The sequence below is a fragment of the Apus apus genome, chromosome 4, assembly GCF_020740795.1.
Source record: "Apus apus isolate bApuApu2 chromosome 4, bApuApu2.pri.cur, whole genome shotgun sequence".
NCBI classification, from domain to species: Eukaryota; Metazoa; Chordata; class Aves; order Apodiformes; family Apodidae; genus Apus; species Apus apus.
In genome coordinates this window covers 87,138,776-87,210,389 of record NC_067285.1, presented here as the reverse complement: position 1 = coordinate 87,210,389, position 71,614 = coordinate 87,138,776, and the positions used below count along the sequence as shown (strand labels likewise).

Below are 71,614 nucleotides of genomic sequence, written 5' to 3'. Positions count from 1 at the left end.
CGCGAATATATTAATTATGCGAAGGGGCGGTGAAAAATTACCAGCAACCGCGGTTCTGGGCTGGATATTGGGCATGTTTGTTTTTTTCCGTGTCAGTCCCGTCATTTATTTATGTATGTATTTGGTGGCAGGGGCGGTGGGAGGAAGAGGGGCGGGGTGGAGCGCTGCCCGGGAGCACAAGCCCCAGCCCCCGTCTCGTCTCAGCACTGCCGGCTGCGGAACACCCCGGGAGCATCCCCGGCCGGCCTCGGGGTGTTTGCAAAGTAAAGCAAGGGAGATCGCCTGGCAGACTGCAGGAGAGGGCTACAGACTCTAATAAAACCGTGGTCCGATATACTAGCAAAGTTGTCCATTTTCTCTAAGAATTCTTTTTCTATTTTTTAATTGTCACTCAACAGGGGTCAACTGTGAGCCTGCCAAAGGGCTTTCACAGGCTGAGGGGCACCAAACTCTAGGACAGACTGGAAACCAGCCAACGAAGAGAAAATGCTGGAGACCTAAGGTTAAGATTGACACAGACAATCCTTTTGCTTCTCATTTTTACCTTTTGGAATATATGCATGGATATAGTTGGTACGTAAAACACCATTTCAGACTCCAGGATCCAAAGTGTCTGAGAAATATCTTCCATGACATAGTTGTTTTACTCTAAAGAATACAACTCTCATAATAGCAGATGAGTTTTAGTTCAGAACTATGTAACACTGCACAGAGAACTGTGCTTGGGATCACACAGTCTTCAATCCCAAACCACAAATGCACGGACATGATCACAGATATTATTATTTTCTTCTGTAGAAGGATACAATGACAGAGGAAATTCAAGCTGGTTTTATGCAATGATCACTCCCAGTCTTCTCAAACTAACATGAAGTTTAGGCCAGAATGTGGTCGATCATACACGCAGAAGAGGCAAGTAGTAATGAGCCAAGAAGTACACTTGGCATAAGATGTGTACAATGCATTTGAAGAAAAATTTTGTGTTCTAGTTTTTCTCCAGTAAACTTAGATTTTAACTGACCTGCCACTAGTATCCCTTCTTCTAGAAGGGACTCTGACTCTTGTCAGAGTGATCATGGCTTCATTTTCTCAGTGTTGCTACAGAGAAGCAAATAAATAGCCCCAGTATAGGTACCATAAAGGAAGAATACATTCCTTATTGCTTCAGTTCCCCTGTTAAGACCAGTTTTGCCTTTTGATGCATATTCTGAAGAGGACAGACAGGGAACCTATGCTGATTGTCATTTAACTATCCATAGTAAAGACACCACAAAGTCTTTAAACATGTAAGTGACTCAAGTGAATACAGGAGAGCTGTGTTGGTAAGTCAATCTTGCTTGTGTAAAAAGTGCAATACATCCAGGGAGAGGCTGGGGTAACAGAAGAAAAAATTGCTATTTGATGCCCACAGCATCAATTTGCATGTTGCCATCATCATTGTCACCTGCTCCCATAGCTTTTTGGTCTTTTATTTTTAATAATGCTGCTGCTATTAAGAAAAGATCACAAGATAGGGTTTTTTACTTTCGTATTACCTCATTTGCCTTGATAAAAACATTTTTCTGGATCTGATTTGTCTTTTGGAATTAATGCAAGACTGAGTGGGCTTAGGCAATGTACAGTTTAATAGATTGTGGCAGTTCAGTCCGCTGGGTTTTCAGTGAAACTTGTCAAATTGCAATAAAATTGCCAAGGTTTTGTGTTTTTTTTTCCCTTTCCCAATTGCTATGAAGTGTAAGTAACTGCATGTACAGAAAGTAGCTCTTCCATTTTTGTTTCTTCTTAGGCAAAGATAAGATTCAGTGGTTTCCAAATGCACATCCACCTGGGCTAGGCTGCCTCAGCAACAGTTTGTTTCTCAAGGCTTCCCCAGATTGTGATAAAAATGAGTGGATATTTTTAATTTTCAGAATGAGTTTAAGCTAGAGCTTTGTTCTAGGGAATCAACTCAGACCTTAAGGGTTAGCTGCCATTATAAGTGAGCGTGAGAAGAAAGAAAATGTTAGTTAGTGGAAGACCTTTTACAAAACCAGGCACTGAATCCTTCAAACACCTTGATTCAGGACTTGGTGCTTTTGGAAACATTTGGAAACAAGAGTAAGGTTGTTACCTGGATACTTGGGGGGCTTCTTTATTGCACATACTATCAGTTTAGTAACAGGGGCAGCAGCTGCACATCTCCATGGGTTAGGTGGGTGTGCATCCCCCTGCCACTGATGCTGCTGAGACTGGAGTAGCAGTAGCTCACCATCCTGAGGGCATCGGCCACTGTGCCTGTCAGAAAAACAAAGGGGATGATACTATTTTTTGTATTGAGGGAAACCCTGTGAAAGTAAAAGAAAGTGAATCCTGAGAAGCACAGGCTGCCAAGACGATGTGTATCTGCCTTGTTTATGCTGGAGTCTCATAAAAGAAGCCAGTGTTGTTGCTGGAAAAGATGGCCTTTGCCTCCTGTCATTCCTTGCCTCTTGTTCTCTGGACCAACCCATCCTTTGCACTTGTTTCTTTCCTATGGAAACTTCTGCCCTTGCCTTCTTTCTGTTTCTTGAGAAGTGCACAAAACCAGAAGATGTGATTAGGTCATCCTGTTTACAGCCCTGCACCTCTACTTGGAGGAGAGAGCATCAATGTATCTTTAAGACTTCTACTTCTTTATAATTGACATTTGCTAATAGATCTCAAAATTACAGGGGAGATGAGTGGGTGGCACAATCTTGAGAGACAAACAGAGGGAGTGACAGGCAGATCGCCCTCATAAATTTTTGCTTTTTAGAAAATAAGGTTTACAATATCAGCTGTCAGCAGAAACTACATTCCTACAGTTGCTAGGTCAAAGTTGAGATGGTTTAAAAAAATCTTCAGAGTAAATGCAGCCTTTGGAAAATTTTTTTCCAGAAGAAGACTTCTACCGTGCTTGAAGTAGGGGAATATCAGCAGAAATATGCCATGCCTGAAGCCATGAAACTGTCATACTTAGGGGGTCCTCTGCCCCTAGAGCTAGAGGGTTCTAACCTACAAAGAAAGACTTGTATAAAACTGCAGGAAGAGGAGACAGTAAACATAGTGCATGCTTAGAGCAAAAGACAGCACAGATCTGTTGTTTTCATAACTGCTTTTGCACTTCATCTTCTGTTTAGTTCTTCCCATAACTCTAAAGGGAAGTGGAAGAGATCTACTGTTTTTTCTTTGTGTCAGTGTTTTCCCCTCGAGGCAAGCTCAAGAACACATGAAGAAATTTGACCTTTGAAATTAAAGTGCAATTTCTGTGTAAAAAGGAAACAGGAGATACTGATGTTTAAAAGCTTTTTCTGTTTCACCTTAACTGAAAACTGCCAACTTCACCTTCTCCAGGCTCTGCAGCAAGCCACAGCCACAGCTATCAGCCAGTGTGTCCCTCTCTGCATCTTGGTCTTCCCATTTCATCTTAGTCAGACTTAATCTTATCTTGAGAGAACCTCAGAATCTACTAGGTAATGTTTTGCAGAAAGAATTGTGGTGAGGTTTTTTTTGTTTGCTTTTTGGTTTTGTTTGTTGGGTTTTTTGTTTATTTGTTTTCTTTTGTTTTCTTTGTAGGAGAGCAGCCTGTATTATATGCTAGTCTTTCTACTGTATGACATTGTCTTTCACAGACCTAACAACACAGCAGAAATTTGTTTTGCTGGGTTTGTGTTATTCCCTCTTTCTGTTTTGGTGGTCATTTAGGAATGAGATAAGAAAGCACTTGCTTTCTTTTCATCTTCTAAATCTTCACCCTTTGAGAGCAAGCAGAATAGTATTGGACACTGGTTTACAGTTCCATTTGTTGGTTTTATACACCAACTTTCTATTAAAAACGTAAGTTTTCTTTCTATGCATTGAAGGAGCCATAGAAACTCAGGAAATTGTGTGTTTAAAATATTATTTACAGATAAAAATGTTATACATTTGGAAAAGGCATGATTTTGCCAGGTGGTGCCTACAGAATTAATGGCTCTGGGAACATCCAGGCCTGAGACAAGGAGTGAAGAAGACAAGGTCCAACCAACTCCAGAAGGACTTTGATAGCTAGCACAGTCCTTGCAGCAATTTGCTCCAAGACGGAATTTGAACTAATGCCACCTAATGGAGAGTGGGACCTACTGCAGCAGAAGAGAAGATTGAACCTGGCGGTCAGTTCAGTGGAGCTGGGTGGTGGGTCTCCTCATGGTCCTCCTTGTAAGTTACGGTGAAGCCAAAAAGTGGAAGTTGAAAAGAGAAGGTGAAGAACAAGCGTTTGCCCTACGGAAGGGGGAAAAAAAAAAAAAAGTTTTTATTCACTGGCAATTATTACTGTTCAAGCTGCCAGACTGTGTAAAAGAGAGAACAGGAACGACCATCGAATCAAAGAGGAGATGGGGATTTGCAAACTTCATTCTTATTGTAGCCAGAGGATAAAATGGCACAACATGAATCCATTCGAGGGGCAATGATTGCAAATGAGAATGGGAATGGCACAAAGGTAACCTGTTCCAGTCCTAACAAGGTACACTTGTGTGGGCCTAACAACCCTTAGCTCTATTTTGTGCAATTTGGCACTTTCTTTGCTAGGATGACTGCATGCTCGTAGCCCTGGAGCAGTGCATTAGCAAATACTTTTTCATCTTCGAAGAACAGAAACTTCCACTCTCACTACATTAATTCTAATCAATAAATGTCTTTGAACTGTTCTATACCAGCATGAAAGTGATGTTACAGTGACTAAGGCAATCCTTGCTGTATCAGTCTATTCCAGCCACTTAGAGCACTCAAAAGTAGACTTCTTTTTTTTTTTTTTTTTTTTTTTTTTTTTTCCCTCTCAGACGGGCTGTGCTTATTCACAGCAGAAAAGGCCAAGAGACAAGCATTTCAAACTTTGTGTCTGGCTCAGATATATGCAAACACAACTGGGCCCACAGACAAACCCTGAATGTCAGTGCAGGCATGTGTTTGCACATGCGAAGCAGGATGCATATTTAAAGGGTAGTTTGCTCACACACTAACTACCATGGGCAGAAACCAGTGTGAAAACGTTGCTTTAATTGTTTTAGAAAGTGAAGAAGGATGGTGATATCTACCTGGGCAACTTCATGCTGTTAGCCATTTTCCGCCCTCCTGGGAAAGCACTGGGAAGGCTTTGCTGTTCGTAGGTACAACTTGCTGGGTTTGCATCTGGCTAGCTGAGAAGTAGGACAGGAATTCAGGAGTGAATGACAGCGAGGGTCAAACAGATTCTTGTGGAAAAACCTCCTGGGGATTGTTAGAGAGCTGCTAAGTCTTAAAGCCAAAGTTGGAGTAGGGCTGGAGCAGGACTAGAAGGAAGTATGGGCTAGGATGAAAGCCAAGTCTCTACAGTTAGGTGATCCTCTAAGTCTTTGTGGTGTATTTTTGTAGAACATTCAAATATATTAACAAAAATTTGTTAAAACCTTGTTAAAAGATGTATGATTTACACATATATATACACACACACTTGACACCTTATCAGAACACTCAGGAAATCCCAGAACTGGGTGTCATTTAGCAAATAAATGTGGTACTTACAGGGGAAAAAATCCAGGCTAAGTTTATAATGTATTTTACATAGTTTTTAATAAAAGATTCATACTACAGATAAGAAGATGGGATGGGTGACTGCTTCACATTTAGAGCTTAATGAGCTTTTCCATCTAACACAAAAATATTTGTATAGTTCTGTTTTATTTATTCATGCCTGAGGAATTAGCTATTTTCCCTCATTTGCATTTTTCAATACTTTCTGGTACTTAATAATCTAAAAATATTGTCTTTTTTAGGCCCCTATTGTCCTTCTACTATTGTGGTATTTGGAAAGCACCCACCATGTATGTATAGTCAATGATCTCATCTTAAATTTATTATCAGTATTCTGAGTAAATGGAATAGATTTTGAACAAAACAAATAGTCTTCAAGTACTCTGCACTAAAATAAATACAACTGTGTATTTGAATCGTTCAAGATATGTTCATCTCAGCAATATTAAAGCAGAGTAATTTTCTAGGTACACATATATAAAACGTTATAAAATGGCAGGAGGTGCAAATTTGTTATCTAGATTAAACAGAATCTTTCTAAAGAATCATTCAATAATACATTATTTCTCTAACAAGTACATTTTCAAATAACAAAAATGAATGTGCTTTATTAAATGCTCATTGAGAGAATTTTTACCTCAAACTACTGTACATGGTAGATTTTACTGTTATTTTGTGGCCATTAGACCATTGGCTTTGAGATCCAAAAACACTAACAAAGGTAAATTCAGAAAAATAAATGTATTTCTGGTATTCTGTGGGAAAACTTGCAGTCTTCATTCTGAAGATAATGAGGTACTGTAACAAGTGGCTATTTATTCCAAACAAGGGAACACAAATACACTTTTGGATTATAAGGTACCTTGGATGGAAATTGCATTGTCATCTGGTTTTGTTTTGTTTTCTTTCTTCAAGCTGAAATGTATACATACATTGTTTTCTGTTAATACTGAATGGTCATAATTAAAGCCCACACTTTAAAGCAATTTTACTGTAAGCATAGTAACCCAAGGAAAAATAAAATAACGTGAAACATACAGGCTTGAGTGACTTCAGCACACTTATTTTCTTCCATGGACTGTATCCTAGCCTGCTCAAATAAATTCTTAGTCTGGATGTCTGAGGCAAGACAAAATGAACCTTCACTGACTGGAAGAGCACTTAAGTACAATAATTGTCTGTGCTATATATTTTATGGGGTGTCATATCTTCCTGTTGTTTCACATTTACTCAGACTACAGAAATATGAGAACTGTCAAAAACAAAACAACCTCCCACCTTTTGATCTAAATAATGATTCTAAAATATTGCATGTATGCCTCAGCATTTGCGTACATAAAAGTAATGTATACAACAGTGTCAATGCACTATTTTTATGTTTTGTGGTGCTTAGAACATTCAGCAGTGTGTTCAAATTCTTTGAGAAACATGATCATGATACTGCATAGAGGATTTCAGCTTGAAATTCTCAAACGAGGGTCAGACACACACACTTCACTCTAAGCAAACACTTGTCTTGTTTGGAGCACAAAGAGCTATCTTGTTTATAGTGTTTCAAGTGAACCATTTCAGAGGTGCTGTAGTGGATACACAAGAAGAGTTGACAGCGCTATTGTTAATCCCACTCATTGGTGTACAGGGATTTCCCCTTGGGAACCAAGTCAAATAAGCTTTTGAATTAGCAGACTTTCTTATTTGATGACTTCTTTACATACCTGAGTCTGCTTCCACTTCTGCAGTAAGCCAGATTAGATAAAGGTGTTGCAAGCATGTGGTCTGGAGAGAAACCTTGCCAATAGTTCATAACAGGTGTGAAGGGTAGATGGATGCTTTTAGTATTTCATGTCCATTGATCTGTCTCTCATCACTATGGCTATACACTGGAAACTTACCCAGGCTTTTAATTATGGAATTCAATATCATTTCAGCACACTTCAAAGATTAAGCATGTGATGAAGTGTTTTCCTGAATCACTCTCTGGAGAGACCTCTCTCTCTCTCCATTGAATACAGAGACAACTTAGATCACCCTGAGTGTGGCTGTCTAGAGCTGTCTGCTCTAAATTACCTCTTGGTGGATCCAGCTCTAAAATAAGGTTTCCTATTTCCAGATTCTGTATGTCAAGCTCCATCAGCCAGTGGCCTCCTCTCCAGGTCTGACCTGCAGCATAAAAAAGACTCATTAAAACTGGCATTAGATTCTCTCGGGCAGGTTCTGCTGCTCTCTATGTTACAGCTCTGAAAGTTGCAGCAGGCTCCTTCAGTAAGTGTCCTCAGCTCATTAGTGTGTTTGTCTGCTGTTTGTTTTCTTGCTACTAAACAGTAGCCCTTAATACTTGGGAGAAAAGCAATTGTGACTGTATTCCCTGCCAGTTCAGAAACTTTTCTGTCTTTGAAAAGGACATATAAAGGCGTAGATGAGATTCTCCTATATGGATACCTCTGCTTTACTTGAGCAGGGGGTGTTGGTGTAGTAAGAGATGGGAGGATTTTCAGTTTGGTTTTTTATGTGTGGTTTTTTGTGGGTTTTCTTTTGGTTTGTTTGTTTGCTTTGTCTTGTTTGTTGTTTTGGTTTTTGTTGTTGTTTGCTTGTTTTTTGTTTTGTTTGGGTTGTGGTTGTTGTTGTTGTTGTGGTTTTTGTTTCTAATGTGGGTGGGAGGTTGAATTTTCAGTCCTGCACATTCTTCGCTCCATATGATCATCTTCAGCTCTGCTTGTGAACTTTTAATGGTTGCGAACTTCTACAGTACTACAAAGTTGGGAAACTTGTTCTGTACACCAGTCAGGGCTAGGATCAATAAAAATCCTTTTTTCTAGTGCGTAAGAAAGACCAATACCTTTTTAAATGGAAAAGAAACTATATTTTAAAATGCAAAATACATATATATGTATGCAGATGTATTTTTCAACTACATATAATACAGCTCAATAAAATTAATGTGAACAGGTGTTTAGTTGGAGAAGTCTCTCAGGTGAATAGACATTTCCTGGAATAGTTTATATTAAATGGCAGGTAGCATACACCTGCTTTTTTCTCTTATCTTTTTCTCCTTTCACAAGTAAGGCAGGCAGTGAAGTACTGCTAGTCCAATGGGCCTTCTCTTGATTGGGACTTATGTAGGCAAGAGCGGGACCTCTTTATGCTGAGCTGGTGAATGTTTTGTTGAACTGCCTGGGGAAGCATTTTTACTGATGAGAGAAAATGCCTGTAATACAGCACTCAGGATATTCAGTTGATGTTGCTGTCATTTAAAACAGCAGGGTGAAATTTGACAAGGTCAGTTCCTCATATCTTCTTGCAGGAAAGCCAGAATCTTTCCTGATCTCAGTGGTGCAAAATCTGTCCTATCAAGAAAGCAATATCATTCCCAGAGGGCTTAGCCCATTTTTAGATTTGTGGGGCTAACTCCCTTACAGTTTGGTTTAAAATATTATTATAATGGGCTGTGTGAAGGTTTCAGATGACTCATTATTAGATTAATACTGCTTTTTGCAGTGAAATCACCAACAGTTATTTCTATCCCTGCAGAGTTCTTAAGATGTATAGCCTCTTCCTGGCATAATTTGGAAAACAGTGCCGATTCGCTCCACTTTTAAAGCAGCTTTAAAGCATGATGCAAAAATGTTACATATCACAGCTCCTTTCAGCAAAGGTGCCATTGCTGCTTTTTAATATTTAGAAAGCAGAGTAATAGTGAGAATCCTGAGATAACAGTTCTTCTTCTTGCATGGAAACGTAATCAGCTGTCTCTATAGGGAATAAAACCTGATGAAACTGAAGTCTGCTACCTTGTTAGTGTTTGTGTGTTTATGATACCATAGCAGGTGGAACAATACCATACTCCATACATTTGCTATATCTCCTTTAAGAATTAAAGTGCATCAAAATAAACAAGTAAATTCATCTTCTGTTTTTATTTATATTAGCTCTGCGTGCACTTGATGCCTGTTTATCAATGTTGTGTTGAATCCCAGATTGCAGCTCAGCTCAAGGGCAAACCAGTTGTGTCACTGTCCAAGAGTCTGGGTTACAAAAGGCTCTAGGCATTGGCTAGAACAAGATCTTGAGTACTTGTTGCACAGTTTTTAAGAAAGAAAAAGGCCTCTGGACTTATTCCAGCCAATTCAATGGGTTCCGATGTAGGCTCTGAATCAAGCTTTAACTTTATACGTTTTTGATTATCGAAAGGACTCTAATACCCTCCTGCCTCCATGTGTGCTGATACAGAGACTTCATTTTCCATTGGTTAATGATAGAATTTTTCACTCTGCAGGAAACAGGCAGCATTTTATATTGATGCAGTCAACCAGTGTATTTTTTCTAAAAGATTGCGTAGGTATGTTAGTGGAGCCATGCGGCACAGACTCAGGATGCAGTTGACACAAATTATTTCTAAAACTCAATGAGCTGTGTGCACAGAAACAGGAGCATTGTCCTTCAGCTTCAAAGTACAGGTCTGTGCTCCCTGAGTCACAGACAATGTCCCCAGAGGTGGAGGGAGAGTCATACACCCACAGAGATGAACCAGCATCCCTGTCCAGGTACATACTCCCAAAGATTTGGGGAAAATAATCTGACTGAGTGATAAAGAAAATCAGGCGTTTCCCCCCACAGCAGTAACAAAAATAACAGTGGAAAGCACAAAAGTTCGATCCAAGGCAAAATGTTTTTGTTTCTGGAAGCAGCAGAGAGAAAGAGATGGTGATGACAAGGTAAACTCACAAAGCAGGGGTGGCATTTGCCCTGTGAGCCTGAGGAAGCAGAAGCAAATATCTCCCTTCACCTTGGGGAAATCTTCATTTTGTGTCTCTCAGCAACCAAGTGGCAGTAAGTATACACGAGAGAGAGGAGGTTGGCACAGTACCAGTTGCTATGTACAGTGATTAGAGGAAATGTAGATGTGAGTTCTGAAGAGAAACCCGAGCAAGCAATGACAGCAGCTACATACAGAGTTACTGTAGAAATACCCACAAACTCTGTTCCCTGTATCATTTCAAAAGGAAAACAGAACAAAGGTGTTGAAAGAAGAGTGCAAGGGTTAATAATTTTACAGATATAAATAACATGAGGTCCAGATCACTCTGCAGATACGGCTTCCAGCTATGCCTGTCTGAATAGTGTTCCTTTACTTGTGGTAGTGTAATAAGACAATTCAGCACATGGCCAAGGCATTTTGCTATACGCTGTCATCTCCAGCCAACTTCCAAAGGCTTGTGTGATGAGAAGGGAGACTTCACAAACTGATGCACTAACAATGTGCTGAGCTGCTCTCAGAGGAGTGTGCCAGGTCTCAGTGAAGTCAACAGGTTGCAGTCTTGGTTCCATTTCCAGTCTTTTTTCTGTATCCTCCCCCAGCATTTACTGGGGAGAAACTGCAGCTACCAGCTAATTACTCCAAGCTTCAGAAAAGTGTAATCTTTCTGATGACCTCCCCAGTGAGCTAGGAAATCCTGAGCAAACACTGAGCTTCAACCAAGCCAATTAATAAACTATCAGTGCAATTAATGGTTTATTTTTATTTAGGATCTTTAAACATCATAATAAAGAGATGTATTCCTCTCTGCACTACAGTGGTTTGTGGAGTATCATAATTCATCACTAATTCTCAAAAGTTCTGGAAAATCAGACTGCAGTTACTGCAGCCACCAGCAAGGCAAGAACTGGTGTGTATATAGAGGACGTTGCTGGTGAGGGAGCTGCTTCCTCTCTGTAAGAGCAGCCATTGTCTCATAACTTGGTTCCCCAAGCTGGGGATGGGATACAGCAGTTTTGATCCCCACTTGCCTTTGCTGTCCCATAACTCTGGCAAATCTAATTCTAATTGTATGGAGCCTGGTCATCTGGTGACAGACCATCATTTTAGAGAATCATCTCTAACCTCATCACTTTGGTGCTTGTAAAGATTTGGATTACCAGCCTAAATACGTGCACGACCAATTTTTACTTCTTTGCTGTTATTTTATTTATCATTATGTGTTAACACATTTATTCTTTTGCTTTTTCTAAAATGGATCTTCCCCCTTCTGGTATTTAATCTGGTGATACTTTTACAGGACATGTATACTTCTTCAGTTCCGGTGTTTGGTTTGCCAGGCTGACATAGCCAAGGTCTTATTCTGTTATCCTTCCACATTCAAGGTAGCCCTCCTCCTGTATCTAGGATTTACCTTTCCTGGGTAGTCTTGAATGCAGCTATACAGGGTACTTCAGTTGAGTGCCTTGTAGAACAGCTTTTATTCTTCCAGCTCTCTGGTATCAAATCCTCTCCTGCTACATCCTGTTATCTGTTTGCTTTTTTTTCTCCTTTTCCTTTTGGTCATTACATGTCTAGGAGCTCAAAATTATCCCATCAGTCTTACAGTCTTCCTTATTGCCCTACAAAAACTGTTCATACCCATTGGTACATGATCTTGTACTTTCTCACACCAGATTTAATCTCTTTTCTCTCCAGTCCTTAACAACTTCTTTTTTGCATGCTGTCCTGCTCCTCTTGCCTGCCAGTGGTGTTTCCCAACTTGGTGTCACTAGACTTTATTGGCAGACTCCTTGCTGTGCTGTTCTGGAGAGACCTTACATAGCAGCTGTGCCATGCAAAGGCTTTTGACCTGCTGAAAGAGCCACCACGGTGGTTGCTTGTCTTCACTTGCTGCTCAGCTCCTCCAGCCTTGAGCTTCATCACAGCCTTTAGATTCACACCATCAGGAACTTGCAACTTAGTGCACTATAAACTCTGATTTCTTCTGACTTTGTAATTGCCAAGGTGGCCTCATGGTTTTTAAAGGAAGTGATCAAGTTCAGGTCAGGCATCTAACCATGTTTCTGATGGTAAATATAGATGAGGGGAACTCACTTAGCTTTTTAGCAATGTGCTTATTTTGAGTTCTTCCTTTTTATCCCTAGTGACCCAGGGAGTCCCTGGGTTCTTTCCATGAGACACTCTTTTGGATATAGGTAAAGAATCCCTTACTGTTTGTTTTAAACTTTTGTACTTTTCTTTATGAAATTCATTATGAATGTTCCTATTAATTTTTTCCCAATCATTTGCCTGATGTAACTGCTATTTTTCTTTATTGGCATCCCCAAAATCTGATTTCCCTATTTTCACTTTGTCTTTGAGTCTCTCCAACTGTGCCAGTGTCCATACTGTTGTCACTGGTGCTCATCTCTCCTGAGGTTCTGCTGACACTTCTTTCCAAGGAGCTCCTTGATGCTGGATACACAGAGATTAAAATTCTGTTGGGGTTCAAAGTGCAATGTGAAAAATTAATGGACATTGCAAAAATAAAATACAAAATACTGAGAGCAAACGAACAATTGTTGGAAGCAAACCTAAGTGTGAAAGGAAATCGTAGAGAAATTAAGAAAGTTTCCAGAAAAAGATATCCTTGTACATACAGGTTCATAGAAAAATACAAAAATAAATTGCTTCTCTATGTAGCTTACTCTTATGGTTCCCTAGGTTTTGTTTTTCCATTCATTTACTCTAGACAGTTCATTAAGCTTCTCTTGGCACTTCCTGGATTAGTTAGAAGAGGAAATAATGGATTGTGGTAATCTTTCTCCAGAAGAGATGTCTTGTAAAGTTATCTAAGTTGCTCCAGAAATCCCTTCTCTCCTGAGGAAAAAGATCTGTGCTAAAGAATGAAAACACAGGAGAAGCATTGCACAACTTTGCTGGTTTATGGGAATGCATCAGGTCGTGTTAATAAAGCAGCCTTCTTGAAACCAAAGTTTAAGGTGACACTACCAGCTTGAAATAATGTCCCTGCCTGCAAATTAGGTAATTATCAGAGACAGGTAATATATTATATAATAAACAAACTTGGCATATATTTTCTCACTTACGAGGGTGCTATTTAGATTTTTTATTTTGCTATAAAGACCCTTGTGAAAATACAAAACTCCAAGATTAGGAAAACAAACTAGTAAGAAATAATGTGACAACAATATTTCAAAGGAATTTCAAAAGAAACATTAGAGATAGCATTTCAAAACTGTGCTGTGGGGACTTGATTTTTTCAAACTTTTTATCCAATAGGAATCATAGCAACCTGATAATGACCAAAGTTTGTCATGAAGAAAAGTTAATACTGTGATGTAAATTTTGATCTACATCACCACACCCTTTAGAAAAATGAGTGACCTTTGCACATCAAAATCCTTTTGGTAAGGGTGTAAGAAATGAAAAATCTTGCTAAAGTACCATTTTCAGTTCAAAGAATTTGTCAAAGAAAGTAAAAAGCAGCCTAAATATTGTGTGTAGTCACATTTTTTTAAGCTTTGCTTGCATGAATATTATCTGGTTTACTGAAAATACTGCATATCTCATTTTCTTGAGGCAGCATACCCTATGCTTACTAATATTTTAATAAAATGATATATTTTTTCAGACTAGCCTGTCTTTTGATGTACTGTAGGAACACGTAGGTTTACAGTCACTTTGCCCATTGAACCCATACTCAGCCACATCATCTTTAACCAGATGATACTGGTGACAGAAGGAGAAGGAGCTGAAAAAGAGCTGTTTGTATTTCTTTAGTTCTGCCTCTGGTTTTCAGCACTCTTCTCAAAACTGTTTAGAGAGGTTTTGGATCTCTAGATTGACCAAACCCATCACAATCTCCTTCTCTCTTGGGCACTTATCTCCTGACTCAGTTCAGAACAGCAGCAAGCATCTGATCTGCCCATGCTACCAGCACAGCCGGAAGCCTCAGTGCTGGATTCACGACAAAAGCATCGACCTGTCTTTCTCTTGACCCAATTTTTCTTTGTATCCGGTCCAATAAACGGACTTCAGTTTGAAGACAGACAGATGGAAGAAAAAGTCTCAGAATGTGGCTGTCTGTTGCAATAGATTGAACGCACGCCAACACAACTGCATCTTTGCACAAAGTAGTAAACAAGGACAACCAGAGTATGGAGTTTAGATAACCCGGGTGTTCAGTGTCAGCTCTTGAGTTGGGGAGAGTCACCACACAGCATGGAAGTTTGTAATTCTTCTCCTTTTTTATTTTTTGCTTATTTGCTTTGGGAAAAAAAGGAAAAAGGAAACTCATAAAGAAATGTGGAAGTTGAGAACTTGACAGTGTTAAATAGATTCTTCTAGTTCACAGTTTGGGTCTCCTTAAATAAGAGATTTCTTGGACAAAATTGTATAAACTCCCACAAGTATCTTAAAAATTTCCAGCAAAAAGCAGTGATCTGTTGTGGCTAGATGAAGCTGTTTCATTTAGGTTAGCAGCTGCCAGAAGCTCATTTGGAGCAGGGATTTTGCATTGTTAGCCACAGAAGGATTTGGGATGGAAGGTGCTTCTTTGACTAGTGATGCTGAAAGAGAACCTTTGACATGAGGTGATGTACGTATCGGTATAGCACACTGAAGTTTTTTAACCACCTTGTAGTGGATTTTGGGAACACTGATCTTAACCCAGGCCCCAAGTAGTATGGCCAAGCAGAAAGACTTTTTATATACCATATCCAGAGTGATGGGTTTTGACCAAATGTCCATGGAGTCCCTGATTTATTCTTATGTAGTTATTACAGTGGTTTTGGTTGGTGATTTTTTACCAGCCTACAGCAGGCACAGGCATCCTGACACATCTAACATTTTTATTAACCTGTTTGTCCTCAGGATCAAAACCTCTAAATTTTAATACCTGTCTGGTGATTGCAGAGGCCTCTTTATGTACATCTTTCCTATACACGATAGCAGCAAATCCAGCGTCTCTACCAGATGCAATGCACAACTTCTTTGAAGAGTGTCAGATGTTGCAAGCATGGTGCTTTTCCTACTAGGAGGAGCCCGGTGCTCTGCGGGGAGGGAGGGACTAGCTAGATAATATCCACCAGTTCAGAAGCCAGGGCCAAAGAATTTCTGCACGTTTTTGGGTGTCTGTGTACTAGATGGGTAGGATAACCACTGTCTGTGCACAGCCAGTAGAATAATGGCAGACACCATAGAGAGGAAGGAAAGAAGCAAAAGCTGAAAGCAGCTATTGCAAGACTATGGAAAGTTGTAATCAATTCTGAATGTACTTTATGAGTTCTACATCCCTGTAGGGTCTTGAGCTGGTGTGTTAGCCTGGCTTCGGATAGTGAAGGATATCCTGGTCCCATCACTCCACATGTTGGCAGTGAGACGCCATTGAGGTGCCTCTGGGCAGCTTGTGTGTCTCACCAGCTCTGTCCCACCAGCTCTGCATTCAGTGGAATCCCATTGTGTTTTTTGCAGAGGTGCCTCTAAATCCCTAGGGGCATGAACCAATTATGGACAGCATGCAAGAGTGCTTGAAATGCCTGTGTAGAGCCTGTTGCTCTGTTGTGAGAGGCTGAGGAATCTAAGCAAATGGTCAACTTCTTCAAATTTAGGAAACAGTCTGGTATTTAGGCTAGAGTGAAAACAAATGTTCCCTGTAAGAACAGATGAGGATGCTGTGTTTCACTTCCTGGAATTTAGGGCTGGCAAACGCAGAATTCTTTTAATTCATATCATATCAAGGTCTTCTGCACATTCCTTCTGAATGGGAGATGCTGGAAATGGAAAGTTGGCTCCTGTTTTTATATGTTTCCAAAACAATATCCTTTCAGTGGTATTCTTAACATAGATGGAGTGAATGAAATTAAAATGCCAGAAACTTTTCTTAAAATTGCACCTTTAGGACACTGATTTTTCTGAGAGACATCTAATAGAACCTTGTAGGTACAGCTTGTTACCTACAGTGTTGTCCTTACAAATTTTCTGCTTTACCACTTCAGTTTTCCAAAAGTGAAAAACATCATGGGTGATCACTGTGACTTCAACAAAAACAGGCTCACCCTCTTGATCCGGTTCTTTTCTCACTAACACAAAGCTCTACCTTTGTGGATTTCAACACTTCCCTCATTTACACCAGCGAAGTCACTGCATCCGTGAAATGACTGGTCTTTTTTTCCTATACCACTAGAATCAGACATGAGCTGATGCATTTAATTTGGTTGATCAAATCCAGTCTCTTGGACTGTAACTCTCTGACACCTATATCACGTGTGATATACACGAGCCCAAAGGTTTCCACCCTAATATGAACATAAATGGTAAGCAGTCTAAAGTTGCACCTTTGTAGCCTTGTAGCTGCTTTAGTGAACTGCTAAATGCATGATTAACATAAATCCCAGCAACAGGACTAAAGTCTCTGCCTATACTTTCTCCATAGGCTTAGCTGTTGTTTTTACCCTGAATTTTCCCTGCCCCAGACAAACTCATGTTCCTAATGTGGATTTAATCACTCTGTCAGTGCTAATCACCAGCAAAACCACTTCCCATCCAGCTGGAGAATCTAAGGACTGACACCAATACATTTCAGTGAGCCTGAGGGCTTGTTACTACCACTGGGAATTCCAGGCGGGTGCAAGTTCTGCCTGTACCCGCTGCATATGGCATGTCTTGCACTACAGGACGGTACAGGTTCCAGGTCTCTGTGTAACCCCTGGGATCCAGGAGATCATGACTGTGCCGAGATTTTCTCTGACAGAACTCGGCTCTGGAGATGCTTATCAGGCCGCGGGACACCTCTGGCACCAGGGACACCTCTGGCACCAGGGACACCCTGTCAACTGTTGGCAGCAGACAAAGCTTTGGGTAGCAATGAATACAGGAGTGGGGTTGGGTGGATTTCTGTCATTTCATCACCAGTGCTGCCATTTCATTTCACTGCACAGAGGAAACTCAGTCCCTCTTCCTGCAAAAGATGTAAGCCAGTGGCATTGCAGTATGCTGTGGAGTTATTACATTGTCATACCAATGTATTGCATTCAAGCTCTGACATCAGGATGACATCAGATCTCTCTCAGTGCTGACTCCTTACCAAAGAAAGTCACAGTGCTAGGATACTTTGAATTCACCACCTGCTCTCAGAACCCAAACGGAGTCAAAATGGTCACTCCTAGCACCTTTTAACCTCTGTAGAGGTCTGAAAGCTCTTCTCCCTGAGAGACACCTCACCATAGCCTACTTTGGGTTTGACTTCTGTGGTGCCTTCTTTCTGCTGAGGTTCTTGGAGACATGGCAGGAGTTGCAGAGCCGGCGAATCTGTGGAGCCGGGTGGAGGGAGCGTGTGGTGTCTGTTTTCACAGCCATCACTCGCTTTGTTTTTGCTTCTGGGTGGGAAGCCAGCAGTTGGTTTTAATCCCATTTTGAACACGTCTCTCTCAGATTCTGGCTCTCTTCTTGTGTAACACTGTGATGCTGAGATATTCTGGGACACTTTTACTAACCATGGCAGATATGCATTCCTAGAGGCTGGAGAGAGGGTGTTTTTCAGTGCAGGGCCACATGTTTGAGTGATTCCAGCTGGGAAACCCACTCTCTCTGGTGGTCTGATGGAGCCCAGGTTTACTGACCTTCATAAAACTGTACCAATGGCTCAAGCGAGACCCTCTCTCCATGCCACATGCATTCCCCAGTAACTTGGGACTTTACACTTGTTACTCCTAGGTTTGAGCAGTGGAGCAGTTTAGGGGCAAAGATGGCACTGAGGAGAAGGGAAGAAATGAAACTACCCATGAATGACAGCAGGCTTCACTCAGGCTCCAGTGGACACTTCAAAGCATCCAGCATGTTTTTTTGAAAGCAAATTTGTGACATCCTTAATTCAAAATAATTGCTGCCTCTGAAATGGGATGTGAATGTCCTCCACTGTGATCCTGCTTCTTTTCTACGCTTCAAAATAATCGAGAGGTGATACTTACACAAGGTGACTGCCTACACAATTTTCTCTTGTTTTTCTTGTTGCCATTCAGATGCTAATGGTGGTCCAAACCAATGTTTGTGATTCAAAGACCTAAGGCTAAGCTAGGTAGAAGGTCTGTAGACAGTACAGCTAGCTACTTTTAACTCCTGTTCTTTCCTAAGTCAATATTGGGACAGGCAGCAATGAAAAAAGCCGACATACGGAGAAGGAATTTGAAGCTGGGAGAGCTTCAGAAGCTGTCAGAACAAGCAGTCCCACAGGGCAAAGGGCAGTGGAGGGGCACTGTCAGGTGCTAAGTGGGCTGAGGGACCATTTGTCTACCAGAAAAAAAAAAGTACTCGACTCTTCAGATATTTACAATGGCTTCTGTCCACTCAAGCTAACTACCTCTATATTTTAACCTCCTGTGGGCAGAACGTCATGCCTCGGACTTCCCTGTTAATGGGAGAGCCTACAGTTATACTTCTGAGTGCTGTTTTGATCAGCCCCCAGCTGTACAGCTGCTGATGTTTTTGGAGTAAAGCATTTCCTCAAACCCTTCGTCTTGTCAAGTTGCCTAAATCCTACTATGCTTTGGAAAAGGACAGTGGAAGCAGACTTCATAGATTCATTTAGACAACCAGAGACTCTGCTTGCAGCTTTCTTAATGAGAGGTTCCCAACAAAGTTTCAGAGAGGTGTGGATTTAATATGGGAGAAAAATAACTGAGAAAATATACATTCTGTGATGGGTAGGAATTGAAAGAATTTATTTGGATTTACTTTGGCTCTTCAAATGTTTTCTTCTATCACAAAAAGAGTGGGAGAGGAAATTCTGGATTATCTTGACAATGAGGAGAGCACCTTTCTATTCCTTTTAACTATGAAAATAGAAGAGAGGGAAGAAATTACCTGTTCTTATACCTTCTTTGCAGTGTCCTCCACTGATGGACAGAGAAAGCCAGAGGAGAGCCCTGTTCTGATCTGAGCTTTTTTTGTATCCTTACTGCTATTCCTTCATCACTTGGTGGAACAAAGGAAGCAAAACATGATTTTTATTTTTCCCGTTTTTTCTTTCACACCAAAGAAAAATCTGATTAATCTGTGGTGAAAATTTGGGACCACTCCAGAGAATATAATTTCATTCAGGCTGAATGTTAGACCTGGAAAAAATTTGCCAGCATCTTCCCACCAACTGCAATCAAATTACGGTGTAATAGTTTCTATTAGGGACATGGGCTTAACAAATGAAGTGATATTGGACACAGAAACTATTAAAGGGCATCTTGTCTGATCCATGAGAGCTAGAAAACTGTCTAGTAATTTATGGGTCAGCATTCCTTTAGGGACTCCTTTCAGAGTTTGCTTCTCAGGGATACTAAACAAGCACTTTCTGAAAACTGGTCCTTCTCAGTGTGTTGAGTATAGCAGTCAGATAACAAGGTTTTCACCGTGAAAAAAATTGTTGACAAGCGAGGTACAAATTCAGATTCCTTGCAATACCTGTGTTGTGGCTACAACAGTGAAATGTTCACTAGCAAGAGGAAGCTTGCTACTGCCACAGCAGCAATCACATCATTTTAATGGTATATTTTTTGGTTATTTGGAGAATGTCCTCCAAAAAACGTTAAGTTTCTGTACATAACATATTTCAAACACAGTTGGTTATCAAGGGTTAACTTGCTTAGTAGAACCAAAGTGAAAGTTTTAAAATACTGCTGCCATGGAGAACAAATGCCTTCAAAGAGCCTATAGCATATGTTATTTAAAAGAGCACTGAAACAATGTTCTGGTTTGAATTATTTTTCTTCACAGTACTTCTCTAACTTTATTGCCAAAGAAAAGAGTTCCAGAGCCAATTTTTAATCTTAATTATACCAGATTCAATCTGGCATATTTCCCTTGAAGTTGGAGTTACACCAGATTTGCACAAAGCAGAATCTGTCCCAGTTTCCACATTAGACACTTTCTCAAAAGATAATTTACATTAAAAACTGGGGTATCTGGCTAAAACAGTCAGCAGTCCAAGGATCATACTGCTGTATGCCCTGTATTTGAGTCACACCAGAGCTCCCTTGTATGAGCTGAGGCTGAGCTATGACTTCACATCCATGGAAACAGGAAAGGGACCTATCCCTCCATTTTCCTCTCATCTCACTTTCTCATTTCTCCCTCTGCAACCACCTTGCTCAAGTAAAGTGCATATAACCAAGTACTCTAAAGGATTATCAACAACAGACAGACAAATAAACATGTGACTGAAGCAGAAAGTGCTCCCTGCAGAATTAGATGAGGTGCAGACTGAAACCTGGTGACCTCAAACAAAAGGAGAAGACCAAATAGTCTTTTCTAGAAGTGACAGGAAAATGAGGAACAGTTTTCCCTGAGTTTTCAGTGTCAGTCCCTCCTGTCTCCTAACTAAAGAAAGAATACTGAACACATGGTAAACCTCGGTAAATGAAATCAAAATGAATTACTGAATTCAATGACTAAAGGAATGACTAAATTAGTTTCCAGGTCTGGAGTTTTTTGCTGACTGTATCAACATGGATGCTGATTTTTGCAATTCCCAATAGTGGATTAAGGGCTGACCTGTTTTGGAAAGTGTTGGGTGAAACTTATAACGTCCACTGTCTTCATAAAAATGTCAATTCTGCAAGCCCCTTGGATGCATTGATGGCTTTCCCTCCTCTTTATCCTTAGGATGGGGGGACCCGCACTCAGAATCTCTCTATGCCACAGAAATAGCAGGATTGTGTTTTGTTTGTATTGGTATTTTGGAGCAGGGAACATCCAAGGAGGAGAGAGAGATTTCAGAAAGCCAATTACAATGCAGAAACCTCAACCATAGCTCCAGTTATTTTGCAGCACATTGTCCCAAAGGGATGTGTGATCAATCACCAAGCATCAGCATAATATCTGTTGTGGGATGAAGCAGAAAAACAACATTCTTTGTCTCAAGCATGCACAATCCGGAGTAGTCAGTAGATAGACGAGTTTGGTCTGTCCTGAGTTTGCCCTCTTGTGATGCTCAGCCTACCTTGGCTCTTCTGTAAACATGAAAGGGATGTATGGTGGATGTCGTCAGCCCAGGCATGTGTGGGGACTGACACAGATCAGGACTGGGCTGTGCCCATTGTGTCAAGGGTCATTGTAACTGCTATGTCCAGGGTGGCCATCACCACTATGTCTAGGGTGGCCTGACACGAGTCAGCCCCCCCTGGCAGATTTCAGGGCTGTGTCCCAGAGTGCAGCATAAATAGACACAGGACCAAAGCAGCCTGGTCTGGTCGTTTTTTTGTCCTGCTGTAATCCATTATTTGCTGCAGCTTGAAAGAACAAAGGCAGAGATAACGGTGTCAGGAGTTAGGAACCAAAATCAAACCTGGGCTGAATCAGCAGAGGAGGTCTTTCGATTTCTGAGGGAAAACTCATCTGTGGCACGGGAGGAATTGCTCTCTCTGTTTCACTTGGACAGTCCCGAGCTGCTGAGCCCGGCCCACGGCGGTCCGGGGCTGCGCAGTGCTAGACCTGCCGGGATGAAGCCCTCACATTCCCGGTGGTGGGAGGACTGCCCCGTTTCACCATTCTCTCCAAACCCTTAATTAACACCAGAGGCAGGGAGGGCTGGCTAGGCGTGTGGTGCCCGGCTGGGCTGGCTCCTCCCGCGGGCTCCGGTGCCCTCTAGTGTCGCGGGCGGCGGGGGCTCTGCCCGTGTTGCCTGGGCGGGCGGCGAGGGGCACCCCCGGAGGCTCTGTCCCCCCTCGGCTCAGCAGTGCAGCCCTGGGATCCTCGCCCCGGGGGCTGGGGGAGGCCGGGACAGAGCGAAGCGGGGAGCGAGGCGCCAGTGAAGCTGGGGGAACAGCCTGGTTTCCCCTTGCCTTTGGGGTGCCTTACCTCACCCCTAAACTGGGTTTGGGCCGCTGCTGGACCAGAAAGGCCTGTTTATTATTTTCCGGTCAAAAAATGAGGGCTGGAGCAGAAGGAAAAACAAGGCCTGTTTTTTTTTAAAGAATAAGGCTTCCACGGCTGTTTTGACATCGTTTAACGTCAAGAGTCACATGAAACAAGGAAAGCAAAACATCTCGACCTCGCAGCAGTAGTGGCCTCAGTGAGAAAATGACGGGCACAGGGAGCTACCTTAGCCAAACGTGGGGAATCAAAATAAAGGTTGGAGAGAGCAAGCTGGGCAATGTTAACGTCTTTTGCCTGGCTCCCTGCTTTCGCAGTGACAGGGATCTCTGCTATTGAGAGCCAAATTCTGTTGAACAAACAAACTGAGGGAATCTGGTGTTGTGGAAAGAGGAAAAGAAAAAACCCAAACCGGTAGGACTGTAAATGCACAGAAGGCCCTCCTGCGGGCCGCACACATATATCTCCCGGTGGGCCTCGGGGGCTTGGTGATCCCCCGACTTGTTGCTCTGCTGTCTCAAGGAGTCCTTATTGCTGTGTTCTCCTCCTTCCACGATGGATGCAAGCACAAATTTATAGCGACAAGAAGCCGCTCCGCTTTCTCCTTCTCTCAGAGATTTGAGGGGGTCTGCTCCAAACTGGAGCTGCCCTTCACCACGCAGGGGTTCCTGCTCCAAAGGGTAGTAAGGTTGATCAGGCTGCGGCTGACTCCTGCACCGTACATTGCTGCAACGTGGGTAACGATAATCAAACCCAGACCTGCCTTCCCACCGAGACAAAGGCTAAAGTCCCACGGCGGGGCTTCCCGCGGGCCTCGAGCCGGGACACCCCCTCTCACCCACCCCTCCGCTGCAGGAGACCGCTCGGACCCCACATGAGCCACCTATTAGCTTCCTTAATAGCCTTCGCTAGCTAAACATTGCCCGGCTCACCCTTGGGAGACAGCTGCAGGAAAGGGCTCATTACTTGCAGCAAATTGGGACTCCTCCAAGGTGGGGGAATGCGGAGAGGAGCTGCTCGCAGGCTCCCAGCCCCCATGGAAGCATGCGAGATGTGAGCGAGCTGCCCTGCAAACACCCGCCCCGTCGATGCCCGCTGCCCGGACCCTCGGGGAGCTGCGGGCCCGAGGGGGACCCCCAACCCCGGAGGTACAGGTTGGGAGCATAAAGAGGCGAGAGCGACTGTAGCCTGGGCACCGCAGTTTTGTTTAAGATGTGCAGCCTCCATCTGTTGCCGCGTAAACACACGCTAGCGGGATGCCTTATGCTCCAGCCCTTCGGGGGGAGGGGAAGGCCGGAGAAGAGGGGAGAGGAGAGGGGCCTGCAGTGGTGAAAACCCCCCACCCCCAGCCTGTCCTCTCGCTAACCCCAAGTCCCTCGCGCCTCCCTGTACGGGACCCCCCCTGCGCTATACGAGGCGGGGGGCAGAACTCAGCAGCAGTCTTGGAGGGTTTATTTTAACTACCACCAGCTCTGAGCGGGACCAATCCATAGGCATTGCAGGCACTTCGGAGGGGGATCGGCCTCGCAGCAGTTACCCGACCCCGGCCGTGCGGGCAGAGCCCGGCACTGCTCCCGCCGGCCGAGCCCCCCATCCCCGGGGTGGCAGCCGTGGTGTCGTCGCGGCGCCGGGGGAAGCCACGTCGAGGAAAGTATCACTGTTCCCCTAGAGGGGCCCTGGGCGACCAAGCACCGTTGTCCAGGTCCTGAACCCCGCTGAGGCTGGAGGGCTCCCCGCCAGCAGAGACAAGCTGGCCTGGCGGACAGCTTTGCCCGTGCCCGAATTTGCGATTTTTATTTTTCGCTGGGTTCTGTGAGGTCCCAAGTGGAAGCCGTTAGCAACCGCTCGATAATGATCATGACAAAAGCATTATTCAAATGAGGCAGGTAATTGCAAACAGAAGGCGCCTTCTCCTTTTCCTTTTACTCCTTTCTTTTTGAAAAAGTAGCTCTAGCATTAAATCCCATCCTGACAGTATTTCGCCAGGAATCACCTCTATCCCCCTGCACTTTTAACCGGATACGTTCGCGCCGGTAAATCACGGCCCGAGCCCTGCCGGGCGGGACAGCCTGAGAGCTCTCAGGCAGTTGCTGCCTCTGGTCTGAACCGAGACATCTTCGTGGGGCTTAAATCTGCGAGAGCTCGCAGCTCCGACTCAAGTGATGATAGGACCTTTCCTTCCACAAATTAACGTTCAGGCTGATGGGTGCCCTCGTCTCCCTCCCCTCGCCTCCTTAGGTAGGGAGTTCCAGGGTGCAATGTTCCTGGGTTGTTTTGGGGTTGTTTTTTGTTTTGCCTTTTTTTTTTTTTTTGTCGCTTTTGACTCACTGGGAGCCTGCTGTTTATTCACAAGCATTACGGTATCCTGTTAGCATTCCGACCAGGGGCTGCTCACAGATCTGACTCCGATGATTTCCTGGAGGAACATGTGGAAGCAATAGTGGGGTTGTGCACTCACCCGAGCCGAGGATGCACTAGTGGAGAGCGTGCAAAGGGCTGGGAGCACCACCGGGGACCCTGTGAGTCCAGCCCCGGGCAACTCAGCCTGAGCCCCCTATTCACGCGAGTCGCTTCTCGTTTCTGCCCGTCCCCTTCCAGTGCATCTTCGCTTCAGCGGCTTAGTTCTCCTTCGCTTGGGAAGGAGAAAAACCACCGGATCCTGGCGCTTGACTTTGACTACAAACTTTGCTTTTGTTTAATACTAAAAGAAAAAAAAGGGCGGGTAGACCCAGACTCGAGAGGGAGGAAGGGGGAGAAGCCCCGGGGCCCAGCTCCCGTGCTGGTGCCCTCCGCAGGAGGCAGGCGGGCAGCGGTGCTCCCTGCCGCTCCTTTCCTGGGGCTGCAGTGCCCCCTCTCCTGCGGCCGCCGCATCGCCCCATAGACCCCGCTCGCCTCTTCCCGCACGGAGCCTGCAGCAGACGGGTTGCGAGGGCAGCTCCCCCGGCTACCCCTTATCACCAGCAGATAGCGACTGCCAACAAAGCGGAGATACCCGGTGCTGGCTCCCAGGCCGGGATCAAAGCTCCGTCTGGAGCGTGTTCAAACAGGACGGACTCGGACGTGCGCTGCCCTCGCCTCCGCAGGCACCTCCGGCCCTCGCCGTGCCCACTGGCTTGGTTATTACTGGGTTTTTTTTTTGCGCTGGGCAAAGCAAAGTCAGGGAGGAAGAGAAGAGCTTTCCTGGTCCCGTCAGAACAGCGGGTTTTGGGGGGGCTCGCTCCTGGCGAAGGTTATCTTTCGTTGTCTCTTTCATTCATAAACGTTAGTGATTCGTATCTGCCCCTCTCTCTCAGTGCCTCTGCTCCTGGCTGGCTCACGGCCGTCCATCCAGCTTTGTAGCCCAAGCCCAAACCCAGTGGTGTACAAAGCACACGAGGAAGCCGCAAATTCGTTTCCAGATGAAACTCAATCCATAAACTCACACTGTGACCGTGGACACCGAGTCCAGGCGCCCGACCCACCGTCCTGGAGGGTCTGAGGAGGGAAGGCTCATTCATGAAACTAGGAGCGCTCGGAGTTTTCATGAAAGTTTTTCTGGGTTGTTTTTTTATTATTATTTTTATTTTTTTTCTTTCCCCCTGCAGTGCAGAACTCCTCGCTTCCCCCTTTCCTCCCCCTCGCCCCTGCCATATGGCTAACCTCCCCCCTCCCCTGCAAGCCTGGTGAAATCTGGAGGCAGAGACTGGCCCCCCTGCCTGCGTAAGAGCCTCCCGCCAGCGCGCCCGCCTCCGGCCGCGGGGCTGGGGGCGCCGGGCGAGCCAGGGCCGCTCTTATTCTGAAGGGGCCGGAGGGGGGGCTTCATTTCCTGACAGCTATTTACTTAAAGCAAATGATTAGTTTTGGAAGGATGGACTATAACATTGAATCAATTACGGGACGCGGTTTGTAAGACCATTACAGTCGGATCGGGAGGGAGGGCGAACGGGAAGGAAAGAGCGCGGCTGAGCGGGGAAAGTCTCAAAAGACGTGGACATATTTTGGATATTTTACAATCTGCACGATTGGGGCTGCGGATTATAAAGGAGAAGGTAAGAGGTGAGGGACAGTTTTCCCACCTTTTTCCCCCTACACCTTTTCTCCCACTTATTTTTTATTGTATTTTCCTTTCCTCCTCCCTCCCCCCCCCCTCCCCCCTTTTACTTATTTGTTGTTGGGTTGAGGTGGGTTTTTTTTTCCGTTTTTTTTTTCCTTTTTTTTTTTTTCCGATGCTTGAAGTCGGCTGAGGGGCTCCTTCTGGCAGGGCGCAGGCGGCGGGGGCCGGTGGGCGCCGGCGGCCCCTTCGGAGGAGAGTGGGGAGTCGGCGCTCCGCGGGCCGTCGGGGCGCGGCAGCGAGCAGCGCGGGTAGCGCTAATGACAAACACATTGGGACGGCGGGGGCCACCGCGCCGCATTCCTGCCGTGGGGGCGGGAACGACCCGCCAGGGCTCGCCGAGCAGCGGCAGTTTCCCCCCGGGGGGCGACGCGCACCCACAAAGTAAGGTAGGGTCGCTCCCAGTGGCTCTCCCTCTTGTAGCATCCCTTGCTGCCTTCATCCCTCTGCTCTCCCGTCCCTTCCCCCACCCTTTGTTTTTCACTACCTTCACCTCTTCAGATCCTCTTTCCCATCTCGGTCCCTCTGACCGTGTAGCCTAAATTGTTTCGAAATCCCGGACGGGGGGCTCGCTCACAACCCCCCACAAGGCAACCTGATCTGCATCCCTGCGCGCCCGTCTTTTTTTTACATATCTCAACGGAAGAGAAGATGCTGAATTTAGGTAGGACTGGTACCTGGAACCTTTCCAGCTTATAGCCCCCTCTCGCAACGGGAACTCCAGTACTGCCTCCTGCCCCACAGGACTGCTGGAGCCCACCATCCTCTACCCCAGGGGAGGGTAAATTCTTCGAGGCCACCGTTTGGATTTTTTCAAGCTCGGAGGTTGCAAACTTGCCAGCCTTTGCCAGGCTGGAGTCCCCTGGAAAAGTCCTAGGAGCAAGTAGGAAATGGCTTTTTGGCTGTCCGCGGCATTGCTCAACATTTTTGGACGCGGATTCCGCAGGCCAGGAGCCGTTCCAGAGAACAGGACTTGGACAGCTTTTTCTGGAGCCAGCAGCGACAGATCTAGGGAGGCAGCAGCGGCCCCGGGGAGCAGCCGCCAGCCCCTGGGGCTTGCACACATCCCGGCGGGGAGGCGGCTGCGGGGCAGAGGCGGAGGCGATGCCCTGGCTCCCGCCCGCCCCGAAGACACGTTTCCAGTGCCCTTCGATGGCATTTTCGTTGCGTCTTTTGCAAATGTTCCTGCTCCCTCATGCTGCTCCGGGATCCAAGGCTACCGGCCCGGGGTGGAGAATGCACGGCCCCGGCCCGGGCAGGAACTGACGGACCCATCCACAGAGCTGTGGGCATGTCGCTCTCCCTTGGTCCCACAGCCCCGAGCGGGGACACAACCCCTATTGCCCCGCCGAGACTCCCGCCTCCTTTTCGGATCCTGTTCCCTCGGGGTTTGTGCCTCGCCCGACGGAGGGGACTGGAGAAAAGCCCTCGAGTTGCAGTGCCACCAGAATTAGACAGCCCTGGGGGGAAACATGGCTTCACTCTGTCCCTCTCCGTCTCCCCTACCCCTCTTTCCTTTTTCCAGGCTACCTCCATAGAAAAAAAAAATAATCGCTCTAGCTTGGCAAAGGTTTTCCTATTGTTTCCCAGACAAACAACAAAGTGGCTGGGAGCTGCCATCTCTGCTAGGTTCGCTCAGTGTGCCGAGCAGCCTTTGATCCCCAGCCTCTCTAGCCGTCGGGCTCCGCAGAGGGGGAGTCTCTGCCTCTCCGCTTCACCGCTCCCTGGGGGCTGCAGCTCGGGCTCCCCGCGGGCAGGCAGGGTCTGGCAAGCGCCTGAAGCCTGATGGGAGCTGGAGAGTGTGAATGTAAACCCCCCGCCCCCATCCCCGCCGCAGTCCCGGCTGGCTGTAAGCTGCCCGCTGTCTCCCCGACGGGGCGCACCGGGGGAAGCTGGGCGGCTTGTTATGCCCTCGGCACCTCCCAGGACCGATGCAGAGCCCAGCTGGGGTCCCAGCTAGGCTGCCTTAACTGCGTGTCCCTAGATGGAGCAAGAGACGGGATCAAAGCAAGGAGACAGGCATCAAAGCTTGCACTGTCATCGGCTGATCAAAATACAAAATGTGGAGATCCGACTTTTACCTCTGGGTCTAGAAACTACAGGGAAAGATCTCCCAGCAAGAGTCTTCGGCTTTAGCTTCTAGTTGACAAAGAGCATTTTAGAAAGGCCCTCAGCTAAACAGTTGTTTAGCCAACCTCAAAGCTTGGGGAAAAAAAGTTTGAGGAAAAAGAAGACTGATCAAAGCACTGGGATTTAGGAGTCCATGAGCAAACCAGCTCTCCCAGCCTGCAGGCAATCTCCCACTGTTTAAAATGAAACCCCTTGTTCTGGTATTCCTTTCCAGGCACGAAGGGGCAGGAGGTGTGCCAGTCTAGCTGCCATCGGGCACTGAGGCCATCTTCACTGTTATTTGCTTGTTGATGTGTGGGAAATCTTCTTGTGGCTGTGAAAGTAATATATAGGTATTTGGTTTCAAGAAAGGAGGAAGTAATAAATATTTTAATAAAATACCTCTCCACAGTACTACAAAATCGAAATAGGGTTCGAGTACAATGCATGTAGAAAGAAAAAGTCTTGCATACTTCAGACCTTACTGGTCAATTCCAGCTATAACTGTTGGTCTAAAAATGAGGGTGAAGCGTGTAACCTTACATAATCCTCACCTCACTTGCAGCCATAGATCATCATGGCCACAACGGCACCACTTCTGCATGCAAACTTTGAAAATTCTAGTAGAAAATGTTTGCTTCACTGGTTCTAAAGGCTAGGGAATTACTTCTGAGAGGTTATTTTTCCTGGTGGTGTCAGGAATTGCAGATAATTTAAAAAATGCAAGCAAGCAAGCAAACAATCCTTTCTCTCCCTCTTGCCTTGCTCTCCTGCTTGACTCATCTCTTTTAAGCCAATAAAAATTTGCATGGTCACCCAAGGGAAAAGGTAGCAACAGCTAGGCTTTCTAGCTCTTGCAGTCAACAAAGATGGACTGATTTTTCCATGCAATGCTTCTGAGCACTTGAGTTGGGATCAGAGGTGTTATTTGATTTTATTCTGAAAAGCTAAATGAAATGTCTTCCTTGGAATTGCCAGTCCTTTTGTCTGTTTCCAGAGGCAGTTTGGAAAATCCTCTTTGGATTGAGTGGGGAGATCAGGCTTTGCAATTTTCCCACCAAGTTTAGCTTGTAGACTGGTGAAGTCAGTTCTTGAGGGCTGGGATGAAGAATCAGGGGTGACTTGAAGGCTCATCTAATAGCTGCTATCACCATAGGCGAGCACTTCGGGCTCTGCTGGAGCCCAGCACTAGGCTGGTCTTGATGTGTAGCTATTCCTGCATTCAGGCTATGCTGGATGCAAATACTTGCAAAGGGCTGTGGAACAAGCTGCATTTTGGGAGAACATTTATGCAGGTCTATTTAATGGAAGAATTTTTCTTTTGTTGTTTGTGCGTTTCACCAGTGAACCCTTCAGACCCGCCTGTTAGCACTGCAGGGCAGCTCTTCTCTTGCAGAGAACTGAGTTTGCAATTTGAGAATTGAGAACCAAGAAATGTTTCAGGAGGTCCTGTCTGAGCATTTGCGTTCAGCTAGTGACATATACCACAAGGAGGAAATCTTCCCTTCTTTTCTTGGGCTGGCCTTTGCTCTTCCTGGAAAAAGTCAGTATTCCCAGAAGCACAGACCGCCACTCTGACAAAATCACCACTGAAGCTATCCAGCCCTCTCATAACAGGCATAATCACATCATTACGTGCCAAGATTTGCAATTCAACTATTGTCATATCCCTTATGTAAATACATAGCAATAGGGACCATTTTGGTTTTATTACTTGTTTTTAAACTGGTGAACTCGCATTAAATTAAAATATAAGAAATTTTAATTTAAAGTTGATCCAGGAGACTCAGTTTAAAAGTCCATCTGCTTGGAGACAAGGGCTTCTTTCTGCGCCGCAAGGAAGATGGCTCATTACTGTGGATCAACATTGCCATCCAGTGGCCAAGAGGATGAACTGTAGTGACTGGGAGACTGGCGGGAGATGAGTCTGTTAGTCTCCAGTCCCCGGGTAGATGGGCTAGTTTTCTGTCTTGAAAGAGGTCTTTGTTTGATTTTCAGTAGGGTGAAAAATACATACCACTGCCTCTGCTTGGTCCACCACGGTGCTTTCTGTTTAGTTTATGTAGAGCAATCATTTAGTAATAGCAACAGTTTCTAAACACCTATTTCTGTCAGCTTTTTGATTGTTGATTTTACTTTGTCTTTTACGGTGCAGTCAATTAAAACCTTCTTGGTAGGAAGCCAGTGCTTGGTAGTGAGTGTTTAGAAGATTGACCCCTTGCTGATAACCATTCTTCAGATGTTATTTTCCTGATTTTTCTTATCACTAAAGTACACAGGAGAGATACCAATGTTTCAGTCAGAACCTTTCAAACCCCAGTGGTTAAAGTAGATGCGATGACTGTTTTACCCTGGGAAATCAGCCTCCCCTGCAGAGAGTTTGGCAACCTCCTCATGGCATCATCTAGCTTTCACTATACACGCCCAGGTTTCTATTTTAGCTTGCGATGTTCAAGGTATGCAAGGAATTAAGGTTGGCTCAAATTTACATTGTACGTGTGCTGTCAATATTGGGCTTCAGCTTGCATAAATCTGCTGGCTTCAGTGAGGTTGCACAGATTTATGGTTTGCTTGCCCAGTGTTAGGAACTGAACCTGATATACTTATTCAGGGCTGAGGTCTGGGTGATTTAGGACAAAGAGGGCTGCTTTGCCCCAAAGAAGGTAAAAAAAAGCAAATTAAGTGCATACAAAAAATTAGGTGATGGTAAATAAAATAAACAAAACCCATGGTGAGCATAGCTGCTTTGTGGTGTGGGAATGAGAAGTGTAAAATTGTACCTGCCCTAAATATTGACTCCAGTACTGATGCACAAAGATATGCTCTGGATGGGACTCCAACATGCATAAGTCAGATGCAGGATGTGATTAAATCCAGTTCAAATAGATGTTGAGTACAGATGATGGTGAATCCTTAGTACATTATTCTGTCTTTCACAGTGTTGCTCTGCTCTGGATCTTGATGAGATTAACAGGTCATTGAGGACAGATCAAAGCAATGGGTTGAGAAAGAACAGCCAGCTGGGAAGTGCAAATTTCTGTTTTTAAACTGCAATGGGAGATCGAGGCACTCAGCTATTACTGACTTCTATGGCAGCCCAACCAAGACAGCAAATTCGAAGTAGCACTTTGAAAATGCCATCACCTGTATTTATGTCAACATAGTCACAGGGCTTCTGTCCTCACACACACACAGCTCTGCCACAATGCAAGCCCACTTCAGCAGAGCTTCTGGAGGCTGGTGTGCAGGAGCTAAGCTAGCTTTGTGTTTTCTCCTTCTGTGCTGCATCACTTATGTTCAGTAGTCCGAAAAACAACAAAAAAGGAGGGAGATATGCCTTTTCAGAGAGAAAAGGCAGAAAGAAACTTGGCAGGCAGTGGGGTAACATTGTCTTGTGGATCTTGGGAGGTTAGGAATCAGATCAGTAAAACAGATAATGGTAAGGCTTTCAAGATTTACAGTGGGTTACTTTATCAGAAAAACAATACAGGATATAAATGCGATAAAGATGAGTCAGGGGGCTGAGACTGAGGGACTTCTTTGATGTCCAAGAGTTTGTTATCAATGGAAGACAAATAAATAAACACACAACAATTTTTGCTCATTGAAGAATCAGGCAAAATACCTTGTCTCTGCTGGAATGTTGTCTGTCAAATTTCCAAAGTTGTTTGTACATGTTTTTGGGGGTTGCAAGTCTTCCAATTCTTCTTCTGAGAGCTTCATGTTTGATTTGCGTATCAAATACTTTTTGCTTTGCAAAAGCCCACAGTCTGCTCCATGGGCCGTGGGAGGAAAGAGGGACTGGTTCGGAAAAAGCCCTTGGCAGGTTGTAAGCATTTAACTTTCACATGGCACTGACATAGTTGTAATAACTGGATGTACCTAGGTGCTTTCCTATCTGAGTATCACAAGCTGAATACCAGAGGATGAATAGAAACTCTCCAGACTCTTTGAAAAATAGTCCCTCTCTTGGCACATCATCCTTCATTTTACTTCTTGGTCTGTGTTTCAGATTAAAGGCTCTTCTGTGCAGACGTTTGAAAAATCTGTATTGGCTTTGGGCCAAATCTAGTTGCTGTTAAAGTCACCGATATAATGTTTATTGATTTAAATGGGAGCAGGGGATTGTAGGAGCTCCTCCTTCGGAAATCATCTAGCAGGCTGCAGGGGGGGGTTTAGTAGAAATGTCATTAGATGGCACAGATACTACACAGATGCTTATTGCCACTGCTGTCTCTTCAAGACTGATGCCTTAGGATTATGTGTTTGAGAGCTAAAATTGTCTCTTGTGATATATGACTCTCCACACTGTTGGGGAGAAGATACGCTTTGCAAATGGCAGTGCTGGCCTACAGTCAGTCATGGATTTATTCCACTAGAAAATTTCAGCATATGTTTTAAATAGCATGTCTTTCGATCAAGGGAATTCTTGCTAAATAAGCAATAAACACTATTGTATTGCATTGTGCTCAGTAAGCTATATATACACACGTATGTACAATGGCAAAACAAAAATATCCCTTTGGATTGTACCATTTGTAATACAAGCAGCTTTAAAATATGAGTTTTTTCCCATAAAAACTGTTTGCAGCTAAAAGGCCAGAACTTATTGCACAAAGCCATTGCATCCTCACTGATGCCTGTGAGGGTACTTCCCATGTGCAGGGCTGTTTCTGTGGGCTCAGTCCTGGAGGCTGCAGAGGGCATCAGAGCTGCTTGTAAGGCTGTTGGAGAGAGGGATGCACCAGGACTTGGCTTCTTACACTGCAGGAGGAGAGAAGGGGTCGTGGAGTCTCAGCTGCATTCCCCTGGCCATTCATATGTCTTTGGCCCCATGTGTCTTGTGGGAGGTGGTTGCATGCAACTCAGCAGGCTGCAGGTGTGAGCCGAGGTCCCTGGCACACATCTCTCCATGGCATCACGCAGAGTGCTGAGAAGCTGCACTGGAAGACTGTAGGAGAGGGGTCCTGCAAACTCTCATTCCTGTTGGCAGTACATTAATTGGCTCTCTCTTGCCTTCTCCTTTCTGTTTCAGTTTTTGGGAACTATGGGTACTTCCCCACGGATGTTCCTGATCCTGGGATGTTTTCTCACAGGTAATGTTCCTCAGTCCTCTAAGCCTCTCCACCCACTCTCCCTCCTAAATCCTTATGTAACCTTGCCTTCCGTGTAATCAGGATAAAACAAATGCCAAACAGATGACAACAGGCTCAATTTTTCTACCCTTCCCTTTGGTAGGCTAAGAAGATGGTACTTTTTCTAGCCTATGCCGGGCACTTTATCACCCCTACAGCTGCTCAAGCTGGTTTGTCTGCCTGCACAGGGAAAGTGAGCCTGCCTACCTCCAGCTGTGTCAGCCCTGCCCCACTGGGGTTTCTCCAGCAGTGCAGGGCAGGCAAGGCTGCCTGTGTGGGCTCCCGCACCCTCCCACGCCGCACCGCCTCACCGCGCTCGCCGGGGCTGCCTGCCCGGCCTCCCAACATCTGCCGAGGGAATGGTGCCGGGAGGGGAGGGCAGGGTTTGCCACAGGGTGCCAAATATAGAAAGGGTCTGTAGACCAAGATAACATGCAGGAATGAGAAACTGGTTTCAAAGACAGTCTGTGAAAGACAGGCCCACTTTCATGCCGTGGGCCTATGTGCCTGTTTATCATGGACTACTCTATCTGTTTTGTACAAGCCATTTGATAGGTTGAAACAGCAAATCTGTTTTCCTGGTGAATTCCCCATTTTTTTTAGGGTGTGGATCTTCTAATTTCCTGGGAGTTGGACTTACACCAGCCCACCTACAAATTACCTAAGGCTTGCAAATCTGAGCCTCTAACTGCAGATTGCATCTGAAAACCAGTGCCATCTACAGCATCTAGTTCAGTGAATTACAGTTCTATTTGGCTATAAAGCTTCTGTACATTTTGGCTAGAGGTAGACCTTACACACAAATTTTGGATGTAAGACCCTCCTCTGGCCATTTACAGAAATAGAAGCCAGATGTAAGAGGCAGGTGTTGTTCCTGAGGAGTTTCTAACTTTCAGTTGTGTACTTACTTGAAGGCTTACAGAACTGCTGGTTTCCTGACCAGTGCTGTAAACTGCTGTAAGAGCCCCCTGATGCAGCAGCCAGGGTGTGGGATTCACTGATCTGCAGTGGGGCTGGGAAACTGCGATGTGGATCGAGAGCCATCTCTAACTTCACCTCTGTCTTCCACCTCTTGATCTGACAAACAGACATGAGCAAGCAAACACTTTGCATTTCAAAGGGAAGCCATTTGCCATCTATCGGGCAAAGCTTTGGCTTTTAACAAGGACAGATTTCCTGGGACATCAGCATGTCTGAAACGGTCAGAAAACCAGCTGCTATGGATGCACTCTGCTTTCTTTCTCATCCCCACACTGAAGCTGTTCTGTGTCTTCATATGCTATTCATTTATGTCTTTTTGCAGGACCATTCCTAACACTTTGCCAGCTTCCTTTGCCGGCTATTGTTCCCAATAGGAATGAAATGGTGGTACAGCTGAATTCCAATTTCACACTCAAATGCTCTGGAGACAGTGAAGTGAGCTGGCAGTACCCAGTGATGGAGGGAAGTCACAGGATTGACATTAGACACGAAGAAAACAACAGTGGCCTCTTCGTGACGGTGCTTGAAGTAGGAAATGCCTCAGCCGCTCACACAGGCTTGTATGTTTGCTATTATAACCACACTCAAGTGGAGGATGGGGAAGTGGAAGGGAAAGACATCTATATCTATGTGCCTGGTAAGTGGAGGCTGCCACAGCTGTACCTGGAGGTTTGGAGGGGAGGGCTGAGCTGTGGATGTTCAGAAGAGGTGTATTGCTGATGGCAGTTTGCTGTCAGAAGAAAATAAATGACCCCAGGGACATTTTCTAACTTGTAAAAGACCACTTGCGAGTTTATGGATATGTTTCTCATTCTTTCTGTTTTCACTTTTTTGGTGAGAATTTTAATTCTCAAGAAGAGGGATGAATTCCCAACTTCAGGGCTGAGGTCTTCTGATCACTAGGGACTGGGTAGTAGACCTTGGTGGCCAGGTCAGCTCAGCTGTGGGAGCATGTTCAGCCTACAGGTTTGCCTGGCTCTGAGGTGGGAGTTTAAGTCAATGCCAGTCCTTTCAGGACTGACCTGGGTGGAGGTTTTGGGACATTTGCTGACCCAGTGCCTTGTCTGACACTAAAGCAGTTGCCAGCTGAGGAAGGCTATATCTTATTCTTAATCTGAATTAGGCTTCAACTGAGAACTGGAGAAAACTCATCAGGGCCTTGGAAGTGTAAAGTGATGGAGACGTCTTGGGGGTTGCTGTCACAGGGGAGGGTGAAAGGAGAAGTGTTGTTGCTGGCCAGTCTGACGCAAGATCGGCAACATTGTGCTACCATGCAGTGCCCTGTAATTTTTGAAGCAAACACAGCTCTCCCAGGCCCTGCCCCACCTTTCCCTCTAGTAGTGGAAAACCTGTTGGACCCAGAAGAAATGGCATCCCTTCTTTTCAGAAATACCTACCTCTGGCTTTGCCCTCCCAACCCCTTTTTCCAAATGGAAAAAGTTTTTAAAGGCTTTCCACACTATCCATGCCATGAAAATCTTTAATGTCATAGCTGAGATAGACACTAGGGGCTGGCCCACCACTGGCTGCCTTGTCTGGAAGTTTCCTCGGCATTGGCAGGGGTCCAGGGCATGAGTGGCACAACTGCAGGGCCAGGAAAAATCAAGCCAGTAGATTAGCAGTAAATATTTTGAACAGGAAATGAAAAAGAGAAGTGTTTGCAAATCATCTCAAAAAGCTGCAGTATGTTGTAGAGGAGGTGCTCTTTGCAACTTCAAGGAAGACTGTGGAAGGGGCAAAACTCAGGCAGGACCAAAGGGACTTGTTTTAAAGACAATTTTGCAGTGATATTAAGTTTTTACCATTCATGATATGTAATCTGAGGACAACAATTCTTCTGAGCCTTTTTCTCCATTCCCCGCAATAAATGTAAAGCATTTGCATTCATCCTCAAAACAAGAAGATGTTCCAGCAAAAGCTGTGGGCTTTGGCCCATGTATCTTGATTTCCAAACTACTTGGACAAAATCATCAGAAAATGTTGTTGCTGTCAGGCAGTCTTGTAACATACTTTGTGAAGGAATATAAAGGCAACAGAAGGAAGAGTTCTTCAAGAGGACTTTTTTGTTTGGTTTTTGAATGCCTCTAGACATCATCCTACCAGATTTGCCAGGCAGAGACACCCTGTAATTTTTTCCACTCGCTAACAATCAAGATTTCATAAGTGCAGAAACATATTCTTTTCTCCAAATTACAGAGAATGTTTTTGTTTCCGCTATAAAATTTGTCTTTACATTTTTTTCCCCTGCAATGAATTAGGAGGGCAATGGGTGGCAGCAACCCACCTTGGCCAAGGAGAATTACATTGGGACTTCACACAATATCCCATTTTCACTAACAGTGCACAGGAAACCAAACTAGGTGAACCCAGTTTCTGTTTTAAATTACAGTGGGAAAATGAATGCATGAAGTTGGCAGTGTCTTTGGGATGGAGCGCTGTGTTTGGAATATTGCTACAAAGGGCCTGCCAGTGCAGCAGAAAGTCTATTGTTGGAGGGATTTGGATTGCTATTTATTAAATTGTATTATAAAGCTTAGCACAGAAGCTTCAGGCTAGCAGGGATTATTTGTTTATTCCGAAAGGCCAAATGGAGATAATTTGAGGGCTGTGCTTTTTAAGTTGGATATGTCATGCAGTTATGTTTTTAAGTCAGACTTTGGATTGGCTGGGTAGGGAAGCTGGCATGTATTTTGTTGATCTTAAAAGAAATAAAACTACCAGGTGTTTGTTTGCTTTTTTCTGGTTGAATACCATGTTTTGAAAACCACATGCTGTGACCATAATTAGCTATGTCTTGCAACTGTAATGTTGGACATGTTAGAAATGCTTGAAGTACCTTGAATTATTTTTTATTAAATGTGGCTGTAATCGCTTCTCTACATTTTGACATTGAAAGCATTTGGATTTTATATTTCTTTTTCTTTTTCTCCTTGCATATATATTGGTTAGGAGAGAGTCGCTGTTACCAAAGGGGAAAAAATCTAACTGAAGGAGATGAGTGATTTTTGCCAATAAAAGGCATAATTTTTAATTATTTTTTTTTTTGTGTGCAGTGAATATTGCACCGAAGTGCAAAAAAGTAGGATGTTTAAGTCTGAATGCTTCTCTGAGACCCTTGCTGTACATATATCTTGATAGAGTTGTCTATCTCTAATAAAGTGAATTCATCTTTACATTAGTCTTCAGCAATGGCACAAATGCTTTCACACCCAGTAGTGCTTTTCTTTCTTTTTTGTCACTAAATATCCTTTTGTCCTCACTGTAGGAGTATCTCAGAATAAGGTCTAAATGGAATAATAACATTTAGTCTGTTTTATTTTGTTTTGTTTTGTTTCCTTGGGGTCCTTTTAACTTCTTACTCTTTCCTCTTTTGTGCTTGGGTCAAATAACAATACAATTAGCATGCCTTACCTGCAGTCTCTGAAAAATTCAAGTAATGAACTGTACTAGTTCCAGTTACAATCTATAAGTGGTCATTGTTATAAAATTCTTGTACATGGGCTTACTACAAGCAAGACAGTGTAAAATTGCCTCTTGTTTTTTACAGATCCAGACATGCCTTTTGTTCCTTCTATACCAGAAGACCAGTTCATTCTAGTAGAAGAAGGTGATCCCACTGTTATCCCTTGTCGGACAAGTGACCCAAGTGCTCAAGTGACTTTGATTAATAGTTTAGACAAGACTGTCCATGCTTTCTATGACAGTAAACAAGGCTTCATAGGGAATTTCCCTGCAGGCTCATATACATGCAAAACAATGGTTGAACGTGTGGAGTTCAAGTCCGATGAGTTCTTCATTTATATTTTAAGAGGTATTTATTTTTGTTCACTAAACAAACAAACAAAAAAAGTAATAATATTCAGCCCAGTTCTTTCTTCATGATGTAAGAACTGTATTAGCACTAGCATCACAGGAATATATCCGATACTTAGAATCATAGAATCATCAAGGTTGGAAAAGACCTTCAAGATCATCAAGTCCAAACATCCACCCTACAACCCCCCACCACTAAACCATACTTCCCAATTATGAGCTACTTGCTTCTCTGGCAGTATTGCTAGTTCTTTAGTTGGTAGTTTATTTAGTGGCTGCGTATAATTTTGATGAGAATGAAGTGTCCTTAACTTCACCTCTTCTCCTGAATTGTTGCAAGAATAGTCTTCTGTAATCCATGTATTTTAACTCTGCTTGCTGAAATATAATTTAAAAGACTCGTGTTTCCCAGTGGCTTTAAATTGTAGGACATTGGGTTGTCTGAAAACCAGCATGACTCAAATATTTTTACAATGCTTTCACTGGCCAGCAAAGGATTCTGAAAGACAGCCACTGATTAGTAAAATGGAAAATTTTGCTTTTCTACCAAGTGCCTTTTCAAAGGGGCAGTTGAGAGAGCAACTTCTAGTTTTAAGCATATATAATTCTTTGTGGGATTGAACTCCATGCCTGTACTTCTCATGCTTTAAATACACATTATTTATATCAGTATAAACCAGCAGTATTTCCTCTTAATTTCCCAGTGATTCCTCAGTAGAGGAAGTAAAATGGAAATTTCCCCCTGAAATCACAACATGTGAAAATTGTATACTTTTAAAAACTAAATCTGTTCTCTTTCTCTTCTCTTAGCTACTTCACAGCTGCCAGTTGAAATTGAAGCTCTTAAAACTGTCTACAAAGCAGGCGAGACCATCGTAGTAACTTGTGTGGTCTTTGACAATGAGGTGGTTAATTTACAGTGGAATTATCCTGGGAAAGTGGTAATTATCTCTTTTTTCTTTTTAATTTGTTTTTGGTTTGAATGTTTATAGTTACTTGTTGGGAGTGGAGGTGGGGTTGTAAAATATTTTGGACAACTGAGATGAGGAAACAAAGTAGTTTATTTTACTTTTAGGTTACCACAAAAGAAAGTCAGTCCCAATAGTTAAGAATTTGCTGTTAGTAAGTATGCGAAGCATGAGAGGAAGGTGAGGTGTGACTAGGAGTCCATCCTTGGGGGGAGGAATGCTGTCTCTCAGGTCTTGTGCGGGTTCAGAAAAATTAATGTTATGGAAATAGGAAGATCTAGGAATGTGTCAGAGATCTGCATGGAGCAGAACCTCTGAAATGGCTCTCTTAAACCCTGGATTCTTGGGCGTAAGAGAGGACAATGAAGAATCATGTTCATAGACTTCATTCCTCTGAAGGGATGGAGTACTTGAAGTGACTACTTAATTATGACCTCAAATCCCACCTTTTATTTAAGTAAGTTAAGACTCCAAGAGGAAAAAAAAGTATTTGAGAAGGTTTTGTTTTGGTTTTTTTCCATGTTGCACATTATGAACTTTGCTATATGCCATTTTTCAAAACTGTCTCCAGCCTATGTTTTGTTCCAACATCTCATGATAACATGGTAGACCATGCTTGCCATCCTTCCACTGGCAGCAGTCTTCTCCTTGCCAGTAAGTTATTCTTGTTTTAAAAGCAGGCAGAACATAGCATCTAGCAACTGGTTACTTTATGTTCTGGCAAAAAATAAAAATTCAACCTACTTTATGGGAACTAAACAAAAAGAAGTCAAAATAAAGCCCCAAAAATTTAATGTCTGAGGAGAAGGTAGCACATAAGAAGTAAACACTCTTTTGAGCTGCTCACCCAAATTTTGAATAGTGTTTTGTTTTGAGTGAACAAAATATGAACTCTTAAAATCCTCAATCTTCCATGCCTGCCACCGAAAAGGTCCATGTTTATGGACACACCTTTTGTGCCTGTGTCTGAAAATACATCTCTGACTGAGTGAACAAGTCTTCTGCCATATAGGATTTAGATGTTTGCTCTCACTCTAGTGGTATCATAAATCCTCAATAGTGTGCTTTCAACTCAGTTACTTCAGTAAAGTTTTTTTTCCTTCCCCAAACTACAGAAAGAAAAAGGTCTGATAAAACTTGATGATATCAAAGTCCCATCGCAGAAGCTGGTTTACACCTTGACCATTCCTGAGGCATCAGTGAAAGACACAGGGGATTATGAGTGTACTGCTCGGCATGCAACCAAGGAGGTTAAGGAAAATAAGAAAGTAGTCATTACAGTTCATGGTATAGTCTGATTTTAGTGTTCAAAAATTATTAATGTGTTGGAAAACACTGTTCTTGAAAAATGCTGCACAGCGTTGTTTATGCAAGACTTTTTCATTTACAGACAAAGGTTTTGTTCACCTGGAGCCTCAGTTTAGCCCTCTGGAAGCTGTCAACCTACACGAAGTCAAAAACTTTGTTGTTGATGTGCAGGCATACCCAGCACCAAAAATGTACTGGTTGAAGGATAACGTGACTCTGATTGAAAATCTTACTGAGATTGTTACTAGTTCCAACAAAGTCCAGGAAACAAGGTACAAATATTCTTCTCTTACTTTGCCACATTGACCTGAGTTTGGGCACTGCTCCTGCTCTCTTTTTCCACTGCAGTTTGTTGCTTTTTCCTCAGTGGTATTTATATTATTATTTTTTTTTTCTGTTCTAAAGGGTGATGCCTAATCTCCCTCTTTTTATTCCCTTGGTAACAACAACCTCTCAAACCATAGGAATTTTAGTTTCTGAGCAGTAAGCCTCTTCAGTTGTGCCAACATGTCTCCATGCCAATAATTTCTAGCTATTTCCAATAGTATCATGGGCTTTGTCTGACCCCTGCAGAATATAACTATATCCACTTGTTCATCATTGTGTTTTGGTAGTTATTTACTATTTGAGTAACAATTCCAGTGAAAAGGCATGCTAGAAGTTCCAAATGTAACTACAATATAATATCTACATACACAGATTACATGTTGCACCAAAGTTTGTGGTGGTTTTTTTGGTGTTTTGTTTTGTTTTGTTTGTGTTGTTTTTTTCTTCTTGTTTTGTTTTTTTTTTTCATTTTTTTTATGCCTGCCCTAAAAGTACAAGACAAAAACTCTTATTTCACTAGGTTTCAGAGTATATTAAAACTGATCCGGGCCAAGGAAGAAGACAGTGGGTACTACACTTTGGTTGCTGAAAATGAAGATGAGATTAAAAGATACACTTTCTCCTTGCTAATACAAGGTAAGGAGCTCCGAAGACTTGCACGTCAGAACTGATGGCATATAGCAAAGACCTGATTCACTTATGCATCGGGTTCCCTGGAGTACTGAAATAAGAAAGGGGTGTACCGAGGAGTGCGTGCGTGCCGAGTCCTTGGAGCTCTCGTGCCCTGATCCTGGCTTTCACTCCAACTCTGGCCTTGAGCCAAAAAGAATCTTCATCCTCCAGCCTAAATTATTCCAGCTGACAGCAGGGATGACAGCTCATTTAGAATGACTTGAGGACGTGGCATAACTGCAGCCCTTCCTTTTCGTGGCTCCAACTTAAGATCCACTCTGTCCTGCAGGAGACAAGAACCTCCTGGCCAAGTCCTGGTCTCTAGCTGTCAGCCAAACAATACCTGTCCTGGTTAATTTGAAATTTTAGGCTGTTTTTATAGACCCTGATGAATATTTTAACAAACTTCTGTGTCCTTCTCAGTTCCAGCTCTGATCTTAGACCTTGTGGATGATCACCACGGCTCTGCAGGTGGGCAGACAGTGAGATGCTTGGCAGAGGGGACCCCACTTCCTGATGTGGAATGGCTGGTTTGCAAGGACATTAAAAAGTAAGAAGAGTTGGTGCTTGCTTATCTAAAATGTAACTACTTATGTCCTTGATTAGATTAACATTATTAGCTACCATACCATGCTTTCTTCATCAAAGTCCAGTAAGCTATAGATATTTTTTTTCTTTTTAGAAGCATGTTGCTTATATTTCAACATTGATTCAGGACATTTCTCTCATAAATCTTTATGCTCGATAGGTGAACTCAGCAGATTTCACAGTCCCAGTTTGAGTAGGGATCTTGAGAAGTAGCTGTCCCTCCATTCAGGGAGTTCTTATAATTTCACTGCCTTCTTAACACTCTTGTGTTCTTCTAAATTTTCACTTTTAACTATTTCCCCCCAAAATAATTTTCACCTTCAAAGTACTTTAGGCATGTGGAGTAATTACTCCAATTTTTGCTAGTTTTAGACTAGCTCCTTCTGCGGCCACTGGGATGCAGGACTTTCCCATGAATGTTATCCACCAGGGAGAGGGACACCAAGCATGGGAAGAGGTTAGGAGCCTTGAGCACCTTCCAACTTTGTTCTACTCTCATTGTGTTAAAATCTCTGCTGCCCCATGTTGTCCTCCTGGCCCTACCCCAGAGAGCCTTGTACAGCACAGAGGATTTCCTCCAGTAGAAATAAGTGATCCAGCCAGCACTAGGACTCTACAGGATACATAGTGACACCAAGGTCTATCTATTCCAGACCTGCTGGGCTGCATTGTCAAGCCTTCAAAGCTGCAACAGTAATAAGAATCAGAAGGTAATTATTCTGAGGGAAGAAAGGTGCAGGCATTTCACAGAGGTGGTCTTAAGCATTTCTGGTCTTTAACATTATAATTGTTGGAATAAAGTTGTAGGGAAAGGTGGTTCCTGTTCTGTTAACTCTTTACCCATACTTATGCCCAGCACCTATTTCCCCTGTTCTTCGCTGCAGATGCAGCAATGACACCTCATGGACTCTTCTGACTAACAACATCTCTGATATACACATGGAAGCCCACCTGGATGAGAAAAACCAGGTGGAAAGCCAGGTGACCTTCCAGAAGGTAGAGGAAACCCTGGCTGTACGATGCATGGCAAGGAACGACCTTGGTGCTGTTACTCGGGAACTGAAGCTTGTGGCTCCCAGTGAGTTTGCTTTGTCTTTCTGTGAGAGTATGACAGTTTAGCCCCTCTCTAACACACTCCAGTTTAGTCTAGAAGAATGTTTAATATAAGAAAATGTGAATTGCTGCAGATAAAAAAAAAATTAAATGGATTTTTTTTCCACCCTGAGACATGTGAGGATGAGGCATTCAGCAGGTCTTTATGATGCATCTGGATGCTTTTCTAGACAGTCTCTGCATTTAGTTTTGAAACAGGAAGGCAGAGCAATTCTGGGCTTGGAAGGACTTTTCAGTCACCAGCCCCAGGGACTGCTCCTGCTACGTCTGCTAGATGCACTGCAGTGGTAGGGGAGGTGGATGTCGTATGTGTATGTCACGTTTCTTGTGGCTCAGGAGTAAAATACAGTCTTTTTTTACTCCACAGCTTTGCGATCAGAACTTACTGTGGCTGCTGCAGTCTTAGTGCTGTTAGTGATTGTGATAATTTCACTGATTGTTCTGGTCATCATATGGAAACAGGTAATGCAGAAAAGCATTTCAGTTTGGACGGTGAGACCCACTGGGTTTTGATCTGCTCTGAAGTAATGCATGAGACTAATGGCTGGTTTTGCATTCAATGTGCCTTGCAGAAGCCAAGGTACGAGATCAGATGGAGAGTCATTGAATCTATCAGCCCTGATGGCCATGAATACATTTATGTGGACCCAATGCAACTGCCTTATGATTCCAGATGGGAGTTTCCTCGAGACGGGTTAGTGCTTGGTAAGTTTCCTCCAAGGGAGTAATCCCATCCTTCTCTGGGAAGAAGGACAATTAAGGAGAATTGTGAGGTCTCTGCTACCAGGACTTGTGAAGTGACTTATGGCCATCAAGTCCAAAGCCTCTCTGTACCTTTCTGTTCTCCTCAATTCTCCAACCACATCTTCCTTTTCCCCTACAGTGGTGTCAGCCTTGAACTCCTTATGTTAGTGTCTCACATGCTTCCATTTCACCTCTCTTCTGGGTGTCCTCATATAGTGCCCTCCTCCATGTGGCTCAGGGGATACTTCCAAGCATTTAATTACCTCTTCAACATTCAGTCCTGCTATGGCACCCATAAGAAGTGTACTGACATTTTTTATTTGCAAGACATTTGTATATTTATGTCCAGAGGCTAAGGGAAATCTGCAAGTAGTTACATAGTTTTATTAAAATGTTTTAAAAATTGCTAATCCACAACGTGCATACATTGTGCTGAGCAACTTTATAACTTATTTTTGTGGCTACTGTCCTTCTTTCTTCACTTTCTGCTTTCTTTCTTTGCTATCCTAGCATTGGAATTCATACAGAATTCAGTTATTAATCACTTTGTTAGGGCTGGCACACTCTGTCATTTTTATCAATTGCAAGTGTAATGCTTCTAGACAATTTAATGTTCTATCCAGATAGTGCTTTAAATATACAAGGTTTGCTTCCCTTGGAGGCATCTGTGCACCAAGTAGTATCACAAAATACAGGAGAAGAAGTAAAAATAAATTTTTGTTTTATATATTTTAAAAAACACACTGCCCTGGTGCAGTTCTCCTTCCCCTGCCATAGACAAAGAATTGTTGTTAATTCTTGAAAGAAGCAGCACAAAAATTTCTGGTTCATGAACAATATCCTTTAATTAAATTCATGTTGCTAATTGAAAACTAGAGGAGGGTGGATATTTAATGGAATTATTTTATTACCTCCCAGACTTTAATTATATGCCTAAATAGGATTTGTCAGATCTGAGTTGTTAAACAGACCACCGCTGTGACTTTGTCTCCCTCTGACTCTTGAGCATCAGCCTTCTTCAATGCCTCCCTGTTCACAAGTATATGCAGGATAGTCAGTGCTTTAGAAACTTAAGGCTTCATCCTTTTGGCGATCTGGGTTGCACAAGCACTCTTCTTGACACAGTTAACTTTTACCTGCTGGCAGTTTTACCATATGAAATGCTTGTGGTTGGGACTTCTTCTAATTCTGAGGCTGATAATTCTGTTTTTTTGTGGGTTTTCTCTTATGAAAGTGGGAGATGGCAGCACAGCAACTACCTCTTTAGCTCAGGGAGGCTCTGAAGCAGGATGAAAAACAATTTTGGCTTGGTCAGATGAGCATTTCCCATCCTAGTTGTGTAAGCCAGCTGGCATGTATTTGTTTTTCAAGCTAGTAGTGCCTGGAGTGCAATGCTGCGTTAAATGCCAACTTTGAATGCTGGTTGGAGCTCCAGCTGCTGAATTTGGGTTACACGGCAAATTTCCCTTTGCTATCACCCCTGCACACTGTACTTAGTGTGCTGCTGTGTAACGGGCTCAGCGGCCAGGGCAAGACAGGGAGACGTGTAACAAAAAAGGAAAGCCTTTGGGCTCCACTGTAGGCCTCAACATCAATAATGTGATGGCATTACAGATGCCTCCAGGTCCTAAGCGGTCAGCTCCCACCTGGCCCCAAACTTCAAGTGTAAAACACATGTGGCTTGGGCTATGTCTGTGAGGAGGGGTAAAAGGGGGAAAGAACGGGATTGCTCCCTGCCACTCCGGAAGTGCTCTCACTGTCTCCACATGCACCCTGGCTCAGCAGAGGTGATGGAGAGGGAGATGTGTGCCTCGTGCTCAGTCAACAATATGGTTTGGGGAGGAACTGGCTTGTGAAGAGAAGAAGATCAAGGAGGATCACCAAATGCCATCACATCCTAAAGGGCTGCATCCTGCCATGTGGCTCCCAGATCTCCCCTCTGAAAAGTTTCAGGGGCCAAATTTCAAACTCAGGTTGTTTGAATTAGCTGGAAATTTAGTGGGAAGCTTTCTCATATCCTGACTGGCAAGAATAACCTTCGGAGCACAGGAATCTTTAAAAGAAATTGCATCGTTTTTGTGTGCATGACAAACTACGCTGTCTTAGTCTTGGAGAGGTTCTTCAGTGGTAACTCATCTAAGCACACTTTAATAGTTACTTGTGCTTATTAATGAAGTAGATAACATTTGGCTGGAAATTTTCTTTTCAAAATATGTACACAATACAAATGGGAGCTGTAGCCAGAGGATAACAGAAACATATGACCTTCCATGCCAGATAATACCTTCAGAAATGTAAAAGGCAGCAAGTTCAAACTGCAATCAGACATCTAAGACAAAATGCTGTCTATCTCTACAGTAAAGTTAGTATGGATTCTTCCTGTACTAGAAGTCCAAAAGTAATATAAAATGAAATGCAGAGCTTACCAGGAATATGAAAATATCCTGGCATCTGGAGCTCGTACATGAGTTTGTTCACTGAGTAAGTGCTGCCTTAATAAACTTGCTTTTCAGTATGGTACCTATGAAATATAGTATGTTCATGCAGTTCATATTTCTCTAAAATCTCGCTTAAGCTGTACACAAGTCTTCTGGACACTCTATCCATGTCAAGATATAGGATATGATAATCCAAAATTATTCTATAAGTTGATTTGTGGGAAGAGAAGTGTGTATAAATATTAGCCATTTCATTACAGCACTTGGAAATTTGCAATAAAAATTTATTTGAACATATGAAACACACTTGTACATTAAACTTCAGAGAAACTTGTCCTCATATGTGATCAACATGTATTTCAGCTTCATGCAGATCACTGATGGTCCAGCCTATTTCTAAATGTGCTACATCAGTCTATTTTACTGCTAAATGTAGCCAGCATTGACATAACAGCCTGAAACTACAGCTAAGGATTTCAATTCAGGTTTATAAGTAAGGGGCACAAGTATACTGTAGCAGGGTGCTGACTAAGGCAGAGAAGTGAACTTAATTAGGAGAATCAGTCTTTAGAAAGGATAAAATCAGGGTGGCAGGGCAGAGTGGGAGATGGATTTGGATGAGTTGAGTTTTTCCTCAGAATCCCCTTCCTACAAGCTCCCATGTGCGGATGTCTGCTTGCTTTTTTTTATTTAAGGATTGTACTTAGTGACAACATCTCTTTAAAATGCATTTTCCTTTTCAGCTTAACAACAACAGTAATAACAATAATACCAGTGGTCTGGCTAAGCAATTGTGCTCTTTTCACACAAGAATAACAACCAGTAGAGGAATGGTAGTGGGAAATGAGGCAAATTATTGTTACCTTCTGGAAGAAATAATGTTTTCCCTTGTGTTCAGGTCGAATCCTTGGTTCTGGTGCATTTGGAAAAGTAGTGGAAGGGACTGCATATGGACTGAGTCGCTCTCAACCAGTGATGAAAGTAGCTGTGAAAATGCTGAAACGTAAGTTGTCGTGGTTCCATTTCTCAAGCTAGGTAGGGCATGTTCCTTCAGGGTTGTTTAAGCATTGCTTCTGTATGAACAGGTTCTCCATACCTGAAGTTGAAAATGAACTGTGAAATACCTGAATCCAGTCTTCTGAAAACATCCAAAATTTGTTTTTAACTGTATGAATCATAGAGGCCACAGTCACCCAGAAATGATAAAATAACCATGACTGCTTGTCAACAAATGAAAGTAATACAACAAAGGAAAAACAAGCAGGTCTTGTGTGAGAATCTTAAGTTCACTTAAGGTTTCACAGTTCTCGAGAGCTGAGAATTTGATGCAGTGTTTCTGGGAGAACCACGAGGAGCTTGTGAAGTGCCTCTGTGCCACCTGGGCAATCCATTGTACCCCTGGAGAGGAACAAACAGACTGGGTCACCAACTGGGCTGCATCAAATCAGTCCTTTATTAGCAATTTATGCCTTCTTTCGAAGTCTTAAGAAAGCCCCTTGTCAACAAAAGGACACAGTCTTCTCCAAGAAACTATGGTAGCAATGCTCTAATGAGGCAAGCAACAATAAATTGTTTGTTATTGTGAAAGAGGTGATTGCTCCCACTGAGAGGCTGGTGTGTTTTTTCCACAGCTACTGCTAGATCCAGTGAAAAACAGGCACTCATGTCTGAACTGAAGATAATGACACATCTTGGCCCCCACCTGAATATTGTGAATCTGCTTGGAGCTTGTACAAAATCAGGTGGGTTTGGCTGACAAAACAGAGGCTTGCTGTGAAGCCATCATTCACTGTTTAACAGGCACAAAAATTTCAAGTAAAGGTATTATCAATAAATATAAACAAATATAAGGTTTCACAAATCTACTTGATATTTGGTAGCAGTTGCAGTCATAGCTTAGTAAAAAAAATGTATTAACCCATAATATTTGTTGTCTTTTGTTGTATTTTGAACTATGTTTTATATGTATGTTTGTTTGTTTGTTTGTTTTAAGACTCCTTTCATCACACATTATTTTGTTTTATTTCATTAGGACCTATTTACATCATCACCGAATACTGCTTTTATGGTGATTTGGTGAACTATCTGCATAAGAACAGGGACAATTTCCTGAGCCATCATCCAGAGAAGGCAAAGAAGGATCTGGATATCTTTGGGATGAACCCAGCTGATGAAAGCACAAGGAGGTGTGAAAAAGGGAAAAAAATAAATTACCGGAGTCTTAAGGAAATGTCATTACTAAACCTTACTCCTTTCTCTCATTCATTGGTTTAGAGCTCTCCCTAATTCTTCTGATTAGACTTTCATTTATCAAGTTTTGTAGATATGGGAAGGTTTCAGCACTTTTTGTTCAGTCTCCCTGACATGTGTCCTAGATAAGTGTTTCCCCTATGTAGGTATGCCTGCAGTCCCAGGACCACCATCAGTTCTCCATAGACATCCTGAGGGCCCAAAGAACATTTCTATTAATAAAACCTGTCCCAGTGTTCCTCTTTTCTGTAAAAACATCCTTTTGCCTCTACCCAACGAAGTTTTAAAAGTAAAGAGCAAGTACCTAGTTTCCTTGTTTCCCTGCTTGCAGAATTTCCTCTGACTAAAACTTCTTCCCTTTAAACAACCTGGCAGAGTTTGTTCTCCAAGCTCAAGTACTCTCCTTTATCTACCAAGAGCTTAGCCAGTCTCAATAGATTTTTTTATGGTTAATGCTAATCTTATAGCTTTTCCAGATGAGGTGGAGGAAGCTTGTGATCATACATTCATCAGTAAAGCAATGTCATAAAATTAGCCAGGATTTAGAAGGTGAACAGAGATTCCTTTAAAAATCACTCAGGCAAATATATCAACTGACTCAGTAGCTGAGTACAGCCAGGATTATTCATCTGAGCATGGATTTGCTCAGCAGGACTGGATTTGGTACAAACTGTCTGGGTGAATTTATCATTTGGAATACCTAGAACTAAAAGCCCTAAGTAGTAATGATTGAATTAAGTTGGATTTTGGGAAGTCAGACAATTTGTATTTACATACCTGACTATAGACAAAAGGGTAACTTTGAAATGCTTGTGTTTTACTACAGTGACACATGTTATAATACATGGTTATGTTGCAATACATGAACTTTCTGTATTCCCTATCAAGAAGACAGCTCTTCTATTTCACAACAATACAATTGTACGCCATAAGAAAACTGATAGATTCACAGGATGCTGTGGCAGGGAAGCCAGCTGAACAATACTAGCTGATACACCAGTATATATATATATTTTTCGAATTTCAGTTATGTGATCTTATCATTTGAAAACACTGGAGAGTACATGGACATGAAACAAGCTGATACAACTCAGTACGTGCCAATGCTGGAAAGGAAAGAGGGATCTAAATACTCTGATATTCAGAGATCTGTGTACGATCGGCCTGCTTCATATAAGAAGAAGTCTATGTCAGGTAACGTAGAATTGTCCCTTCTGCACTCATCATTAATACTAATAAATGCATATCTTACCTTTGCCCTCTATATGGATGTAAGCAGATTAATTTTGTGCTGCAAACATGTGAATATAAGTTATAAACTAAAAGCTTATGTTGCTGCTTTTCACTATACTCTGGAGACAGGAGTGTGTCCTTCTGGAGCAGAAGGGGTCCATCCAGTGGTGTATTTGCTTTCATGCTGAATTCCTGAATGGCCATGCTCTGCAACAGGACAGTAGGCACTCTTGGGAGGCAGCAGTTTTATCAGTCTTGTAGTTTGCAAGATTTTGAGCAATAGCGATGAACAATAATAATAATAAATTCATATTGCTCTGTTTCCACTTACATTTCACATTAACTGACACTTACCAAATGCAGAACACTCCCAAATACTTTCCTAGATTATGTAATGGAGGTAATGAATGCATCCCATTCCCTGGCACTGTTCTCAGAAACCAAATATGCTTTGCTTTAAAAATAGGCACTGCCACTTCTGTAGACATCAAAAACTGAACCATATCCAGTCCAGGATTTACATGGCAGACTAATGTACTCATACTGTGCCCTAGGACAGTCAGGGTAACTGAATCACTGGATTTTGACTGGTTTCCTTGCTGACATATTTCATTAAAAAATAAGAACTGTTGCCATAGAATTCCTGACCCTTTTTGCTGTTATTGGATTAGCCCCAGTGAGTACTTGCTGGGAAACATAGCAGTGTTCAGCAAAAGTAAATGAGTAAGAATATACATGCATGCACAAAAACCTAGTGAAGGCTCCACCTCTAAATAAATGTCTTTGTGCCACACAGAGTACTGTAAACAGCTTGTAAAGCACTTCATTTGGCCTTTTAAATTAATCTTTTCCTGCAGTTCTCTGGGGAAAAAAATACAGACAGGACTAAAACCAAAACCTATATTTAATACTGGATGTTTTTAAGAAGGTAGTATGTGTCAGTGACTGATGCAAACATTAACAGTGGTTAGATATTACGAAAAGACTGGTTTGGTCATGGTACTCTGTTGAAGTCATCAGCTCAGGATCTTGATAGCTAAAGTGAAATGTATGTTGCTTTCACTCTCCACAGGACAAACACATTTTTTCTCTCTTTTTCAATAGAATCAGAAGTCAAAAACCTCCTTTCAGATGACAGTTCAGAGGGCCTCAGCCTACTGGATTTGCTGAGTTTCACCTACCAGGTTGCTCGGGGAATGGAATTCTTGGCTTCTAAAAATGTAAGTAAGTGCATGGTCAGAATCATAGGCATATCATTAGTATGTGATGGGTAGAAGGGAAAGGCTGGCACCACTTTTGTCTTCTCCCCATTGCAATACATCTGCATGAGCCCTCACTGGTTCTGAGGACTGATGCCTTCCTGCCCCTGCCAACAGTGCAATACAGATGTCTGTTCAGCAGAAGGTCTTGTTAAGAGTGTTCCCAGAATGTCAACAGATCTTTTTCAGGGATCGTTGCAAGGGAAATGTCCCTTGTGGAATCAGCATATCCTTGAACAATTTAATTTCTCCCTATACAGTGTGTGCACCGTGACTTGGCAGCTCGTAATGTCCTCCTGGCTCAAGGAAAAATCGTGAAGATCTGTGACTTTGGGCTGGCTAGAGACATCATGCATGATTCCAACTATGTCTCCAAGGGCAGTGTATGTACTACTTAATCTCCTGAGTTCTTCTTTAACTGAAATGAGAAGTGTCAGTTTTAAATGCTGTTTAATGTTCTTGCCATTCAGTGTTGGTAACACTAATTGACCACTGGAATGAATGCTCCTGAGAACAATTTTTCTTCAGTTCATTAATTCTTTTAATTTTCCTAATTCTGCTTTAAAGCTAAAGAATACTTGGCCACACTTACTACTTCACAAGCTTACATTTTAACTGGGAAATTTTAAGACTAGATAATTTATTAAGGAACTGTCACTGTGATAAGTAGAGTAGTGACACATCAGTCAATGATGTATCAGACCTAGATTGGCAGTGCCAGCTTTTGTATCATGCCTTCAATCAGCCTGGTCATTTGCTAGTAATAAGATGAACGATTATGACTTACTATATTAAATATATAAATAATTTCTTAAAATGAAAAATATTGTTTAATCAGTTTTTGTGGGGAGCAAATAGTAGCATTCCTTATAATCCTGGTACCTCTGTGTTATATGGAATTAAAAATAAACACTAGCCAGGTTAACAAAACTTCTCTTGTTAGAAAGAAATTAATCCTGGCTATCAAACAACAGTTGTAATGGGAAGAATTTCTTTAATGACTGATCTGTGTGCCTTGGGGTTTCTTCCTTTTTGCTACAGACTTTCCTCCCAGTAAAATGGATGGCACCTGAAAGCATTTTTGACAATCTGTACACAACATTAAGTGATGTCTGGTCTTACGGCATTCTGCTGTGGGAAATATTTTCTCTTGGTATGTACTTTGAACATTGTCTGTGTGTAGTGATAGAGCTTTTCAGTTCAAGCTGTTCTATACAAAGTATTTAAAATTCTACAGCAAAAATATATGTATGTGTAATCGGCTGTTAGTTATTCTTTTGTACAGGGTTTTGGATCCCAATGTTAGATGTGAAGTAAAAAATTTTCTCCTTAGGCTTTTTTTTCTCCAACATTTTTTTTTTTCTGCTAGGAAACTGAAAGCTCTGAATTAAAAGCTTTTGGGAAAGCCTTTGTGGAAAAGTATTGATGTGCTGGCCCAGGGTGGTTTTTTGGCTAATATGAGAAGGAACATGCTTCCCACTTGCAGTGGAGCACTTGGGGCTGCAGCCCAGCCAAGCGGCTGGTTTGAAACAGTCTCTTCGTATACATTTCAGAAGGGTCTGTCTTAGTCCCATTACAGAATGAAAACAAATGTCAATCTTCTGGGATGCTGATTTTTCATTTCCAGGTCAGCACTGTTCACACAGTTGGTTTATGGCAGTGTAAAGTGGTTATGACAATGTATAGCAGTTACAGACAATGTACAGCTCCCAGCTGGGAACAGCCTGGCTCTCTCCTCTGCCTGATTAATTAGCTTCCCAGGCAGGTGGCTGGCCAGCTTCACTAAGTGTGCATTGCCCAGATTTACTCTGAGCAAAATTAATCATGCCTCTATGGTATCTACTACTGCCTCACTGCAACCCCAAGCTTAATGTTATTTTCTATAATAAGTTGTCAGAAAGCTGCTTCTCAGAAAACAGCAGTTGTGCCACTGTTTATGGTACTGATTACTGTAATCTCTGGGTATCACAGAATCCTGTAAATACCCATTCACCAGCATCCCTGGGGGGCATGGGAGTGCTGTTGGATAGCTCAGGAAGTGAGGCATAGCTAAGTGTGTGCTTCACTGCTCTACCTGTAAGGAAGTTTCTGAAGCCCAGCTTTAGGTGAAAATCCTGCTTTTGAAAGGACTGGCTTTTCTGGTGTAAATATTACAGTATACCTGCTCTGCTGGAGAAAAATGATACTTCTCAGAAAACAAAATACATGCTTAGCCGTGTTTATTAAGAAAGTCAACTTTGACATCTTGCTGCAACACTGACTTGAGCTTGAATGGTCTTTTTACACATCACCCATGTCTGTACGCTGTAGCTCCAAACAATTGCTTAACTGTATCAGCTCAGGGACTGAGAACAAACTTTTAGACAACCCATGCACCTGGCACGTTAACTCTTGTCTAAAGCTAGCTGCCCAGGTGGGAAGGCTTAGGTATGGAGGGAACACTGAGGCTTTGCCCTTGCAGATGGGATAAGGCAAATAACCCGGGCTGAGTCACTCTCAGCTGTCTTGCAGGTGCCAAAGGCAATAAAACCATGCAGAGCAAGTGATTTGCCTACGGTTGCACAGAAGGTCAGTAGCAGAGCAAAGCCATAACCTCAGATCTGCCAAATGCAGGATGGTGACCTGATCCAGGTGTATCACCCGACTTCTGCGCCCAGCCAGAGTTTCACATGAGGTCATGTGAAACACTTAATGTGATCAAGCCACCGGGTGTGATGTGAAACATTGGCAAGGAAAGATTAATTTTGATGGCATGTCAAATTATAACCTTAACGCTTTTTGACATGAACAGCAAGACAGTATTTGGGAACTCTGCATGGGTAGTCAAGGATAGAGTAGTATTTTTTTCTTCTCTTTTATCTGCAGGTGGCACACCATATCCTGGTATGATGGTTGATTCTACTTTCTACAATAAGATCAAGAGCGGATACCGGATGGCCAAACCTGATCATGCTACCAATGAAGTGTATGTGTGCATTTTACTTATCCACACCTGGCCAGTCCCCAGACAATTTTGGCTTTAATCTCTGTTTGGTTACTCATTTTATTTTATCAGCTGGTTAATGTGGAATCCATCTTATTTGCAGGTATGAGATCATGGTGAAGTGCTGGAACAGTGAACCAGAGAAAAGACCTTCCTTTTACCATTTGAGTGAAATTGTGGAGAGTTTGTTGCCTGGACAGTACAAAAAGGTTTGCTTTTTGGAATTTGCTCTGTGTTTTTTATATACTGTTTAAGAGGGAATTATAAATGTTGTTCCATCCATCAGAGCCTTGAATACTAAGCTGGCACATCATAACCTACATGAATGATGTGGTTCAGACAGAGACATTGTCTATTTTCTGCATACAAGCTTACTGAGAGAAACAGTTCTGCAGTGTTAGCTGGGAAGCAGAACTTTCAATTTCTAATGAAAACCTACCAACTCAATTTTTCTACTGGAGAATGAGTTTTATATACTTTCACAGAATTTTCTAGGCAGTGAAAGAATTCTAGAAAAGGGATTACATGGCCACGTGTATAATCTCCCTGTCTTCCTCTTTGGACACAAGTTTTCCCCTCACACTTCTGATACCTCTGGACAAACTCTTCCTACCCCATCACTCAGTGTTTCATTTTCCCACCTACCTTCGTTCATTTCCTCCACTCGCTACTCCTCCTTCATATCCATTTGTCTGCTCTGGCTTTCCACATTCACTCCTGCATCATATAAAACCCACACATCACTTCTCCCTTCAAATAATTTGAAGAGGCTTGGCTTACCTATCCAGTGTTACTGGCCCATAGGGTAGAATATTTACTGGATTGTTGAATCCCAGATACCCATCTCAAGAAAGGCAACCTTAGTAAACAATTTCTAATGAGGGGTTTGAAATGAATATTTTCAGAGCTATGAGAAGATTCACCTGGACTTCCTGAAAAGTGATCACCCAGCTGTCACACGCATGAGAGGCGACTGTGACAATGCTTATATTGGTGTCACCTACAAGAATGAAGACAAGTTAAAGGACAGGGAGAGTGGATTTGATGAGCAGAGGCTGAGTGCTGACAGCGGGTACATCATCCCCCTGCCTGACATTGACCCTGTTTCTGAAGATGAGCTTGGCAAAAGGAACAGGCACAGGTAGGTGCAGCTTACAGATCATAGAATCATAGAATCATAGAATCATAGAATCCTAGGGGTTGGAAGGGACCTCGAAAGATCATCTAGTTCAACCCCCCCTGCCAGAGCAGGGTCACCTAGAGTACATCACACAGGAACGCATCCAGGTGGGTTTTGAAGGTCTCCAGTGAAGGAGACTTCACAACCTCCCTGGGCAGCCTGTTCCAGTGCTCTGTCACTCTCACAGTAAAAAAATTTTTTCGGATATTCACCTTGAACCTCCTATGCTCCAATTTACACCCATTACCCCTTGTCCTATCACTGGTCATCACTGAGAAGAGCCTAACTCCATCTCCCTGACACTCACCCCTTACATATTTGTAAACATTGATGAGGTCACCCCTCAGCCTCCTTTTCTCCAAGCTAAAGAGACCCAGCTCCCTCAACCTTTCCTCATAAGGGAGATGTTCCACTCCCTTAATCATCTTTGTAGCTCTGCGCTGGACTCTTTCCAGCAGTTGCCTGTCCTTCTTGAACTGAGGGGCCCAGAACTGGACACAATACTCCAGATGCGGCCTCACCAATGCAGAATAGAGGGGGAGGAGAACATCTCTTGACCGACTAACCACACCCTTTCTAATGCACCCCAGGATGCCATTGATCATGTAGCCTATAGTCACTGTTTGGGATCATATTTGACAATGTGCATTAATACTTTTCAGCATCCTGCTCTGAAAATGGTTTCCTTGGCTCCACTGAAACTGCTTATTGGGAAGTTTCTATGTAAATATGGTAGTATGACTGGCCACCGTGTTGGAAAAAACCCCCTCATTTTGCTTCTTTTGTGGTTGTCAGGGGAAGGGACCTTGTGGTAGAGTGCTCCTGTGTGTCACTGGCACTACCTTGCTATCTTGGACAACTCCCAGTGTCTGCATGGAGGTTCAGGGGGCACAGGAAAGCTGGGGAGGGGCTTTTCACTAGAGAGGGTAGTGATAGGAGAAGCAGTAATGGTTTTAAACTGAAAGAGGATAGATTCAGGTTAGACATCCAGAAGAAATTCTTCACCATGAGAGTAGTAAGGTGCTGGAATGGGTTGCCCAAGGAGGCTGTGGAAGCCCCCTGCCTGGAGGTGTTTAAGGCCAGGTTGGATGAAGCCTTGTGCAACCTGGTCAAGTGTGGAGTGTCCCTGCTCATAGCAGGGGGGGTTGGAACCTGATGATCTTTAAGGTCCCTTCCAACCTTAATCATTCTATGATTCTGTTTTGCAGCACATCTTGACCCTGCAACTCAATGCCTGGAGCTGCACACAAGATCTCCAAGGATTGAGTTGGTCTGTGTGAAACCAGCTCCAAAATTTTGGAGAAGTTTCTTTTAATGTCTTCCATTGTATTCTTTTTAGTGAAAACAGGGTATTCAGGACTTTATACTGCTCCCTTTTCAGTTTCCATGACCAATTCCACTACAGCACAACAGTGTAACCCTTGCTGTGAATGGTGGGAGTTTAATTCAGCACTTAATTCACAGTATATAGAATCAGCAACCTAGAAGCCTCTTCTTCTAATACTTTTTCTTTATTTTCAAGAGGGGGGGATGAACACAGTCTGTAAGAAGCACTAACCAGATTAAGATTTATTACCTCTCTCTGTTATTCTTACTGTCTGATATTGTTATCTTATTTTCACCTGACCTCCGTAGATTTACCTAAGAGGCCTGTTGTCACAGCAATATCATAAAGCTATTTCTTTAATAAGTCTCTGGCAGAAAGAGCTTGGAGGACCATATGAACAACCCCCTCCTTTGAATTCCAAGGTGGTTCATTACTCTTGAGATACAAGATGTGTCATGCCTAAGAAAAAGGTGGTCAGAGTCAACTAAGATTGTGTTGTGAGTCAGACCATGTGGGGAGGTGGTGGTCAGTTCTGCTAGAGGCTGGAGTACTCACCTAGCCACATTTGCTGTGTGTTTTATCTCTGAGATGTTTGTCTCTTCCAGTTCCCAGACATCTGAAGAAAGTGCCATTGAAACTGGTTCCAGTAGCTCTACTTTCATCAAGCGAGAGGATGAGACCATTGAGGACATTGACATGATGGACGACATTGGGATCGACTCCTCAGACCTGGTGGAGGACAGCTTCCTGTAACTCCACAGACACCTTCCAGCTCTGCACACAGGGAAGCTTGCCGTGTTGTCTACAGACTTCTGCTCCACAGAGAAAACCACTTTACTGCGATGTCAAGGATGTGAAGAGAAGGTGGATTTGTACAGAGGAACTCCCAGCAATAGACAGAGGTATCACCCTGAGTAAGAATGAAAGAGACATGTCAAAGATGGATTTTTTTAGTGTTGCTTCTTGCAGTACTTCAGTAGCATCTCAGTGTTGTTTGCCATTCGAACTGGTAGGAGGATGAAGGAAAAGGCCACAAACAGACCAGTTTTGTGTTTCAAGGGCATTCATATGACTTCAATGGATTGAATTTCCACTGCAGCAATACTTCACCATTGTAATTATGTAAATAACTATCTACTCAAGGATCGTTTGAGGTGCACATTGAAGATATGCCACAGATTTTAGAAGTGATCATTGATGAATTTTGTGTACTTCCTCCCTCAATCTCAATGTCAGCTGCTGTTGAACTATCATGTGAATTGAAGAACACACAAAAACCACTTTTGGACCAAAAAGGTCTAAAACCACAAGGGACACTGACCGGTACTAAAAACATTTTACTTTTTACCATTAATGCAAGTAAAGGGGAATAATAATAATAATAATAAAACAGTCTATAATAGGTGTTAGAAACCTAGTCTTTATTAACTATAGAAGATAGCTGTTTTCAAGGTAATACTACTACTGTTTTCAGTAACACTAAATGTATATTTTATACTTCATTGTCCTTCAGTAAAAGCACAGTCTGAAGAAACTTTTTCAAGTACAGGGAAAAAATTTATGACCTGAAGATTTTTAGGAAACAAGTGTCTTATTTGGCTATACACAGTATGGTAACTGCTCTGGTTAGCTAAAACTACTTTAACATGGAGAAAAATTTACAATTTAGTTCTCTATCATGAGCTGAGTAGTTCTTCTAATCAGATTATGACAAACCACCAGTGACATCCCATTATTAATGTTTCATGGCTATTCAAAAGAAATCTTACCCTGGGGTTAGCTGTGAAGAATCAATTTGATATTTGAACTGCTCAAGGAACAAAGACATCTCTCCCAGCTTGGAACTCCGGATTAAATAAGCAGAAATATTTCTGCAGCTAATATTCTTCTCTTAGTTTTCAGGTTTAAACAGGATCAGGAAACTCAGACTATTATCTTTGCAGACTGTAATGACAGATGGTAATTGCTTCCAAGAGTGTTTTTCAGAGGAAGGTGCATGAAAATGAACCTGCTCTCAGCCTGCAATTATTTTTTTGACACCACTTATATGAACAAAGTATCATGCTTACTGCTATCATTGTACAACATGTTATTGAGATATGATGTTTTGGAAGACTTACATGTGAAAAAAAGGTACATCACTGCGAAGGGCCCTGTCCTTTCTGGTGCTCAGCTTTCAAACTTAACTTTAATTCAGTGTGATGAGTGCCTCACAGGATGTGCTCAGCCTCTGACATGACAGAACCAACGCAATAGTGGTGCAAACTTATCTCTTTATTGCAGTATTTTTCCTAGGAAGTGTGACAGATGAATCAGAAGTGACCAACAGAACACACTGCCATGTTAAACTGAAGTTTAACTTGAAATGGTCCTACAAAAAGCTACGCAAATCCCCTTGACTTCACTTGTTGTGGACAGTTGTGGATCAAATGCAAGCAAATGTAATATTGTCAGTGTTACAGGCAAATAATCCTGGGTCTGGATTTCAAAATGCCACCTGGCTGAGGCCACATACAAGGGTACTGCAGATGTGAAAATGGGACCTGAAGCAAGGCACCCACATTTTCAACCCTGATGCAGACTGACAATCAGAAGAACAGTAAGCAATGGCACATCCTCCTTTTCCTGCAGCCAACAGACCAAGACCAGGGGTCTTCCTGGGAGCTGTGCTTTAGCTGAACACATGGCACTGAGCTCTGTACGGCCACAACTGTGGAACATAAAGACTCTCAAAATAACCAGGACAGATGAGACAATGTAAAGTCCCCCTCCATGTGTGAACTATGAATTGAGGAAACACAAATAGTCTACTGGATATCCCAGATATCTGAATGGCCACTTGAGACCACATGTGCCTTAATTTGCTTGTATAGTCATTACAACTACACATTCAAATTAGGCAAGCAATTTCACCTGCATTTTTGCACATGGCCTGGTGTTCTTCAGGGTTTGAAAATCAGCCCCAGCACATTTGATTATACCAGTCACTGGAATCTAAGGACATTTTAATGCTCTCTCCCCTTCCCCTCACAGGTTTCATTCTGTATCTCACAGCACATCTCGGGGCTAGACTTAAATGATGGATATGAACCACAGCTGGCTTACTTTCTTATGCATGATAATGTTCATTCTCCATCTTGTAATTGTGTCATGTAGATGAACTACATCCATGGCAGGGGTCTAGCCAAATCCAGCTCACTGCAGGCTTGGAATCAGATAAGCTGGCCTGGAAACTGGAATAAGAAGCAGAGGAAGAGAGGGGATTTACTAGAGAGGGAGGAGTGCGAGAGGATGATTCCTTTAGTCAACAACATTATCAGTATTTCAGAATTTTCTTTTATGGCTTATTTTTTGAGAAGCCACTGGAAGAGATATTCCCAAACTTTTCACTACAGTAAGTGTATAACGACAATCAGCATTAGCCTACGAAACACAGGTTTTGATTTGGAATGGCCAACCAATTCCTTACAGCGTGGTCTGCAACTTGTACAAAATGGTCCTATTACATGATGAAGGACGTGAGATATGATGATGTTATACATCAATATGTATATAAGTATTTTTATATAGACTTCTAGAATACTGCCAAAACATTTATGACAGCTATATCACTGCCTTTGTTTATATTTTTTTTTACTGTGATATATTCCACAGGCACGTTAACTGTTGCACTTTGAATGTCCAAAAGTTATATTTTAGAATAATAAAAAAGGAAGTGTTTCCAAAACGGTGGCTGTTGTGAAATGTTTGAAGAAGGGCAACCTGGCCTGAATGATGGTAGGCACAAAATGTATTTCAAAAATGCCCCTGTTGATATTTTGCCTTTGAAAAAAATCCTGTAAATTAAGATCTCTATATTTCAATAAATGATATATAATTTAAGGATATGTGAGGGGTCTATACTTGCTTATTGAAAGATGGTTCTAAAGAATCAGTCTTGCTTGTTTTTTTCCCCTACAAAAGTTTTAGTTAATTGAGTGCTCTGCAAAGCCATCAGGCAGCAATGACCAGCAGGTCTCTGAGCCTTTCCAGTGGGCACAGTGGGGAAGTGCCTGTGGCAAATGACCTGGGTAGTGAGTGACATCTGTGGGGAACCATGTTCTCCCTCAAAACATGGCAGGTGTGATGCTCCAGTGACTGCTGCTTGCTCATCTGCCCAGGCTGGCACTGGGATCCCCCATGAGATGAAACCCTTGTTGACCCTGACACTGCATGTGCTGGGGAAGTTACATACACCGAGAAGAGGAAAGGAGGGACATGGGATGCAAAGGGAGATGCTGTACCTTGTGTCTGCAATACATCTGCTGCTGCTTCTAGCAGAGGTGCATAATAAAGTGCTGCTTTTAACAAGGGACTAAAAGTGGCTCGTGTCACTCTTTGCTCTCACAGTGATTAATTTTACACAGTGTGTGTAACTGAATGTGAATTTGAGAAGAACTGCAAGATTTCAACCTGAAAACAGACTTAAACTTGTCAACTGCACTTCCCTGCACTGGAATCTGTCCTGGTTTGCCAACAGGAGCCAGACAAGGCTGCAGTAGGAAAATCCTGTGAACAGGCAGGTTGGCAGCATTCTGACCACAGATGGGTCACTTTTGTTAAAGTATGCTTTGAGAGGATCTCTCCATCTAACATGTCCCTCTCCATTACTACTTTCTTGCAAAGCAAACCCTCTTCTTGCTTCACACGGGGTGCAGCAGCCTGGGCCCGTGCCATAGACAAAAGTTAGAGCAGGTTCCTTTTCCTTTGTGTCTTTATCCTACAACAATGCAATGATTCGTGCCACCCCAGAGGTTTGGAAAAGAGTCATGACAGCACTTATGTCCTTAGGTCTGTCCTGCTTAGCCATGCACATGCTCTTCTGGAAGTTCAGTAGCTGTGTGGGGCACGAGGACTGATGGTTTTGTTATTCCTGCTGTGCAAGCTAAAGGCTGGTGACACAAAATCCCTCTCTATACAAGAGGCTGCAGCTGCATACAGACCTCAGATTCAGTTCTCCATCCTCTTCTTTGCCCTTCCTGAGCAGGAATACTGTCTTCCATGTGTAGGGTATGGCTGAGTGTGCCTATGAGCCTGTATGTCCATGTTGGGGAGCATGGATGGTGAATGTCCATCTTGCTGAAGTTGATTCATCTTAGGCAAAAAGTCGAAAAGCCAACTGCACTGGAAATCCCAGCCTGACTGTCCCTCAGGAGTTCCTCTCATCGTCTTGCTGCCTGTCTCAAGGCCCCTGCAAGTATTTGGTTGGAAATGTCCCGAGGGAGCTCACTGGCATGCACCAGAGGCTGTCTGTCTGGGAGAGAGGAGCTAGTGGGAGAGCAGCAGAGTGCCCAGAGCAGCAGGGAGGGACTGGCTCCTGGCCAGGATGGGGAAGGAAAAGCAATGAATGGCTTTCCATGTTAGTCTTAAGCACGAGATTTCAGCTTAGGCAGGTAAACAAACTTTTGGCTAAGCTTCTGGATTGCTATGAGAGGTGTAAAAGAAGAGCAGCAGGTCCATCAGCCAGAAGCATGTCATCTGGCCACCTCAAGATGCTCCCAGAGACTCTGGGAAGCTGAAGTTGCCCTTGCAAAACAGCAGCACCCTATCACTTTATCCCCATTGTTAGAGGATGAAAGAGAGTCCACACATCATGGGAATCCAGGCATTGATGTCTACAACAAGGCCAAGGGTGGGGTTCAACACCTTTGGGCTTGTTGTCCACCTGGCCTCATCTCAGTCCTAGCCCTTTCAGCACAGCCAACTCTCCAGAGGCCAAAACACAGCAGATGGTGGAGAAGGCACCAGCTCTTTCCTCTGCTGGCACGGATATTCAATGCCTTTCAAAGGGAAACCTTCATCTAACTTCTAATCCAGGTTCATCTCCATCTGTATAACTACAGGAAATTATTTGGGACACCTTTAAAAGTTCAAATGTTTCCTTACGTTTGCTGATACTTTTATTGAAACAAAGAGCCAAGCTTTTCTTTTCCGAGTTGGCCACAAGATGGAAGCATCCGACAAAAATCTGTTAAACAGTTTCCTCATCCCTTTCCTGTTTTTGTTTCCACAGCAGCACAGCTGTGCTGCCACTGCAGAGGCAGAGCAGCTGGAGCCTTTACAGCAACGAGAGGTAAAGAAATAAATCCAGCGTCCATCAGCTCCAAATGTTTTGTTTGGAAGAACTTTCAACCTGTTACGGTAACCATAGTTTTCCACAGAATGAGACCTGCAGTAGACACTCCTTTTTAAGAATGAATTTTGTACTCAAGTCTTCTCTTACCAAAGGGAAAACTGAAACAGCTTCATGGAAGTGAGGGAAGTTGCCTGGGATTTTTCTGGGTCACAGTTACCCATTTTGTGTTACAGCATACAGCCCAAATTCTGCAAAGCTGGAAACTTTGCTTGGCAGCTGCCATGTTTTCCCTCATGGCATTGAGGGACACTGCCTTTTGCCTCAAAAAACTTACCTCTAGTGCAGAGAAGGAGGGGTTTAGAATAAAATATGCTTTAAAATATGGTGAGCAGAGACAGCTTACATATCCCAAAATCAGCTGAGACTGTGTCCATATCCTTTGCATTCATTCTCTTCTTGCTTTAGTGTTGTCCTGGTATCAGATGAAAAGCCAGAAGCACCCCTGAGCTGAGGGCCAGGTTCATGCTTTCATGGTATTAAAAAAGACAGAGTTGGGATCAGTCTAATGTATATAGCCTGACCCCCAAACTCTAATCCTCAGAAGGCGTTCAGGTTCAAGGGTTGTTTTGAGTGTGTAAACTATTCCAAATCCTGGAGCAATCTGACGTATCAGACATTGCCACAACCACCTTGCCCTTAGCACTGCTGTGCTCCACCAGCAGGAGCACAGAATCATAGAATCCTAGGGGTTGGAAGGGACCTCGAAAGATCATCTAGTCCAACCCCCCTGCCAGAGCAGGGTCACCTAGAGTACATCACACAGGAAGGCATCCAGGCGGGTTTTGAATGTCTCCAGCGAAGGAGACTCCACAACCTCTCTGGGCAGCCTGTTCCAGTGCTCTGTCACTCTTACAGTAAAAAAATTTTTCCTGATATTCATCTTAAACCTCCTATGCTCCAACTTGTATCCATTACCCCTTGTCCTATCACTGGTCTTCACTGAAAAAAGCTTAACTCCATCGTCTTGACACTCACCCTTTACATATTTGTAAACATTGATGAGGTCCCCCCTCAGTCTCCTTTTCTCCAAACTAAAGAGACCCAGCTCCCTCAGCCTTTCCTCATAAGGGAGATGTTCCACTCCCTTAATCATCCTTGTGGCTCTGCGCTGGACTCTTTCAAGCAGTTCCCTGTCCTTCTTGAACTGAGGGGCCCAGAACTGGACACAATATTCCAGATGTGGCCTCACCAATGCAGAATAGAGGGGGAGGAGAACCTCTCTTGACCTACTAACCACACCCTTTCTAATACACCCCAGGATGCCATTGGCCTTCTTAGCCACAAGGGCACACTGCTGACTCATGGTCATCCTCCTGTCTACCATGACCCCCAGGTCCCTTTCACCTACACTGCTCTCCAGCAGGTCAGCCCCCAACCTGTACTGGTGCATGGCGTTTTTCTTCCCCAAATGCAAAACTCTACACTTGCTCTTGTTAAACTTCATCAGGTTTTTCCCCGCCCAAGTCTCCAGCCTGTCTAAGTCTCTCTGAATGGCAGCACAGCCTTCTGGTGTGTCAGCCACTCCTCCCAGCTTGGTGTCATCAGCAAACTTGCTGAGGGTACATTCTGTGCCCTCATCCAGGTCGTTGATGAAGATATTGAACAACACCGGTCCCAGTACCGACCCCTGGGGGACTCCACTAGTCACAGGCCTCCAACTAGATTCTGCCCCATTGACTACAACTCTCTGACTTCTTCCTTTCAACCAGTTCTTGATCCACCTCACTGCCTGATCATCAAACCCATACTTGATCAACTTATCTACAAGGATGCTGTGGGAGACGGTGTCAAATGCTTTACTGAAATCAAGATAGACCACATCCACTGCTCTACCATCATCTATCCACCTAGTAATTTCCTCATAGAAGGCTATGAGGTTAGTCAAACATGACTTACCCTTGGTAAAACCATGTTGACTGCTCTTGATGACCCCCATCTCCTTGATATGTCTAGAGATAGTGCCAAGGACAAGTTGTTCCATCACCTTTCCAGGGATGGAGGTGAGGCTGACCGGTCTATAGTTACCCGGGTCCTCCTTCTTGCCCTTCTTGTAGACTGGAGTGACATTTGCTATCCTCCAGTCCTCAGGCACCTCTCCAGTTACCCATGAAAGATTTCAAAGATAGAGAACTAACTCACAACAGGACTTGAGGTAGAGCTTGGGTATCTAAAACCTGGTCTGTGTTTTTGAGTTCTACTAACTCTACTAATGTTGTGCACTACTAGTGACAGCTCCGCAAAGAAGTGGCTCCCAGCAGCAAATGTATTTGGGTGTATTTGTACTTATACCAAGTGCATTTGTGAGCTCATTGATTGATTGCTTCCAAAGGTAGAGTTTTGTTTTGCTCACAATCTATTTGACAAGCAAAATGATGGGTACTTTGGTAGGTAAAAATGTTGCTATAATAATGTGGGAATGATGTCAATGCTTTAAAGTTGATCTTAAATTATAAAAAGAGAGTCTACTGTTGTCATTTAACCTGGCATGCTGTATGACACAGACCAGAGGGTTTTACCAAATTACTTCCCATTTGAACAAGAGCTTGTTATCTAGGGGGAAAAAAAAAAAAAAAAGCAAGCAGTCTTTTCTCATCTCTGTGAATCCTTGTGTAAATATCAGGTTTTGCAGCTGCATACATGTGAGACAAGTGTTATTAGTTCAACACTCTGGGCATGCACCAAACCAAGACTTATCTTTTCACACTGTTTGCTAAAGGAGCTCAGAAACCCGTTAGCCACCGTTTCTAGTCTGATCAACTGGATGAGCAAGAGAGTGAGATTTCATCAACATATTTAAATTACTTTCAGTGTAGTTGCTGGTGGCTGTCTTTGGCAGTTTTTGTTACGTGTGTAAAATACTCTTTTGCTCTGTGTAAGAAATGGGGGTTCCTCTGGCTGGAAGTTAGTGGAGCTGAACTGGCTGGCTTGAGGAAATATGCCTGTAGCCACTAAAAGTGGTATAATTTTCTACCCAGAAAGAAAATGCAGGTGAATTTATTTAAATGTATTTTCCCTCTTTGTCCTGAGAACTTCTTATGATTTTCTGAGCTGTGCCTCCCTGTTGAATGGCCCAGGGAGACTGCTCTGAGCAGAGCAGAAGGGATGCCACTACCAAACCCCCCAGGGCTTCAGTCAGAGCTGCCTATGCTTGGCTTTTCTGTATGCAAAAGCACAAATAGATAGAGAACCCTCTATACCAATCCCAGGTACAGCCTACTGTATCAACAGGGAGGTCTGCACCCCTGCCTTTGGCTGCAGACACACAAGACTGACTGTCCATGCTCTGTTACAGCTGTGGGCTGGTCAGGAGATGCTCTTCCTGGCTTCAAGACTGCTAGATAAAGCCTGGCACAAGCAGTGAGACAATGCTGTGCATGGCATATTCTACTTTTTTTCTGCTATCTTGTTGAGACTGTATGGTTTGTTCAAAGATGTATTTGACTTGGGTCTTTTTCCTCCTCATTCTCTTTAGCTTCCTCCCCTGAGAAGTGGTCTGGGAGCTCTGTTGAATCCATGGCCTGCTTCAGACTCAGACAATACCAGCTGCTGCCAAATACAGGGTCAAAGGGGTCCAGCATGGCTCTGAGCCATTCCTGAGCATCCACATAGCTAACTTATTTCCACAGCTCCTCCCTGGATCCACCTCTCCTCCCTGGATCCTCGGCTGTTCCCCTGGCAGTGAGAAACCCTCAGAATAAAATACCGTGAAAAAAGCGTTGTTGAAAATGTTCAAGGGAAACTGCATGTTGAGAGAAAATGCATTTGAAAATGTCAGCATTCTGTAAAAGAAGAAGAAAAAAATGGTGCGAATATATGTTGCTTTACTGTCAAAAACTGAGCAGCCCAAACCTGTCCTGAGCTGCCAAAAATTAAAAACTTTATTTTTTGGCTCGAATATTTTGGTATTCAAATTTTCTCCTGAAAATGCCATGTTCACTATGGAGACTGTAGAAAGCAAACTTCTGTGTTTTTTTTTTTCCCCTATCAAAATTCAGTTTTGCCCCCTCCCTGCTGAAAAGGACCCCCCTTCACATCCCATGTGTAATAACATCTTGTACTGAGACTGAGACTACAGCACTTTCATAGGACCTTTCACAGGAACAGCTGTGAGAAGTACTTCTAAGAAGTATTTACCAGGATTTCTTATCCTGGGCAGCTTCCAGAGAAGATGCCAGCAGAGCATAGGGTCAAGAGAGCTGCCCTTGCCAGGCAATGAAAGATACATTTGGTTCCCCTGCTCTGCCCTGTGGTAGTCAGGTCTGGGAGCTGGGGAGAACCCGCTGTCCCAGGAGCATTGCTGGTGCAAGGGCTCTCAAGCTGAGTGAGAATGCAGCAGAGCTTGTGTGCGGGCACATGCCTGCCTGCCCTCCTGCCTGCTGTCTGCCCATGGGCCCCTCACCTTTACGTCCCAGGAGCAACACAAAGGAGAGGGCTGACCCCCACCATGGCCTTGCTGAATGGTAGTGATGTAGGTCATGGTAAACCTCTCTCCCTGTCTTCTCACTCCATCACTATGTGCCTCACCCCAGCAGCTTGTCTGCCATGCAGTCCCCAGGCTCCTTCTGAGGTCCCCTAGCCACAAGCACAGTGCTGGCCCTACTGCAGAGACCTGTCTGACTTGTGCCCTTAGGGGAAACAATAGCTCTGGCCCAGGAGATCCCTTCAACTACTGGAAGTGGTGCTGGATTGGCTGCTGCTGAGGAAGGTAAAATGACCCCGCTACAGTTCTATGGACAGGGCACATGCCATCATGTCACATACCCTACAGTCCTAGCAAGGATGAAACCTTGACACCATTGTCCAGAACAAAGCATCTCCTTTATCTTTCATACAAGAGCATTGAGTAATGGCCAAGACTGGTAAGTCCAAAAGTGTGACAATCCTAGACCACCTGGGGGGACAACTGAAGATTTAGCCTTGAGTAAATCACCAGGAGAGCTAAAAAAACTGTAGAAGCAGCTACTGCCCTGCACTGGAGGAAGGTCTTTTATTGCTCAGAAGGATTTTTGGTTCTGGTTTCAAGTTTCTTATTTCTAGGTGTGCTTAACATCAGTCAAGATAGCAGCTAAAACACTGACAAATAATGATTTCAGTATTTGAAATAATCAAAGGGGAGACCTTACAGCGGCCTTCCAGTACTTGAAGGGGGCCTACAGGGGAGATTTAGGTTAGATATTAGGAAGAAATTCTTCAGTATAAGGGTGGTGAGGAACTGGAATGGGTTGCCCAGGAAGGTTGTTGATGCCCCATCCCTGGAGGTTTTTAGGACCAGGGTGGATGAGGTTTTGTGCAACTTGATCTAGTGGTAGGGTTCCCTGCTCAGGGCAAGGGGGTTGGAACTTGGTAATCTTTAAGGTCCCTTCCAACCTTAATGATTCTATGATTCTATATTATGTTGTTGAACTTGATGTGATGTCATGAGATTGGCTTTTCCAATTTGCTACTAACTTTTTAAAAATGAGAATCCCAGAAGATGTTGATAAACAGAACTAGAGTTTGTCTGAAAGAGCTTTAATAATTAGCAGTAATTTGAATGAAACGGAAAGAAAGTTCAAGGGCTATACTCAACTGGAGATCCAGGCACCGCTTTCAGTCTCAGTTATTCATATCCATAAAGCAGAACTGCAAGAAAACGATGATTAACTTTTATTTATCTCCTCCATTTTCACAAAACCCAGGTTTACATTCTGGCTTACATGCAACCATTAGCATGTAATAATGTAAATATCCATATTCCCTTATCAAGTTGAGTTGTTCATCTGCTTTTCATCTTCTGCAGGCTCCGATGGCTGCGTGTACACAGCCACAGGTGTGTGTGCAGGGTCTGGTTTGGATTTGACACTTCCTCTTTCATCTCATCCATTCCTACGGAGGCAGTGATGAGCATTTCATACCTCTGAAGGCCATTTCCTTTAGCTAGTCCTTGTCGTTTCCTAGCAGGATTTGTCTGTGTATGTGAAAGCCCAGCTGGAGAGGGATGGTGTTTGTCCTTTTTTCCCTTCAGCTACCCTCTCTGTGTGCGTGGAAGCTGTCACGGAGACTGTGGGGATCTTGGTCCCAGTGAGGGGCAGTAGAGGAATATGACCTCAAACTCTTCCCAGGACACAAATCATCTCCCTGGTTTAAATTTGGTACTTCCTGGGGTTTTAGATGTATAATTACTTTCACTTTTTGCTTCTTGGAAAATGAATTAATGAGGAGTGGAGAACTGAAAAGCAAAACTGTGGTTTAGGCAAATGAGAAGAGGCAGGAAAAGATCAGGGACAAGTCCACAAGTAGGGAAGGTGCAAGAGACTAAATGAACCAAAGTTAAATGTTGCTCAAAGTTCCCAGCAAAGGAGCAGCTGTAGGTAAGGAAAGGGCAATATCAGAGGCAAAACTGGTGTTTATACAGCAGCTGTGAAAACAAGGGTAAACACTAATAGATTTCCTTCAGTTTTTATCACACCATAGCCAAGATTTAACAGTAACATTAAAAGGCACTGAAAGCTGAATTTAAAATGTACTTTTCTCACACAAAAACTCCCATCCCAACTCTAATAAAGCTGCTACTCTCTATTTACTAACAGAATGAGTACTGGGTCCGCAGGAAAACCGTATCTTAGCATGGGAATCTCTACCTTTTGTTTGTTAAAGGCACGTTGTCAAAATGATACCTGCTTATTTCCTAAAATTACTTAAAAGTAGCTGGAGGATTGCAACTGTCTTTGCCAACTTCTGCCATTAAAAAATGTCCTGTCTCCAGTTTCGTGCTCTATTATTTCCTGCTTGTGTCTAAAGGTGCACACTGACAGCTGAAGGAAGCGACTGTTGTGAAACACTGGCACCGCCTGTGGGGTCGCGATCAGCAGCAAGACCAACTGGTGAGCCTGGGTGAGAAGTTTTGTTTTGATCAATCATTTAGAGTGAGAAAAAATGTGGCTTTGGCAGATCTGGCACTACTCACTAATTGCTGAATGTGCAGATTGACTAAAGCACATGCTTATAGTTTGGGAGATGCAAGTTCAAGTCTGCCATCTGCTCCAAGCCTTGTTTTCCTGCAGCCTAGGTGGAGCAGGCTCTGGGTGGAGTGGGGCTGGCAGGTGCAGAGTCTCTCTTGCTGAAACTGTTACACTTTGCATACAAAGATTATATATTTATTAGTGCTGACGGTCCCGCGTGTCCCAGCTCCCGCCTGGGTGCCCTAATCACTGCTCTGTAATGCTCCTTCTGGAGTAATTCATGTTCAAATGTAATGAGTAAAGTGAGACCACTTCAAGGGGAGGGACTACAGAAGCCTTTTTGTGCTGCACAGCAGTTTGCAAAGCTAAGATAGTCTTCTAGGGAAGGGATACAGGTATGAATCTCCTTGTACAGAGGAAAGTAGAGCAGAACTGGGGTTTCCTTCACTTTGCTTTTGTGCCAGGCCTGCGGCTCTGTAGGGTTCCCCTTTGGGTGTGAAGACTTCTCCAGTCTCTGAGCTATGCAAAGGACAATGAGAAGTGTTCAAGCCTGAGCTTGCAGGAAAAAAACTTAAATCCTCTGTACTAGGGTCCTCACCTGGCAATTTTGGGGGATTTCTGCAAATCAGAAGAGCTGGAAACAACTGAAGGAGATGCTTGGGTAAAGGGGCACAACACTCATTAGAAGATGAGCTGTAAATAGTTCTGTGTTGTTTTGGCTTTTAGCAGTTCAGGTGAGATGCATTTAAGGACTTCTGAGGTCTAGAGACTATCACTACCAACAACATAGCTGCAGAACTGAGTCTTTCCTTCAAAACCTCACAGGCCATAGTGGGTAAATATAGTTCAGATGCAAATATGTTTTTAGTTGAAGAGTGCTCTTTTAAATCTTTTTTTTCTCTCTTCTGAGAGTGCCAAGTAGTGCCAATTTGGAAGCACTTTCTGAAATGTGGACATCTGTCTTCTAGGATTTGTACTGAAAACACCATCTTTTTTCATATGGCTCACCAAACAAGCCACTCATTAGCAACTAGTTTCTGTAATGACTTTGGTTCTGATTAATGGTTGTAACTCTTGAGCTTTGTGCCACTGTCAGTGGGGTTTGCATGGGCATACATCTGAGGTTAATCTGGCCCTCTTTCTGGTCAGACTAATGATCTTCATGTGGTGTTTCACAGCTCTTCATTGATCCCCAAAGCCCTTCTAATGTCTGAGAAAGAAAAAGCTGCAGAATAACATCTACACCATTAAATTACTCTAAAAACAACAGCTAACCTCCTGCTTGAGATGTTAATTTATAGAAGGAAAGGCTTTGAAATAAACCCCGTATCTTGTAATTATGTGAGTATTTTTTTTTCTTGAGGTACATAAGCATTCCTCTGTCCTCAGCCCAGAACATGTGTGCTGTGTTCTACACCCAGATCTTTTAGCACTAGCTAAAAGGCATTTCACACCAGTCCACATGTAAGAAAAAGCTTTTAATCAGTCTCGAGTAAGGTATAAACAACCTCAGGAAGTTTGGAATATGTTATTAAAACTGTTCTCTAGTATCCTTGTTAGAAGGTGTTTTGGCATAACATCCTTTAGTGTAATCTTATTATGTAAGTCACTTGTTGGCTAGGCTCTGGTCTGTCCCATGATCTCTCATCAGAAAATCACATTCTTTTGTAACTGGGGTATGAAAAGAGGAACAGTGTGCTGCTGTTCATTTAATGATTCATCTCTCCTGCTCTCCTCCTCTTTTAACCCCACTCTGTTTCTGGATTTCCACCTACCTGTATCTCAGGCATTTCTCCTGCCTTTCTCCATCCTGTG

General features: G+C 43.3%; 1 protein-coding gene across 3 annotated transcripts; it reads left to right on the top strand.

Moving 5' to 3' along the window:
* The first annotated feature begins 26,025 nt into the window (after positions 1-26,025).
* On the top strand, positions 26,026-60,568 carry PDGFRA (platelet derived growth factor receptor alpha). Of its 3 annotated transcripts, none has more exons than XM_051619678.1 (23): positions 26,026-26,193; positions 33,400-33,460; positions 34,803-35,117; positions 38,028-38,291; positions 39,104-39,234; positions 40,377-40,548; positions 40,652-40,841; positions 41,417-41,532; positions 41,992-42,118; positions 43,041-43,234; positions 43,637-43,731; positions 43,842-43,974; positions 47,350-47,454; positions 48,083-48,193; positions 48,484-48,637; positions 49,729-49,895; positions 51,039-51,154; positions 51,454-51,576; positions 52,235-52,346; positions 54,059-54,158; positions 54,280-54,385; positions 55,082-55,317; positions 57,289-60,568. In XM_051619678.1, exons 2-23 carry the CDS (start codon positions 33,412-33,414, stop codon positions 57,434-57,436), a joined length of 3,264 nt encoding a protein of 1,087 aa, XP_051475638.1. In that variant the 5' UTR covers positions 26,026-26,193; positions 33,400-33,411; the 3' UTR covers positions 57,437-60,568. The 3 variants fall into 3 exon arrangements, with proteins under 3 accessions (XP_051475638.1, XP_051475639.1, XP_051475640.1); XM_051619679.1 differs by having other exon boundaries at positions 26,026-26,200; XM_051619680.1 differs by lacking the exon at positions 26,026-26,193 and adding an exon at positions 26,534-26,644.
* Positions 60,569-71,614: the final 11,046 nt, after the last annotated feature.

Coding starts and splice junctions, on each gene's coding strand:
- PDGFRA (XM_051619678.1), top strand. CDS start 33,412: ATGGGTACTTCCCCACGGATGTTCCTGATCCTGGGATGTTTTCTCACA. Junction 43,732..43,841: donor TGGTCATCATATGGAAACAG/GTAATGCAGAAA, acceptor TGTGCCTTGCAG/AAGCCAAGGTACGAGATCAG. Junction 52,347..54,058: donor GTGGGAAATATTTTCTCTTG/GTATGTACTTTG, acceptor TTTTATCTGCAG/GTGGCACACCATATCCTGGT.